Source organism: Hordeum vulgare, chromosome 7H (genome assembly GCF_904849725.1).
Source record: "Hordeum vulgare subsp. vulgare chromosome 7H, MorexV3_pseudomolecules_assembly, whole genome shotgun sequence".
In the NCBI taxonomy this organism is placed as follows: Eukaryota; Viridiplantae; Streptophyta; class Magnoliopsida; order Poales; family Poaceae; genus Hordeum; species Hordeum vulgare.
The window spans coordinates 186,765,333-186,837,421 of NC_058524.1; the positions used below are offsets into that span (position 1 = coordinate 186,765,333).

Here is a 72,089-nt window from a genome sequence, read left to right on the forward strand (position 1 = left end):
AAACCTCTACTTCGTAGTTCTTCCTCTAGATCAGTTTTCTGCGGAGCTCGGGCGGAGCCCTGCAGGAATAGATCACCACCACCACCGGAGCATCGTCGTGCTGCCGGGGAACTCATCTACATCCTCGTCTCTCTTTCTGGATCAAGAAGGCGGAGATCGTCATCGAGTTGTACGTGTGCGGAACGCGGAGGTGTCGTCCATTCGGCACTTGATCGGGACGGATCACGAGACGGTTCATGGGACGGATCGTGGGACGGATTATGAAGACGTACCACTACATAAACTGCTTTTATTAACGCTTCGCCTTAGCGATCTACATGGGTATGTGGATCCGATCTCCCTGTGACAGCCCGATGCCGATGTTCCAGAAGATTCCCCTTTCTTTCCATCTTCGTCGTGCGGGTATTTTCATTTGTCGCATCCTCATCGCATCATTCGCATCATCCGCATTGCATCGGCGTCTCCGTGCCGCCAGTTTTAAAAACTTGCATCCGTTGTTAGTTGCGGGTTCTCGTCGTTGTTCGTTGTGAGCCCGACCACACACGCACGCGCCCGCGGCATCGTCGAAACCCTGTTTTAAAAGTGTGTTGAAAACTTTCTATGTTTGGGTTGAGATTTGACATGCGGTGTTATTTTAATATAGGTAGGCCGCCTGTCAAGTTTCGTCGCAATCGGAGTCCGTCTGGTGCCCGAACGGTCGACCGTAGCGGCACCGTATTCGGTCTATCGTCGGACGTGTCCCGGTATTTTAAATCGCGTTGTCGCGCTGCCCGTTTTCCCTCTCATCTCCGCCTAGCCCCTCTACACAGTCCACCGACCCTACGCGCAGCCCAGTCCGAAACCCCCCCCCCCCGCGGACCCGAAAGTACGCTCTTGACCATGGGGTCCGGATCAACCCCGTTTTACCGCAAACCGTCACCGGTTTGTCAACTGGACTCCCTAAACTAGTTAACTCGACCATCCACTCTAAAACGGAGGGTCGAGATGAACCTAAACCTAGCCCACTAGCTATATATTTGGGCCCTAGTCTAAATCAATCCAAAACCTAAAAACTAGGAGCCTGTCCCAACCGCCGCCGCCACCCCTTTGTCCCATCTCCCACATCGGGATCCCTCGATCCAATCAGTGCGCCACCCCCTGGTCGCCTCCTTGCCCTGCCAAGCGAAGCCACCAGCCCCGCTGTTGACCTCCATTGCCGAGCTCGAAGCTTCCGCGCCATTATGCTTGTTCCCTCGCCGGCCTTCTGCAAGAAGCAGTACCACCGTGTGGAGGATCGAGCTCCTCCTTCCCCTGCGCGCCTGGTCGCGTCCGCCCGCACAAGCGCGCTGCTCTGCACCGGTGTGGCTTGCTGGAACGGCTCCTTCTTCAGCAAGCGAGCCCACCCCGAGCTGCCTCATGTGCCTCGTTCTGAGCCATCCGTGCATGAGCCCCGTAGCCCCGCCGCCTCGTGCCCTCGCCGGAGGTCGGAATCGGCGACCCCGCACCGCCAGAAGCCGCTCCAGGCCATAACCTCTCCCGTTCCCCTCTCCTTCCTGCTCTCCTTCCTCCTCCTGTTGATTCCTTCTCTCTCTCTAATCTTTTTCTCTAAACTTGTCTGAACCAGGAGCAGCAGCCTTAGGGACGCCATGGATGGCCGTCACCGATGGATCCCGAGCCGCCGGAAGCTTCTCCAGCCCTAGGAACGGGGCCCCCTCTACCGGATCCGCCCATCCTGCTGACGCCCCGTCGAAGCCAGCGGCCAATCCGTAACCGCCCCGACCTGCATCCCCGTTTTGGCAGACAGAACATATATGTCTTTGTTTTCAGTTTCGTCAGTTAGCGTCTGGTATGATTTAAGAAGAGCAAGGATTCTTTTGTTATCATAGTGCTAGCGTAGCCCAGCTGGTTAGCTCCTTTGTCTGCAGCTAGGAGGTCTTGGGTTCGAAACCCCCCGCCCCCCGCTACACATTCTTTTTTATGCAATTTCTCCTTCGAGGATGAGCTGATGCGCAGTTTCATTTAGGTAGAAGCCCAGTTATTTCGCGTGTAAGTAGACAGCCCAGCTGGTTAGCGGCAGGCCTTTATATCCATGAGGTCATGGGATCAAATCCCATCTGCCCATATTATTTTCATTTTTTTTAGTTGGACTATGTTTTAGAACATCCGTATCTGTTAAACCGTGCCTCGGATTAAAATGATTTCAACTTGTAAGTTGCTTAGAATTTTCTGTAGTTTCACAAAAACCAACTCTCATGCATGTTTAAGGCTATTAGTGTGTTGTTTACATCGGTTTGCATGTCGACGTAATATAAACGGTTTAGGTCGTAACTATTTAACCGTATCTCTGTTGGAGATGTGCCATATATGTAAATGGGCCAGTACGATGAGTAGAAACACGTGAACCACTTTGTTTTGCCGTTTAACAAACCTAAAATGTGATTAGGACAAATCTGGACAGAATTAAGATTTAACACATGGGGTCATTTCGGAGATGCTATATGTCGTTTCCGGACTCATTTAAAATGCCTAGATAGGTAGTTTAATTGCGCTTCACCTCTTGCCATGTTTAACCACATTTAACATTGTCGTGTACCTAATCGGGATAGAACTAAATAAATTAACGTGGAGTTTCGTCAATATGCAACTCGTTGCATATTGAACTTCACTTAATGTGTAGTGTTTGATTGTGTGAATTGTCATGTCGTGTCTTGCATGTATTCAGCTGCTCATGCATCATATGTGTTGTGCATCGTGTGGTGAATATCGTGTGTTGATTTGTGTTTCCGGTTTGCTTCGTCTCGACAGAGTTCCGCAAGCGTCTCGGATGTGAGGACCCGTTCGACTACGTCGGTTCGTCTGCTTCACGGAGGCATTCTTCTTCCAAGCGGGATTTCAGGCAAGATGACCATTTCCCCAGATACCATTACTATCATTGCCATGCTAGTTTTATCGCTTCTATCGATTATGTCTCGTTGCCTACCACATGTTAAATACCAGCCTCACAACAATGCCATGAAAACCTTCAACCTGTTCAACCTAGCAAACCACTGATTGGCTATGTTACTGCTTGCTTAACCCTGTTGTTAGCGTTGCTAGTTGCAGGTGCAGTTGCTTCCATGTGATAACATGGGTCCCTTGTCTTATCACCATATTAAATGCTATTTAATTTAATGCACCTATATACTTGGTAAAAGGTGGAAGGCTCGGCCTTTCTAGCCTGGTGTTTTGTTCCACCTTTGCCCCCCTTAGTTTCCGGCTACCGGTGTTATGTTCCATAAATGAGCGCTCCTAACACGATTGGGGTTGTTATGGGGACCCCCTTGATAATTTGTTTTAGATTAAAGCTGGTCTGGCAAGGCCCAACTTTGGTACTACATTTGCCTAATCACCTAATAAACTTGCATAGGGACTTTCCGGACCCCGAGGATAATTTAATCAACCCCCAGGCCAGTGCTCCTCATGAGTGTTGGTCCAAAACAGAGAACTGTGCGGGGCCACCGTGAGGAAACTCAAGGTTTGGCACCCGTACGCTTCGCTTATCTGTCGTGTCCTGAGAATGAGATACGCGACTCCTATCGGGATCGTCGACACGCCGGGCGGCCTTGCTGGATTAGTTTTACCTTTGACGAGATATCTTGTGCATTGGGATTCCGGTGATGCTTTGGGTAATCTCAGAGTTGAGGCTTTCCACAAGGGAATCCGACGAGATCGCGAGCTTCGTGATTGAGGATTTCTATGCGGCTTGTGGTAATTTGTGATGGACTAGTTGGAGCACCCCTGCAGGGTTAAATCTTTTTGGAAAGCCGTGCTCGCGGTTATGTGGCAACGTGGAAACTTTGTTTAACACGGGTTCTAGATAACTTGAAGTTAACTTAATTAAAAAAATGCCAACTGTGTGCGTAATCGTGACTGTCTCTTTCGTGAGTTCTTACTCCGATCGAGGACACGGTGGGGTTATGTCTGACGTAGGTAGGTGTTCAGGATCATTCATTTGATCATCAGTAGCCACGACCGATATGCGTAGATCTTCCCCCTCTTATTCTTGTACTCGCAAGTTTAGCCACCAAATATATGCTTAGCCGCTGCTGCAACCTCACCACTTAACCTTGCCTCACCTATTAAGCTTTGCTAGTCTTGATACCTTTGGAAATGAGATTGATGAGTCCCCTGTGGCTCACATATTACTAGAACACCAGTTGCAGGTACAGGTAAAGGTTACTTGACGCGAGCGCGTTGATTGTACAGTTGGAGTTGCTTCTTCTTCTTCTTCTTGATTATCGATCTAGGATGGGTTCCAGGCCGGCAGCCTGGGATAGCAAGGATGGACGTCGTTCTTCTTTTGTCGTTTGTTTTCGTCCGTAGTCGGACCCTGCTCTTACTCTTGATGTTTATGTAATGTACTGATGTGACTCTGATGTAGCTTGTGGCGAGTGTAAGCCAATTATATGTATCTCTTCTTTTCAGTACATGTACTTGTAACGATACCCATTCTTGCGACACGACGAGATGCGCTTCTATCCCTGACGAGGCCCTCATGTCAAATTGAGGATAGGGTCGCATCTTGGGCATGACACTCCCTCTCGTAGATGATCATCACCATGATAACTCTTCACGTGCATAGGAAATTTTTTGTTTCCCATGCTACGTTCCCCAACAGTGGCATCATGACCTAGGTTCATGCATAGATGAAATCTCGAGTAGAACATAAAAGTTTTTGTGGGCGTTGATGTTCGATTTTCTGACCTCCTTAGTCTTTTCTCGATTCGGCGGTATTGTTGGATTGAAGCGGCCCGGACCAATCTTACTCGTACGCTTACGAGAGACCGGTTTCATCGACTAACATGCAACTTGTTGCATAAAGATGACTGGCGGGTGTCTGTTTCTTCAGCTTTAGTTGAATCGGATTTGACCGAGGCGGTCCTTGGAGAAAGGTTAAATAGCAATTTGCATATCACCGTTGTGGCTTTGCGTAAGTAAGATGCGATCATACTAGATACCCATAGCAGCCATGTAAAACATGCAACAACAAATTAGAGGACGTCTAACTTGTTTTTGCAGGGTATGCATGTGATGTGATATGGTCAAAGACATGATGTGATATATTGGATGTATGAGATGATCATGTTGTAATAGCTAAATATCGACTTGCACGTCAATGTTACGGCAACCAGCAGGAGCCATAGGGTTGTATTTAAACTAACGTATGTGCTTGGAGATGCGTTTACTATATTGCTAGGTTGTAGCTTTAGTAGTAATAGCATAGATAGCACGACAACCTCGATGGCGGCACGATGATGGAGATCATGGTGTGGCGCCGGTGACGATGAAGATCATGCCGGTGCTTTGGTGATGGAGATCAAGAAGCACAAGATCATGGCCATATCATGTCACTTATGAATTGCATGTGATGTTAATCCTTTTTATGCACCTTATTTTGCTTACAACGACGTAGCATTATAAGGCGATCCCTCACTAAAATTTCAAGATAAAATTGTGTTCAACCCGACTGTGCATTGTTGTGACAGTTCGTCATTTCGAGACACCACGTGATAATCGGGTGTGATAGACTCAACGTTCACATACAACGGGTGCAAAACAGTTGCACACACGAAACACTCGGGTTAAACTTGATGAGCCTAGCATGTACAGGCATGGCCTCGGAACACAAGATACCGGAAGGTCGAGGATGAATCATATAGTTGATATGATCAACATGGAGATGTTCACCACTGAAACTATACTCAACTCATGTGATGATGAGACTTGAGTTAGTGGATTTGGATCATGCGCCACTCAAATGACTAGAGGGATGTCTATTTGGAGTGGGAGTTATTAGTAATATGATTAGCTAAACTCAATTATCATCAACATAGTCAAAAAGGTCTTTGCAAATTATGTTGTAGCTTGTGTTGTAGCTCTACTGTTTTTATATGTTCCTAGAGAAAATTTAGTTGAAAGATGATAGTAGCAATTTTGCGTACTGAGTCCGTAAACTGAGGATTGTCCTCATTGCTCCGCAGAAGGCGTATGTCTTTAATACACCACTCGGTGTGCTTAACCTCGAGCGTCGTTTGTGGATGTTGTGAAGATCTGACATACACGTTTTTGATGACTACGTGATAGTTCAGTGTGTAATGCTTAACGACTTAGAATTGGGGCGCCGATGACGTTTTGAAACGTCACGGAACATATGAGATGTTCCAAGAGATGAAATTGGGATTTCATGCTCGTGCCCTTGTTAAGAGGTATGAGACCTCCGACAGGATTCTTTGTCTACAAAGTAAGGGAGAAAAGCTCAATCGTTGAGCATGTGCTTAGATTTTATGAGTGCTACAATCGCTTGAATCGAGTGGGAGTTGATCTTCCAGATGAGATAGTGATGGTTCTCCAAAGTCACTGCCACCAAGCTACTAGAGCTTCGTGATGAACTATAACATATCAAGGATCCATATGATGATCCTTGAGCTATTCACAATGTTTGACACTTCAAAAGTAGAAATCAAGTAGGAGCATCAATTGTTGATGGTTAGTAAAACCACTAGTTTCAAGAAAGGGCAAGGGTAAGAAGGGATACTTTATGAAATGGCAAAACAGTTGCTGCTCTAGTAAAGAAACCCAGGGTTGAACCCAAACCCGAGACCAAGTGCTTCTGTTATGAGGGAAACGATCACTCAGGCGGAACTACCCTAGATACTTGGTAGATGAGAAGGTTGGCAAGGTCAACAAAAGTATATTGGATATACCTGATATTGATGTGTACCTTACTAGTATACCTTGTAGCACCAGGGTATTAGATACCGGTTCAGTTGCTAAGTGTTAGTAACTCGAAGTTATAGCTACGAATTAAAAGGATACTAGCAAGGGTGAGGTGACGATGTGTGTTGGAAGTAATTATAAGGTTGATGTGATCAAACATCGCACGCTCCCTCTACCATCGGGATTGGTGTTAAACCTAAATAATTGTGATTTGGTGTTTGCGTTAAGCATGAACATGATTTGATCGTGTTTATTGCAATACGATTATTCATTTAAATAGAATAATGGTTATTCTATTTTGTTGAATAATTACCTTCAATGGTTTATTGAATCTTGATTGTAGTGCTACACATGTTCATAATATTGATGCCAAAAGATACACAGTAGTAATGATAGTACCACTTACTTGTGGCACTGCCACTTGAGTCATGTTGGTATAAAATGCATGAAGAAGCTCCATGTTGATGGATCTTTGTACTTACTCATTTTTGAAACGTTTGAGACATGCAAACCATACCTATTGGCATAAACGCATGAAGAAACTCCATGCAGATGGATCGTTTGGCCTCACTTGATTTTGAATCACTTGAGACATGCAAACCATACCACATGGGCAAGATGACTGAAGGCCTCGTTTTCCAGTGAGATGGAACAATAAAGTAACTTGTTGGAAGTAATACATTTTTGATGTGTGCAGTCCAATGAGTGCTGAGGCACGTAGTGGATATCGGTATGTTCTTACTTCACTGACGATTTGAGTAGATACGGGAGTATTTACTTGATGAATCACAACTCTGAAATATTGAATAGTTCAAAGCTATTTCAGAGTGAAGATTGTCGTGACAAGAAGATAAACTGTCTATGATATGATCATAGAGATGAATATCTGAGTTGCGAGTTTTGGTACACAGTTAAGACAATGTGGAAATTGTTTCGCAATTCATGCCACCTAGAACACCATAGTGTGATGGTGTGTCCGAACGTCATAGTCACGCCCTATTGTATATAGCGCACACTATGATGTCTCTTATCGAAATACCACTATCGTTTTGGGTTAGGCATTAGAGACAACCGCATTCACTTTAAATAGAGCACCACGTAATTCCGCTGAGATGACATCGTATGAACTATGTTTTGGAGAAACCTAAGCTGTCATTTCTTGAAAGTTTGGGGCTACGACGATTATGTGAAAAAGTTTTAGTCTGATAAGCTCGAACCCAAAGCGGATAAATGCATCTTCATTAGGGATGGCAATTTTATCCATGGATCTCGATATCCATGGATACCCGACCCGGTTGGGCAAGGGTATGGAGCCCATTTGTGCCCATGGATCCCTGGATATGGATACCCACGAACAGTCGAGTTGGGCACAGTTTTATTTTTTGTTCCATGGATATCCAGTGGATACCCGTATGACACATCGTCCCCTATTGTGGTGACACTAAACTAAGCAAATGTCCAACCCCAAGTCACTCACAGTCAGAGAAGGTCAAAGTCTGACCCGTGTTCCCCAATCCCCCACAACTCCACTAAGATAATTATAAAACATAATCTTATCGAACGATGAAGAGTTGATTTCATCTTTGGGAAGGCTTCATGTTGATTTTTCTATGCCCATGGAGCTCCGTGGATAACTGGATATCCAATGGGTTTGGCCATAGGCACAATTTGTGCCCATGGATACTTTGATGAATGGGCAGAGGGTAGGAATATAGGTCATGGGTTGGATTTGGACCAGCTCCACCCGCTCCAAACCCGACCCATTGCCATCGCTAATCTTCATAGGATATCCAAAACAGTTGGGTACATCTCCTATCTCAGATCCGGAAGCAAAGTGTTTGTTTCTAGAAACGGGCCCTTTCTCGAGGAAAGGTTTCTCTCGAAAGAATTGAGTGGGAGGGTGCTGGAACTTGAAGAGGTTATTGAATCGTCACTTCAACCAGTGTGTAGCAGGGCGCAGGAAGTTGTTCATGTGGCGCCTATGCCAATTGAAGTGGAAATTGATGATAGTGATCATTAAGCTTCGGATCAAGTTACTACAAACCTCGTAGGTCGACAAGGTCGCATACTGATATAGAGTAGTACGGTAACCCTGTCTTGGAGGTCATGTTGTTGAACAACAATGAAGCTACGAGCTATGGAGAAGCGATGGTGGGCCCGGATTCCGGCAAATGGCTGGAGGCCATGAAATCCGAGAGAGGATCCGTGTACAAAAACAAAGTATAGACTTTGGAAGAACTACTTGATGGTCGTAAAACTACTAAGTACATATGTCACATCCCTAGCTACCCCTTTGATGATTAGCAAGATTGTGCTCATATTTTCATTCTTGCATTAAAAGTGGAAATGGAAATCAAAGAGAAAATCCCTAGCAACTCTACATTCAAAACAATTCAAAGTGGTGACAAATCAATGAACCCAAAATGGCCTTCATAAAAGTCCATCATTTTTAATTAATATTGGAAACCACAATTCAGGGGTGGATTTCTTTTTAAAAATACTTTTGGCATTTTATTTTAAACACAAAAGCCACTGAAATCAACTATATATTTGATTTCAAATATTTCAGAGTTTCATAAAATGTTGATTCTTTTATATGGGGTTGGAAATATTCCAAATAACACCCCAGAGTTTATTCACTATTTTAGAAATAGTTTGGATCCAAAAATAAAATCAAACAAAAGTCAGAATTGTTTTAACACAAATAGAAATGAAAAAAAGATGGAAATGCTTACCTGTCGCTCAAGCCCAGCCCATCCTCTCCCTCGCTGTCGTCTTCCTCACGCCAGTCGGCAGCAGGAGGTGGCCGCCGCTCCCTCCGGCGAGGCCACGCACCTGCGTGCCTGCCTGGACACTCCTCGCGCTGGCAAGGAGGGGATAAGGTCCCGCAACCCATCCCAGCTCTCTCCCTCTCCCCATTCCCCCCTATGCTTCCCCCTCTCTGTTCGCCATGGCCGAGACTTGAGCTCGCCGTCGACAAGCCGCTCCAGCCTCCCTTTCTCTCCTGTGAGCCGCGTCAAAGAACCACAGTGACCTTCTGAAGCTCCCAAGCAAGCCGTACAACGCCGAGAGCCCCCAAGATGTCAGATCACCGTCGTCTTCTTCCTCGGACCGCCGTTGATTGCCGCCATTGTTCTCCCTCCTCAGACTGTCCCCGAACCTGCTATCGACGCCCGTGCAATCCCTGTGAGCCCAGGGATCTTTCCCCTTGTTTTACCCCTCGATCCCTTGCTCTAGGCCCCGATTCCACCGAAGCCCGACGAGATCCGCCGCGGGAGCTCATCGTCGGTGACGCTCTGGTGATCGTTTGGTCGATCTGAGGCTTCCATCAGCTCCAGCTCAACGTGTAGATGATGTAGGAGCCAAGACTCGTCCCTTTTGTCCACTGGATCGATGACCTCGACATTGCCCAAGCTCCGGCAGCCGCCGAGCTCGTCGCCGGCGTTAGCTCCGGCCACTTCAGCCCCTGAGCATAGCAAAAATGGATGCGCCATCGAGTGGTCGTTCCCCTGGTTCCCTCCGCCATCCTTTTGGTCGTCGGAGGAGCAATCCCGAAGCCCTCCGCCGTTCCTGGAGTCACCGAAGTCTCGCCGCCGGTGGGTTTGACCCCCCTTGGTCTATGACAGGTGGGGCCAGCCCCCTGGATAATTAAGTTTAGGTTAATAAAAATAAATGATTAATTAAAAACCTAAACAGTCACTAACATGTGGGCCAGCCCCTGTTAAATAACTAATTAACTTAAAGTTTAATTAAAATATGGCCAGAGTCACTCACCAGTGGGTCCCACTAGTCAGGTTTGACTTTCAACGGCGAGTTGGACCTGGTGATGTCATGCTGATGTAGTAATACTAATTCTGATTTATATTAATTCCAGAATAAGTGCAAAACTTTGGAAATTCATAGAAAATTGATTATAACTCCAAATTTGACAAATAATATAAGCAAATTGATCAGAAAAATTCAATGTACACAATGCTGCTACTTTCATGCATGAAAAACAAAGTTATGAAACAGCATCTGGTCAAATCAATTAAATGAATTTGAGAAATATATTACTTAAAGTAATATTTGAATTTGAATTCAAATCAGCATCATCCTAAAAGTTTGATAGCCACATTAACTCATGCTACAATTCATTTCATGCCATGATCATGCATCATATTGTTGCATGTGAATGTTATTGATTGACTGTTATCATTTTGGTAGGTTGTGCCCTTCCGGATACGTCCGAATATCCGAGTGACGGATTTAATCCTACTGCTGAGCAACAAGGCAAGCACCCTTTTGATCATCCCGATATAATCCTACGTTCTTGCTCCTGCTCCCACTTATTGCATTAGGACAAAATATTTCAAATGCTTTACTTCGGTAACTGAACCTATTCCTTTGCATGACCTGTCATTGTCAGAGTAAATAGCCAAACCTTGCAACCTAGCATACCTGGTAGTTGCTTGAGTTGTGATGTGTTTTATCCTGCCATGCTTGCTATGCCTAGAGTTGTGTGAGGTATGTTTCATCCGGGTGATGAACCGGAATAGTTGAATGTGTTCTAGTGACAAAGAATAAGTGTGGAACCTGATTTGGTAAAGGTACCGATGAAAGGCTATGTAGGAGTACATGGCAGGTTGTTTCATTGGAACCGTCCTTAGGAATTGAGTTCTGTGTATGTAATCCAAGACTAGTTACTACCACATGCTGGGCCCTGAAATATTGCCCCGCTCGACTTATTAATCGTCTAGTACTCGGTCCAGGAGTTGCAAGTAGTTTCTGGTGTTTATAGTCATGTTGGAGGCTATGCATAGTGCTGACCTTAGAGGTGGGCTATGATGCGGTAGGCAGTGGCACGGTGTACCAACTGGCACCCGGATGGTGGGCTTGGGAACCCTGCGCACATCGTTTGGGGCCGTGGCGGGAACCTCGGCCAGACTTCCGTGCGGGTTCACCCTCAAATAGGCGATAGACCTGGACTAGGTGTTAGTGTGGTTAACGGTCGTGGCCAACTCCCTCGATGGGCTTCCGCTTAAAGGTTGGCGAGGTGCATGACGTGCACATGGCAATAAGTGGCGAGAGCGTGTGTGAAGAAGTACACCCCTGCAGGGTTATGATCTATTCGAATAGCCGCGTCCACGGATATGGAGTACTTGGAGACATATGTTGTTCATAGACAACTTTAATGGTTACTCATAAAAGTATCAAGATAAGCGTGAGTATCATGTATGGAATTTCCATAGGGAGACGGAAAGGAGTTCATGATAGTGTATTGTTGTGGTGGTAGTGGACTCGTGTGCGACTTATCAAAGTTGTTTAAAACTATTTAAAATTGTAGTTAGTCTAGCCAAGAGTCAAAGCTGGTTTGCTGCATGAAACACCACAACCCCCTTTATTCATACCTGAGCATCAGTAGATAGACCTGTTCTAAAGTCTTGTGGAGTACTCTTGTACTCATGTTTGCTTAATAATTGTTGCAGAGGATAGCCACGAGCCAACAGGTGGGTTCTTTCTAGACATCGATGATGACGAGTAGCTGGTGTCCCAGCTACGACCTAGCCCCTTTCAAAAGGGATCTGTAGATAGTCACGCTTTATGCCTTATCCTATCAACTGTTTGTACTCAGACAGCTTTTATGCTTCTGTTGGTTTGTATGACTCTTCTTGTATGACTTGAGTGTCGGGTCATGTGACCCCTGCCTGTATGAACCTATTATGCAAGACTCTTCCGAGTCTTCTAAATAAATGTTGTGTTGTTGTACGGTTATGTTGTGATGCCATTGTTGTATCTATGCATATCGAGTATGTCATGCGAACGTGTGACGCACTGTTATATGTATGGGATTCGACACCTAGTCATATGCCCTTAGTAGCTCTCTATACAGAGAAATTACCCTTTGTGTTTCCACCGAGCCTTGGTAGTTCGCTACTGCTCCGGACACATTGGTTGACCGCCATGTATCCTTCTTAGTTGTTGTGTCTGTCCCTATGGGGAAATGTCACACGATGTAATGGAGTCCTTGTAGCTTGCTACGAGTCATCTACATTCCCTGATGGCCGACACCTCCTTTGATGGGTTACGTATGCCTGTCTCTGTACACTTGAGCCACTTGTGTTTATGACTAGTTATGTCGACTCGGGTTCTTTGACATCGGAATGCTAGCGACACAAATGCATACGTGAGTCAAAAGGCGCAAACGGTCCTGGCTAAGGTAAGGTGGCAGTCGTGGGGTTAACCGTGCGCGAGACCGCTAAGGGTTGCATTGTGTTACAGGCTGGATTCCTATGGCTTAGGATCGGGGTCCCGACAACATTGGTATCAGAGCCTGACTGACTGTTGGATTACCAAGTCAAACTGGTCGAAATTGAGTCTAGAAATGCTTTAGTTATATATAAGGGAATTGTTTGTGGAAGGGAACGTAAGATTCTTGCTTCTCTTCTCAAGTCATTCTATTCTGGTCATCCTTGTCTTTTCTACGGGGATTAAGAACTAGGTCACTTATCTATCTCTCAGGATCGCGTGATACTATTCGGTAGATTGTAGGAAAACGGTTCGAGAGTTAATCCGAGTTTCTTTTATTCTAAGGAAAAGAAAATAAGTTTTGATGACCATGGAATTGAACTTGATAGTTGAGTGATTATGCTATCCTATCTTTTGTGGGTTGTCTCAAAATTGTTTTTGAGCATTTACAGCCGTTATGCTGCCCAATTTTATCTCCAGGGCTCTAATGCCTTTTGCATTACTCTCTATTTCATATGTCTGGTCATCCTTCTCGTCAGGTGGTTCGTTTGACTAGGTGCATTCATGTGCCGGGTCACACGGCCGTGCTGGTCAGGATGATGTCAGTAGCCGGTTACCGCTGGTACCCAGAGTATACAGTGGAGGAGCAGTACCGGGATTTCAACCAGAATCAGTACCTGTGCACTGTTAGGGTATTCCCAGATTACCGAGGAGCCGAGGAGCCGATCCATTGGTCTTATGGATTTTGGGTTACTGTTGACATGGCGGTACAAGATGCCGCGTATTCAATGTTGACCATCATGAGAGCCAGACATGTACTGTTGCAGAATTCAGAGTTTTGTTATGTTCCCGCTTCTCAGCCAGGAGAAGAAGGATACCTCAATGGGGTCTACTTTGATTGCCCTATGGAGGATCCGCTGCTGCAGTCCACCGCTGAGATGTTAGAGAATAGAGACAGAGATGCTCGTGCCCTTCGTATGGAGCTCTATGCTATGCGTGCCCGTTTGTGGACAGCTTTGACACAGCTGGCACCTGTAGTTCAGACAGGGTATGCAGATATGGAGATGTTGAACCCTGTTAGGACTCATCTTCTAGATCATGTTGACTGGCCTGCTATAGGAGGTGTCACCCCTCTTCGGGGACCTCTACTACCACCAGTCAGGGGACCAAGGCCACACCCGTGTCCTTACGGTTCCTAGGGGTCTCAGGCTCGAGTATTTCCTGATCCGCGGGTTGAGCTCCCAGGCCATGGAGGCAACCTTTATGAGATGTTTTATGCGGATGCTTGAACCCGTGAGTGGAAGAGTAGTATGGTAGTAGTTATACTTCCACAGTCCTGTGTGTCTTGTGGAGTATGACTATGTCGTGAGATGAGTTCCGGAGGCATAGATAAATAATGTATAGGAAGCTTGGAAAGCCTCTGATGAGTAGTATCATCTTTTCAGTAGTTTGCTCTTCAGTTTGAGGTTGTACTGAACTATGTAATGGTGTGTATGCACCATGGTGTATATATAGCGGTTGCTTGATACCATGTTATTTGGACGTTCATTTCCGCATTCCATGTGTTTAGTGCATTCTTATTCCATAGTTAGTATTGATGTTGATACTAGTCTAAGTTGTGAGTTTGTTTGCCAGGATGGTGTTTACAGGCTGAACCATGCCCCTACCCATGAGCAGGGAGAAGGTAGTCAGGCAGCACAGGAGGAACTGCCTCACCCGCCTTCTCTGGCGGAAGTTATGCTTGAGGCGAAAAGAAACAAGCGAGAGACCAACCGTCTGCTAGAACGTATTGAGCAAAACACGGCTCATCAACCGCGAAATGATGCAGTGTCCCTCAATGACTTCGTGGAGCTGAATCCCCTAAAGTTCCATCACTCTGTCGATCCTCTCGACACTGATGACTCGTTGTGCAGTATATCGCGCAAGATACGCTCTGCAAATGTTTCTAAGGCTGACAAGGTGACCTTTGTTGCGTACTTCCTAGAAGGCCCCGCCAATCTGTGGTGGGAGAATTTTGAAGCTATGCGTCTTGCCGGACCAGCAGCCACATGGGCAGATTTCAGTGCAGCCTTCCGTCTGCACCACATTCCAGAGGGTCTAATGGACTATAAGAGAGAGGAATTCTGAGCATTCACCCAGGGAAAGTTGACCGTGGATGCTTATAGCCGCGAGTTCGGTAATCTCGCTTGCTACACAACTGAAGAGGTGTCAACTGATGCCAAGAAGCAAGCAAGATTCCGCAAGGGTCTGAGCCCCGAACTTCGTCGTGACCTGCGCCTTCATGAATGTACAAGTTTTCAAGCTCTTGTCAACAAGGCGACCAGTGCCGAGACTGGTCATACCGACTATGAAGCCACGAAGAAGCACTCTCGCGATTCGGGCTCCTCATCTAGTTCCGCGTTTCCAAAATGCAGGATGTGGGCCCCGAATAGCTCCCTGCCGCCAAGATATACCCCGAGGCCATCCTATGTGGCGCCTCAAGCGAACCAGACCAACCCTCCAGCAAAGACCTATGATGGTCCAGCTAGCAATGCTGCACCACGTGCCAATCAGGTGATCTGTTACAAGTGTGGAGAACCAGGGCACTATTCACGAGAGTGTCCCCAAAATATAGCTGCCAAGCAACCTCGGAAGTCTGTTGGGGAAGGCAAGTCGGGCAAAGCTTATTATGTGAAGCCAACTCCTGTGCGTGGTCGCATGAATTATGTTTCAGCAGAAGAAGTTGCAGAGGATCCCGACGTCATCTTGGGTACGCTCCTTGTCAATCATCACCCAGCGTCTGTTCTTTTTTACACTGGGTCATCTCATTCCTTCATTTCCGAAAGTTATGCGCAGTTGCATAACATGTCCTTTTGTGATATGTCAATCCCATTAGTTGTCCAAACCCTAGGTAGTAAATGGAAAACTTCTAGGATAAGTTATGACAATGAAATCCTAGTAGAGAGGCTAGTTTTCCTAGCATCATTGATAGCCCTGAAATCCTCAGATATGAATATTATCTTGGGTATGGACTGTATGTCAGTTCATTATGCCAAGATTGATACCCATTCTAGAAATGTTCAGCTTACCCATCCCTTGGGTGAGATAGTTAATGTATCCATTCGAGTTGCCAAATGCCAACTCTATTCCCTCAATGGTAGTCCTCTCCGAGAACTTGAAGACATTCCGGTAGTCCGTGACTTCCCAGATGTTTTTCCAAAAGAACTGCCAGGAATTCCACCTGACAGGGATGTAGAGTTTGTGATAGATCTTGTTCCAGGAACTGTTCCAATAGCCAGAAGACCCTATAAGATGGCACCCTTGGAGCTAGCGGAACTTAAGAAACAACTAGATGAGGCCTTGAATAAAGGTTTCATTCGACCTAGCTCTTCTCCTTGGGCTTGTCCCATCCTCTTCGTTAAGAAGAAGGATGGAACGGGCTGGATGGTTGTAGATTATCGACCAGTTAATCTGGTCACCAAAAAGAACAAGTATCCTCTCCCCAGGATCAACGATCTGTATGATCCGCTTGCTGGATCCTCAGTCTTCTCAAAAATCGATTTGAGGTTGGGTTACCATCAAATCAAGATCAAGAACGGGGACATTCCAAAAACGGCCTTTGTCACTCGTTATCGCCAATACGAGTACACCGTCATGTCCTTCGGTTTAACCAATGTCCCAGCCACCTTCTCTCGCTTGATGAATTCAATCTTCATGGAGTATTTGGATAAATTCATCGTGGTATACCTCGATGATATTCTCATCTACTCGAAGAATGAACAAGAACATGCCGAGCATCCATGGCTGGTATTGATGAAACTTCGAGAGCATGGCCTTTATGCCAAGTTTTCAAAGTGTGAATTTTGGTTACCAGAAGTAACCTATCTAGGCCACATAATTTCTGGTAAGGGTATTGATGTCAATCCCGAGAGAGTTCAAGTTGTCCTTGATTGGACTCAACTTGAATCGGTTAAGCTAGTTAGGAGTTTTCTTGGACTAGCAAGCTATTGTCGCCGCTTTGTCGAGAACTTCTCCAAGGTTGCAAAGCCTCTAACTGAACTCCTCAAGAAAGATAAAAAGTTTGAGTGGCCACCACAATGTGAGCATAGCTTTCAGGAACTGAAAAGACGCCTGACTTCCGCACCTGTGTTGCTACCACCAGATTTCTCTAAGGACTTTGTTATCTATTGCGACGCCTCGCGACAAGGATTAGGTTGCATTCTCATGGAGGATCGTCATGTGATTGCATATGCATCTAGACAGTTGCGTCCACATGAGGATAATTATCCCACACATGGTCTTGAGCTTGCAGCTGTAGTCCATGGACTTAAAACCTGGCGACATTACCTTCTTGGTAATAGTTGCAAAATATTCACTGATCACCAAAGTCTGAAATATATCTTCACCCAGTCGGATTTGAATCTCAGGCAAAGACGATGGGTTGAGTTGATCACAGATTACGACTTAGGGATAACTTACACCCCGGGGAAGGCCAATGTTATGGCTGATGCACTAAGTTGTAAGTCCTATTCTAACAATCTGATGCTACAACGAGGTCAACCACGTCTCTATGAGGAATTTCGGAAGTTAAACCTTCACATTGTTCCTCAAGGATTCCTTTCTACCCTGGTGGCGAAACCTACTCTTGGGGATCAAATCATAGTTGTGCAGACATATGATAAGGTTATATCCAGGATCAAGGAGAATATTGCTAGCGAAAACGCTAGGGATTTCTCTATTAATAAGCAAGGTGTCGTGTTCTTTCAAAACCGTTTAGTGGTTCCTAAGAGCAAACGTGTGCGGCAGTTGATCCTTAAGGAGGATCATGACTCTCCTCTCACTATTCATCCTGGTAGTACTAAGATGTATTAGGACCTACGCCAGAGGTTTTGGTGGACTAGGATGAAGAGAGAAATTGCTGAGTTTGTTGCTAACTGCGATGTTTGTCATCGAGTTAAAGCGGGACATCAAAGGCGTGCTGGCACCCTTCAACCTTTAGATATTCCTGAATGGAAATGGGATAAAGTTAGTATGGATTTCATCACTGGATTTCCCGGGACCAAGAAAGGAAATAATGCTATCTTTGTGATCATTGACCATCTTTCCAAAGTAGCTCATTTTCTTCCAGTTTGCGAGAGTATAACAGCTAGCCAGCTAGCAGAGTTATATATCTCTCGAATAGTGTCTCTTCATGGTGTTCCTCTGGAGATTAACTCAGATCGTGGAAGTATTTTTACTTCTCGCTTCTCGGAAAGTTCTCAGAACACCATGGGGACTCACCTATCTTTTAGCACTGCTTTCCATCCTCAATCAAGTGGTCAAGTAGAAAGAGTGAATCAAATCCTAGAGGATATGCTTCGAGCTTGTGTTATATCGTTCGGTATAAATTGGGAGAAGTGTCTTCCATTCACCGAATTTGCTTATAACAATAGTTATCAATCAAGCTTGGGCAAAGCCCCTTTTGAAGTTCTCTATGGACGAAGATGTCGAACACCTCTTAATTGGTCAGAAACCGGAGAGAGGCAACTCTTTGGTCCGGATATGATCCAGGAAGTAGAAGAGCAAGTTCGCATTATTCGTGAAAAGTTGAAAACAGCCCAGTCTCGCCAAAAGAGCCAATATGATCGTCATCATAAGGCTGTGACCTTTGAAGTTGACGAGAAGGCTTACCTTCGGGTTACACCTTTGAAGGGTACCCATCGCTTCGGTATCAAAGGAAAATTGGCTCCTCGTTACATTGGTCCTTTTCGCATTCTTGCCAAACGAGGAGAAGTTGCCTACCAGTTGGAACTTCCTCCGCATCTTTCCAAGGTTCATGATATTTTCCACGTCTCGCAACTCAGGCGTTTCTTCTCGGATCCTATCTGTGAAGTGGACCACGAAACGCTTGATCTCCAAGATAACCTTTCATACTGAGAATACCCTGTTCGTATTCTTGATCAAGCTGAGCGTACCACTCGACGTGAAAACCTCAAGTTTCTTAAAGTTCAATGGTCTAATCATTCTGAAGAAGAGGCAACATGGGAAAGAGAGGACCGTCTTCGACTTGAATATCCCGCGCTATTCCCGACGACTTCAAAATCTCGGGACAAGATTCTTTTGAGTGGGGGTGAGTTGTTACATCCCTAGCTACCCCTTTGATGATTAGCAAGATTGTGCTCATATTTTCATTCTTGCATTAAAAGTGAAAATGGAAATCAAAGACAAAATCCCTACCAACTCTATATTCAAAACAATTCAAAGTGGTGACAAATCAATGAACCCAAAATGGCCTTCATAAAAGTCCATCATTTTTTATTAATATTGGAAACCACAATTCAGGGGTGGATTTCTTTTTAAAAGTACTTTTGGCATTTTATTTTAAACACAAAAGCCACTGAAATCAACTATATATTTCATTTCAAATATTTCAGAGTATCATAAAATGTTGATTCTATTATATGGGGTTGGAAATATTCCAAATAACACCCGAGAGTTTATTCACTATTTTAGAAATAGTTTGGAGCCAAAAATAAAATCAAACAAAAGTCAGAATTGTTTTAACAGAAATAGAAATGAAAAAAAGATGGAAATGCTTACCTGTCGCTCACGCCCAGCCCATCTTCTCCCTCGTCGTCGTCTTCCCCACGTTAGTCGGCAGCAGGAGGTGGCCGCCGCTCCCTCCGGTGAGGCCACACACTTGCGTGCCTGCCTTGACCCTCCGTCGCGCTAGCAAGGAGAGGATAAGCTCCCGCAACCCATCCCAGCTCTCTCCCTCTCCCCATTCGCCCCCCTGTGCTTCCCCCTCTCTGTCCGCCATGGCCGAGGCTTGAGCTCGCCGTCGACAAGCCGCTCCAGCCTCCCTTTCTCTCCTCCGAGCCGCGTGGAAGAACCGCAGTGACCTTTTGAAGCTCCTAAGCAAGCCGTATGACGCCGAGAGCCCCCAAGATGTCAGATCACCGTCGACTTCTTCCTCGGGCCGCCGTTGATCGCCGCCATCGTTCTCCCTCCTCGGACCGCCCCCGAGCCCGCTTTCGATGCCCCTGCAATCCCTGTGAGCCCAGGGATCTTTCCCCTTGATTCCCCCCTCGATCCCTTGCTCTAGGCCCCGATTCCACCGGAGCCCGACGAGATCCGTCGCGGGAGCTCGTCGCCGATGACGCTCTGGTGATCGTTTGGTCGATCTGAGGCTTTCATCAGCTCCAGCTCGACGTGTAGATGTTGTAGGAGCCAAGCCCCGTCCCTTTTGTCCACTGGGTCTATGACCTCGAAATTGCCCGAGCTCCGGCAGCCGCCGAGCTCGTCGCCGGCATTAGATGCGGCCACTTCAGCCCCTGAGCATAGCAAAAATGGATGCGCCATCGAGTGGTCATTCCCCTGGTGCCCTCCGCCATCCTTTTGGTTGCCGGAGGAGCAATCCCGAAGCCCTCCGCTGTTCCTGGAGTCACCGGAGGCTCGCCGCCGGTGGGTTTGACCCCATCGTCGGTGTGTTGACCCCCTGGGTCTATGACGGGTGGGGCCAGCCCCCTAGATAATTAAGTTTAGGTTAATAAAAATAAATGATTAATTAAAAACCTAAACAGTCACTCACATGTGGGCCAACCTCTGTTAAATAACTAGTTAACTTAAAGTTTAATTAAAATCTGGCCAGAGTCACTGACCAGTGGGTCCCACTGGTCAGGTTTGACTTTCAACGACCAATTGGACCTACTGATGTCATGCTGATGCAGTAATATTAATTCTGATTTTTATTAATTCCAGAATAAGTGCAAACCTTTGGAAATTCATAGAAAATTGATTATAAGTCCAAATTTGACAAATAATATATGCAAATTGATCAGAAAAATTCAATGAACACAATGGTGCTGCTTTCATGCATGAAAAACAAAGTTATGAAACAGCATCAGGTCAAATCAATTAAATGAATTTGATAAATATATTACTTAAAGTAATATTTGAATTTGAATTCAAATCAGCATCATCCTAAAAGTTTGATAGCCACATTAACTCATGCTACAATTCATTTCATGCCATGATAATGCATCATATTGTTGCATATGAATGTTATTGATTGACTGTTATCATTTCGGTAGGCTCTGCCCTTCCGGATACGTCCGAATATCCGAGTGACGGATTTAATCGTACTACTGAGCAACAAGGCAAGCACCCTTTTGATCATCCCGATATAATCCCATGTTCTTGCTCCTGCTCCCACTTATTGCATTAGGACAAAAAAATTCAAATGCTTTACTTCGGTAACTGAACCTATTCCTTTGCATGACCTATCATTGTCATAGTAAATAGCCAAACCTTGCAACCTAGCATACCTGGTAGTTGCTTGAGCTCTGATGTGTTTTATCCTGCTATGCTTGCTATGCCTAGAGTTGTGTGAGGTCTGTTTCATCTGGGTGATGAACCGGAATAGTTGAATGTGTTCTAGTGACAAAGAATAAGTGTGGAACCTGATTTGGTAAAGGTACCGATGAAAGCCTATGTAGGAGTACATGGCGGGTTGTTTCATTGGAACCGTCCTTAGGAACTGAGTTTCGTGTATGTAATCCAAGACTAGTTACTACCACATGCTGGGTCGTGAAATATGACCCCGCTCGACTTATTAATCGCCTAGTACTTGGTCTAGGAGTTGCAAGTAGTTTCTAGTGTTTATAGTCATCCTGGAGGCCGTGCATAGTGTTGACCTTAGATGTGGGCTATGATGCGGTAGGCAGTGGCACGGTGTACCAAGTGGCACCCGGATGGTGGGCTTGGGAACCCTGCGCACATCGTTTGGGGCCGTGGCGAAAACCTCGGCCGAACTTCTGGGCGGGTTCACCCTCAAATAGGCAATAGACCTGGACTAGGTGTTAGTGTGGTTAACGGTCGTGGCCGACTCGCTCGCTGGGCTTCCGCTTAAAGGTTGCCGAGGTGCATGACGTGCACATGGCGATAAATGGCGAGAGAGTGTGTGAAGAAGTACACCCCTTCAGGGTTATGATCTATTCGAATAGCCACGTCCGCGGATATGGACTACTTGGAGACATGTGTTGTTCATAGACAACTTTAATGGCTACTCATAAAAGTATCAAGATAAGCGTGAGTATCATGTATGGCATTTCCGTAGGGAGACAGAAAGGAGTTCATGATAGTGTATTGTTGTGGTGGTAGTGGACTCGTGTACGACTTATCAAAGTTGTTTAAAACTATTTAAAATTGTAGTTAGTCTAGCCAAGAGTCAAAGCTGGATTGCTGCATGAAACACCACAACCCCCTCTGTTCATACCTGAGCATCAGTAGATAGACCTATTCTATAGTCTTGTTGAGTACTCTTGTACTCATGTTTGCTTAATAATTGTTGCAGAGGATACCCACGAGCCAACAGGTGGGTTCTTGGTAGACATCGATAATGACGAGTAGCTGGTGTCCCAGCTACGACCTGGCCCCTTTCAGAAGGGATCTGTAGATAGTCACGCTTTATGCCTTATCCTTTCAACTGTCTGTACTCAGACAACTTTTATGCTTCCGTTGGTTTGTATGACTCTGCTTGTATGAATTGAGTGTCGGGTCATGTGACCCCTGCCTGTATGAACCTATTATGAAAGACACTTCTGAGTCTTCTAAATAAATGTTGTGTTGTTGTATGGTTATGTTGTGATGCCATTGTTGTATTTATGCATATCGAGTATGTCATGCGTACGTGTGACGCACTATGATATGTATGGGATTCAACACTGATACGTCTCAAACGTATCTATAATTTTTGATGGTTTCACGATGTTATCTTGCCTTCTTTGTATGTTTTATGTATCTTTTTATATCTTTTTGGGACTAACTTATTAATTCAGTGCCAAGTGCCAGTTCCTGTTTTTTCGTGTTTTTGACTCTTTTCATATCTGATTTTGGAACGGAGTCCAAACGGAAGAAAAACCCCGAAATGATTTTTTCCCAAACGAAAGAAGTCCATGGGGCTTTTGGGCCAAGCCAGGTGGGCTCCAGGGAGCCCACAAGCCCCCACTCCGCCACCAGGGGGAGGCGGTGGTGCGAAGGCTTGTGGCCTCCCTGGCCGCCCCCTGACCTAGGTCTTGCGCCTATATATTCCCAAATATTCCGCAAAAAATCAGGGGAGCCTCGAAAATACTTTTCCGCCGCTGCAAGCTTCCGTTTCCACGAGATCTCATCTTGAGACCCTTCTCGGCACCCTGCCGGAGGGGACTTTGGAGCTGGAGGGCTTCTTCATCATCATCATCGCCCCTCCAATGACTCGTGAGTAGTTCACTTCAGACCTACGGGTCCGTAGTTAGTAGCTAGATGGCTTCTTCTCTCTCTTGGATCTTCAATACAAAGTTCTCCATGATCTTCATGGAGATCTATCCGATGTAATCTTCTTTGGCGGTGTGTTTGTCGAGATCCGATGAATTGTGGACTTGTGATCAGATTATCTTTGATATATATTTGAGTCTTTGCTGATTTCTTATATGCATGATTTGATATCCTTGTAAGTCTCTCCGAGTCTTGGGTTTTGTTTGGCCAACTAGATCTATGATTCTTGCAATGGGAGAAGTGCTTGGTTTTGGGTTCTGCCATGTGGTGACCTTTCCTAATGATAGTAGGGGAAGCAAGGCACACATCAAGCAGTTGCCATCAAGGGTAAAAAGATGGGGTTTTTATCATTGGTTTGAGATTATCCCTCTACATCATGTCATCTTGCTTAAGGCGTTTCTCTGTTCTTATGGACTTAATACACTAGATGCATGCTGGATAGCGGTCGATGTGTGGAGTAATAGTAGTAGATGCAAAAAGTATCGGTCTACTTGTTCCGGACGTGATGCCTATAGAAATAATCATTGCATAGATATTGTCATGACACTGCACAGTTCTGTCAATTGCTCGACAGTAATTTGTTCACCCACCGTCTACTTGCTTTCATGAGAGAAGCCACTAGTAAACACTACGGCCCCCGGGTCTATTCACATCCATCGTTTACATCTCTGCTTTTACTTTGCTTTGTTACTTTGTTCCTTTCAGTTCTCACTTGGCAAACAATCTATAAGGGATTGACAATCCCTTCATAGCGTTGGGTGCAAGCTTTTGTGTTTGTGCAGGATCTTGAGATACTCTTCCGCCGGATTGATACCTTGGTTCTCAAACTGAGGGAAATACTTACCGTCGCTGTGCTACATCACCCTTTCCGCTTCGAGGGAACACCAACGTAAGGCTCCAAGGCCATGGGGGGAATCCTTTGCATACTTGCCTAGGAAGTCCCTTAAGGCATAGCCGTAGCTGAAGGATTCCTGGTGCCGTCGACAAAACTATTTCTGGCGTCGTTGCAAGGGATACAGAGCAAAACAATCAGACACCTAGTCTTATGCCCTTAGTAGCTCTCTATATAGAGAAATACCCCTTTGTGTTTCCACCGAGCCTTGGTAGTTCGCTACTGCTCCAGACATATTGGTTGACCGGCATGTATCCTTCTTAGTTGATGTGTGTGTTCCTACGGGGAAATGTCACGCGATGTAATGGAGTCCTTGTAGCTTGCTATGACTCATCTACATTCGCTGATGGCCGACACCTGCTTTGCTGGGTTACGTATGCATGTCTCTGTACACTTGAGCCACTTGAGTTTATGACTCGTTATGTCGACCCGGATTCTTTGACATCGGAATGCTAGCGACACAAATGCATACGTGAGTCAAAAGGCACAAACGGTCCCGGCTAAGGTAAGGTGGCAGTCGTGGGGTTAACCGTGTGTGAGACCGCAAAGGGATGCGTTGTGTTACACGCTGGATTCCTATGTCTTAGGATCGGGGTCCCGACAACATATGGATCTTTAAAAGGAAGACATACGATGATGGTGAAAAGTCACCATTAAGAAAAGCTCGACTTATCGCAAAGATGTTTCCGACAAGTTCAAAGAGTTGACTATGATGAGACTTTCTCACTCGTAGCGATGCTAAAAGTCTGTTGGAATTATGTTAGCAGTTGCTGCATTTTTCAATTATGAAATCTTGCAGATGGATGTCAAAACATTGTTTCCTTTACGGTTTCCTTGAGGAAAGGTTGTATGTGATACAACGAGAAGGTTTTGTCGATCCTAAGGATGCTAACAAGTAAGCAAGCTCCAGCGATCCTTCTATGGGCTGGTGCAAGCATCTCGGTGTTGGAATATATGCTTTGATGAGATGATCAAAGCTTTTGGGTTTATACAAGGTTTATGAGAAACTTGTATTTCCAAAGAAGTGAGTGGGAGCACTATAAAATTTCTGATAAGTATATGTGGTTGACATATTGTTGATCGAAAGTAATGTAGAATTTCTAGAAAGCATAAAGGGTTGTTTGAAAGGACTTTTTTCAAAGGAAAACCTGGATAGAGCTACTTGAACATTGAGCATCAAGATCTATATAGATAGATCAAAACGCTAAATAGAACTTTCAATGAAATGCATGCCTTGACAAGTTTTTGAAGGAGTTCAAAATAGATCAGCAAAGAAGGAGTTCCTGGCTATGTTATAATGTGTTAATTTTAGTAAGACTCAAAGCCTGACCACGGCAGAAGAAAGAGAAAGGACGAAGGTCGTCCCCTATGCCTTAGCCGTAGGCTCTAAAGTATGCCATGCTGTGTACCGCACCTGATGTGTGCCTTGCCATAAGTCTGTCAAGGAGTACAAAGAGTGATCCAGGATTGAATCACTGAACATCGGTCAAAGTTATCCTTGGTAACTAATGGACTAAGGAAATTTTCTCGATTATGGAGGTGATTAAAGAGTTCGTCGTAAAGGGTCACGTCGATGCAAGCTTTGACACTAATCCGAATAACTCTAAGGAGTAAAGCGGATTCGTATAGTGGAGCAGTCATTTGTAATAGTTCCAAATGGCACGTAGTAGCAACAACTACAGGATAACATAGAGATTTGTAAAGCACACACAGATCTCAAAGGTTCAGACTCGTTGACTAAATCCTCTCTCACAAGCAAGACATGATCAATCCCCAGAACTATATAGGTGTTGGATTCGTTAAAACCACATAGTGATGTGAACTAGATTATTGACTCTAGTGCAAGTGGGAGACAGTTGGAAATGTGCCCTAGAGGCAATAATAAATTAGTAATTATTATATTTCTTTGTTCATGATAATCGTTTATTATCCATGCTATAATTGTATTGATTGGAAATACAAATACATGTGTGGATACAAAGACAAAACACTGTCCCTAGTAAGCCTCTAGTTGACTAGCTAGTTGATCAAAGATGGTTAAGGTTTCCTAACCATAGACGAGTGTTGTCACTTGATAACGGGATCACATCATTAGGAGAATGATGTGATGGACAAGACCCAAACTATAAACGTAGCGTATGATCGTGTCAGATTATTGCTACTGTTTTCAACATGTCAATGTATCTGTTCCTATGACCATGAGATCATGCAACTCCCGGACACCGGAGGAATACCTTGTGGCTATCAAACATTGCAATGTAACTGGGTGACTATAAAGGTGCTCTACAGGTATCTCCAAAGGTGTCTGTTGGGTTGGCATGGATCAAGACTGGGATTTGTCACTCCGTGTAACGGAGAGGTATCTCGGGGCCCACTCGGTAATACAACATCACAAGAAGCCTTGCAAGCAATGTGACTAAGGAGTTAGTTACGTGATCTTGTATTACGGAACGAGTAAAGAGACTTGCCGGTGATGAGATTGAACTAGGTATGTAGGTACCGACGATTGAATCTCGGGCAAGTAACATACCGAAGGACAAAGGGAACAACATACGGGATTAACTGAATCCTTGACATAGAGGTTCAACCGATAGAGATCTTCGTAGAATATGTGGGATCCTATATGGACATCCAGGTCCCGCTATTGGTTATTGACCATAGAGTGTCTCAGGTCATGTCTGCATAGTTCTCGAACCCGCAGGGTCTGCACACTTAAGGTTCGGTGACGTTTCGGTATAGTTGAGTTATATGCGTTGGTGACGGAAGTTTTGTTCGGAGTCCTGGATGATATCCCAGACGCCACGAGGAGTTCTGGAATGGTCCGGAAATGAAGGTTGATATATAGGAAGTTGGTATTTGGATTCCGGAAGGTTTTCGGGCATTGCCGGCAGTGTACCGGGAGTGACGAATGGGTTCCGGGGGCCCACTTGGTGGGCCCACCATGCCCCAAGGGGTCCACGTGGGTTTATTGGATGCACAATAAGGCATAGTGGGCTGACAAAGTCATCCAAGGAAAGCCCATGAGGAAAAAGTGGAAAATCCAAAAGAGGTAGGAAATTAAGGAAGGAGTCCTAATCCAAGTGGGATTGGAGGAGGACTCCTCCCTCCTCCACTTGGGCCGACCCAAGGGCTCCTCCCTTGTGGCGCAAGGCCTGCCCCCTCCCTCCTCCTTTATATAATAGAGGTTTAGGGTTGCTTGAGACACAACTTTGCCACGTGCAACCCTAAACCTCTACTTCGTAGTTCTTCCTCTAGAACGGTTTTCTACGGAGCTCGGGCGGAGCCCTGCAGGAATAGATCACCACCACCACCGGAGCACCATTGCGCTGCCGGGGAACTCATCTGCATTCCCGTCTCTCTTGCTGGATCAAGAAGGCGGAGATCGTCATCGAGTTGTACGTGTGCGGAACGCGGAGGTGCCGTTCGTTCGGCACTTGATCGGAACAGATCACGAGACGGATCGTGGGACGGTTCGTGGGACGGATCGTGAAGACGTACCACTACATAAACCGCGTTTATTAATGCTTCCGCTTAGCGATCTACAAGGGTATGTGGATCCGATCTCCCTCTCGTAGATGATCATCACCATGATAGGTCTTCGTGTGCGTAGGAATTTTTTTTGTTTCCCATGCTACGTTCCCCAACACCCATGAGCTCACGGGACGTGCCCTACACCCTAGGCGCGCCCCTAGGATCATCGCCACCTCGTGGCTCTTCTAGTCTTCTCGTGAGGTTCCTTGGGTCTTTTGGTCTAGAAAAATTCATCAAAAAGTTTATCGTATTTGGACTTCTTTTGGCATTGATTTTCTGCAAAAGTCAAAAACACGCAAAAAATAGGAACCGACACTATGAACTAGGTTAATAGGTTAGTTCCCAAAAATGATATAAAATAACATATTATTGCATATAAAGTATGCAATATTTATAATATAATAGCATGAAATAAATAAAAATTATAGATACGTTGGAGACACATCATGGAGCTTGGCCGGAGTTACAATGAAGCGCCACCGGAGTTGCAGTGAAACACTACGATGGTCGTTGTGCTTCGGCGAGGTTGCAATGAAGTGCCACGACGGTCGTTCAAAGCTCTAACGAGGTTGCAATGAAGCACCGCATCGGTCGTTGGAAGCTCCGGCGAGGTTGCAATGAAGCGTTGCGACTACCTTTGGAGCTCTGATGAGGTTGCAATGAAGCGTCGTCGAAGTTGTAGTGAAGCGCCACGACGGTCGTTGGAAGCTCCGAGGAGGTTGTAATGAAGCGTCGTCAAAGCTGCAGTGAAGCGTCGTGGCGGTACAACCGTTGGAAGCTCCAACGAGATTGCAATGAAGCACCGTCAAAGCCGCAGTGAAGCACCACGATAGTCGTTGGAAGCTTCGTCGAGGTTGCAATGAAGCGTTGGTAAACGCCGTTGGTGCTACCATAAGAGTTGTCGTGATGCTGTCATGAGAGCTCACTGGTGCCACGTGATCATGCGGCTAAAAGCACATGAATCGGATGGCCATGGGGCGGCTTAATTTTGTAACAAAACAAATGGTTAATTTGTAGCAGTCGTCCAAATAAAAAAGCATACTCGTAATATCAAAACCAAAGTGAATGAGAAACCACACATGCCCTGCACAACAAGACATTATCGTATCTTTCATGCTTATAAACCACCATCAAACAACAAAGGGGTGGGGAGGGGGGCATGTCATAGATTTCGTACAATAGCAAGTACTCAAACCTAGAAGAAAATTATAATAGCCACATTCTAAAACACGAAGTTGAGATGCAGAAAATAGTGCAGCGCGCCTTGCCTTGGTCTAGTCAGTCTCACCGTATGGCCAGAAACGTGTAAAATCATCTTCAATAGCCTTTGTATATTGGGTTGCTAAAAATTTGTTATAGTAAGAGGAGAGAGAAGGTTTACAAAGTTAACATGTTCTTTTGTTTTGATAGCCTTTGTATATTGGATTGCTATATTTGCACAAAACAAACAATGGTATGTGGGGACAGTTTGTCATACACATTGTACACTAGTATACATATATGTATATGTATACTAACACAACTCGCGTCCACGTACACATGCACACACGCGTACACTTACACACATGCAACACATACACACGTGCACATGCAGCACACATACTTACACACACACACGTACACATGCAACATCTACACCTACACGTACACATATACGTACACACGCGCACATACACACACACACAACACACGTGCAACACACACTAGTACACGGACGCACCTGTCATTGAGACAAAGTGAGGTTTTTGCAGGAAAATTTACAAAGTGACATTTGGCTTGGCAAATATGTAAAGTGTGGGTGCAAATATAGCAAGCTTTGTAAAAAAAATTAGTAGGAAACTACTTATACAAAGGCTATTGAATAAGCCATTAGCACTCAACTAACTAGATTTTCCAGTTATCCCCGAAGTCCTCCCCTATGTCGCGAACCTAGGGTCCTCTAGTCCTCCGGCGGCTTGATCACCGTGAGTTCCTTTCAGACCCGATCGAACCCCTGTTGATTGGATTCGTTGGTTCTTCATGCCTACCCACTCCTCCCCTGGTCGTCCTCGTACCCAAGTGCGATCATGGCGGCAGAAGGGTTGGGAAGTGGTTCGGGCACCCAGGGACAGGAAGATGACACAAGCAGGCTGCTGGAGAGATTGAATCTAGAGGATGATGAAGCAGATGACCTTGTCTGGGAGGATGAGATTGATGTGGAAGAGATTAAACCGAAGTGGCTTGCCCTAGGGCGGGTTCTGACGATGAAAAGCTTCAGCCAGAGTGCTCTGATCGCAGAGATGAAGGCAGCATGGAACCCTGCCCAACCGGTGGTTTGGAGAAGGATCAAAGCAAACCTCTTTTCGATTCAATTTAGTTGCCTGGCGGATTGGAACAAGGCTATGCATAAGGAGCCTTGGGATTTTCATGGGATGGCGCTGCTCATGACAGAGTATAATGGATTTACAAATCCAGAGAAAGTAAAACTGGATAGACTGGAAACATCATACTCTGTCATGAGCAGATACATAGGTTGCCTGATGGAGTTCTGAAGAGTAAGAGTGCACTGCATAATCTAGCGAGCAGAGTTGGTGCGGTGGAGGAGGTTCAGGTTACATTGCCGAATGGATTCACTGATAAATTTATCAGGGCAAGAGTGAAACTGGATGTAACCAAAAAGCTAACTAGGGCGGTTGGAATCACGAAGGGAGGTGTTACAGAGAAATACCTAGTGAAGTTTGAGAAACTTCCAACGTTCTGTCACGCATGTGGGTTCATGGGGCATTGGCATGAAGAATGTGTTTCAAGGGAGCATGATCAATCTAAATTTGAATTGGGGGAGTTTCTTGATGTCAGGAAGAAGAGGAAGAGGTGGCGGCCGAGGGGGTTGAGGCCCTGCAGATAGACATAAGGAGGGAGAAGAGCATCAAAGTGGTAGGAGGCGAAGTCCTGGCCGTGGATTTGGAAGAGAGTGAGGCACCAACATGCAACTCGACCTAGCTGATCTGAGCGATGGTGACAAAAATCAGATGCCATGGCGATATAATTTTACGCGCATGGAAGGGACAGAAGTTGGAGGGACGAAAGGTAATGAGATGGTTCAAATGACGCCTCAGGATGCAAGAGTTCATGAACCTGATAATGTCCTGGGAAAGAGACTAGCACATGATAGTAATTATGTAGTTAAGTCCAGAGGGAAATCAACTTTGATTGTAGACCCAAAAACTGCTATAGTGCCATTTGGTGGAAGCAGTTCAGATAATGCCCCGGAGGCGGCCACTTTTGCACAAAAAGTAAACTTGTTTGAGGGAGATACAGAAGATGAAGAGAGGGAGATGGCGCCTTCAAACACCCCTCAGAAAAAATCGAATAGGAAGAAGTTTAAAGACAAGGATGGTCTTGCGGTGGACAGTAATAAACATCAAGAATTTATATCGACGGCGTCCCTCGAGGATGATCGCCGGGTGCAATGAAACTATTATCATGGAACTGTTGGGGACTCGGGAATGAACTCGCAGTTCGCGCTTTGCTGGACGTCCAGCAAAGCACACGTCCCGATGTGATGTTTCTTTTGGAGATTCACATGGATAGTTACCCAGCTGAATGCTTGAGGAGACGTCTTAAGATGGATCAGAAAATGGTGTGCACTAGCAATGGTAGAAGTGGAGGTCTGATTTTGATGTGGCATAATGGAATTACGGTCCAAAGTCTTGGACTAGACCCAATGTTCATTGATGTTCAGATCACATGTGAGAATAGGACATGGCGATTTACTGGTATGTATGGAGAATTCCGATGGGCAAATAAACATCTGACATGGGGTCGAATGCGAGGGTTACAGCAGAGAAATAATAACCTTCCATGGCTGATGATGAAAGACCTGAATGAGATCCTATTCCTGCATGAGAAGGAGGGGGCAATCCACGGCCTGAACAATATATGGTAGCTTTCCAACATGCGATTGAAGATTGTAGGTTACATGACATGGGGTATATTGGAAATATGTTCACATGGAGAAGAGGGAGAATTAGAGAAAGACTGGATAGAGGTCTGATCAACAATGAATGGGCTAACCTCGTCCCTAATGCTGGGCTAGAGCATTGCAACTTTAATCATTCGGACCACAAACCCCTGTTAATGAACACAGATTTTTATGTGAACCAAGGAGCTGCAAATGGTGGACCTAAGAGGTTTGAAGCGAGGTGGCTGAGAGAAGAGTAGTTCCAGGAGATTATAACACAAACATGGGAAAGGCTGAAGAATGACCCAACGTCGCCGGGGGTGTTCGAGAAGCTTGCAAAAATGCATTCGGTCTTTCACGATTGGGACCAACGTGTTCTGAAAAACCAAAGAAAAGGTTAAGAAAAGCTCAACGTGAGTTGGAGAAAGTTATTTCGGGGCCTATGACAGATGAGAATGAGGAAAAGAGGAAGGAGCTAGCTGAACTGGTAGAGTATCTACTGGAATTGGAGGAAATTCAGAGTATGCAACGGTCATGAGTGGATTGGCTCAAGTTTGGTGATAGAAACACAACCTTCTTTCAAGTGTTTGTAGCAGCGCGACGTAAAAAGAATTTTATTAAAAAACTAAAAGATGACAATGGCGATATAATAGAAAGTGTGGATGAGTTGAACTATCATATTGAGAACTACTTTGAGGAGCTGTTCACCTCGGAGGTTCCTGCCACGGATCCAGTGATGCTGCAAAAGGTACAACCTAAGGTAACAAATCAGATGAATAACATGCTGCTTGCCTCATTTTCTGCTGACAATGTTCGTAAAGCAGGGTATAGTATTGGCGATTTGAAGGCTCCGGGCCCGGATGGATTACATGCGATATTCTTTAAAAAGTATTGGCACATTATTGGGGGGGGGGGATATTACTGATGCTGTACTACAAGCTATCAACTCAAAACATATCCCACAAGAGTGGAATGATACATCTATAGTCTTGATCCCTAAGGTGGATTCCCTAGATGTGGTTACTCAATACCGACCAATCACCCTATGCAATGTTTTGTATAAGATAATATCTAAGATGCTTTCTGTCCGCCTTAAAAGCATTTTACCAGATATAATTTCTCCAACCCAAAGTGCATTTATCCCTGGTAGAATGATCATTGATAATATTCTTGTGGCTTATGAGTGCATTCATAAAATCAAGAATACGAGGAATACTCAGGCTGGATTGTGTGCAGTTAAATTGGACATGCATAAAGCATATGACAGAGTTGAGTGGGTCTTCCTAAGAAATATGATGAAAAGGCTGGGATTTGATGACCAGTGGATAGATCTTATAATGGCATGTGTGAGCTCAGTAAGATACAAGGTTCACTTTAATTCACAGGAGACTGAGATGTTTACTCCCTCGAGGGGGATTCGGCAAGGTGACCCTTTATCACCTTATCTCCTTTTGATTTGCGCTGTGGGTCTTTCTAGCATTTTGCAGTATGAAGAAGAAGTTGGTGGCATCGATGGGATAAGATTGTGCAAAAATGCACCGTCAGTATCACACCTTTTATTTCCTGATGATTCTTTAATTCTCATGAGGGCAGATATGTTAAATGTAACTTCCTTACAGCAAGTGTTGGAGACTTATTGTGCAAATTCGGGACAGATGGTAAGTGTTGGGAAATCAAGCATTTTCTTTAGTCCAAATACTCTGTTGCAAACTAGAGATGAAATATGTCAGGAACTGAATAGTACAAACCAAGCTCTCTCAGATAAATATCTTGGATTACCTGCAATGGTAGGTGTAGATAGGAGTGACTATTTTGAACACTTCTGTGAGAAAATAAAAAAACTCCTGAAAGGATGGATGAAAAAACAACTCTCAATAGGGGGAAAGGAAATCTTATTGAAAGCAGTAGCTCAATCCGTCCCTGTGTTTGCTATGTCAGTTTTCTGCCTACCCAAGGGAGTTTGTAAGGATATTATGGATGTTATTGCTCAATATTGGTGGGGGGATGACGAGGAAAATATAAAAAATGCATTGGTTCTCGTGGTGGAAACTTTGTATACCAAAGAGTGATGGGGGTCTAGGTTTTCGTGACCTACACTCATTCAACTTGGCGCTACTTGCAAAACAGTGTTGGAGGTTGATCATCAACCCGGAGTCTCTCTGTGCTCGCATTCTGAAGGCAAAATATTACCCCAATACAGATTTACTGCATGCTGGACCAAAAGCTGGATCTTCTTATACATGGCAAAGCTTGGTAGCTGGATTGCCTACTTTCAAAAGAGGGTATATTTGGCGAATTGGTTCGGGAGAGAATGTGAGTATATGGAATGATCCTTGGATCCCCACCAGCCCGGACAGGAGAGTGATAACTCCTCGTGGACACATATTAATCTCAAGGATGGTGGAGCTAATTGATCCTATTACCGTGCAATGGGATGAACAATTGATACAGGATATTTTTATCCTGTGGATGTAACTAGAATTCTGCAAATACCGCTAGATTTCCAAGCCTTTGATGATTTTATTGCATGGCATCTGACAAAGCACGGGAGATTTACGGTTAAAACCGCATATCATGAACAATGGTCGCATAAGTATAGAGGTCAATATCATCCAAATTCATCATCAACGAGTAACATGCAAGCAGTGATTTGGAAGGAGTTATGGGAGCTTCAAGTGCCATGGAAAATTCAAATCTTCTATTGGCAGGCATTGAGAGGAATCATTCCGTTGAAATCCATCCGTGCTAATTGACATATACCTATGGATGGAGCTTGCCTAGTGTGTCACAGGGGGGCTGAAGACTTACGCCATATGTTGTTCCAATGCAAGTTAGCAAAGAGCCTATGGGCCGGTTTGGGTCTAACAGATTGTATCGACTTTGCTGTACAAGTGGATAGATCGGGATCAGCAATTCCGGAATTTTGTTGTTGGAGTTGGACCAACCTTTGCTAATGATGCCAAACTTGAAGAAAAAGGAGGTGAATGCGACTAGATGCTGATATCTCTGGTGGCTGCGTCGTCGACACACTCATCATGATTCTATTCCTTCTAACTTCAGGTGGCATATATCTATCCTCGCAATAGTTAAAAATTATACAATTTTTGTGATGAACAAAAGAGCACCGGTGGAGTATAGGTGGAAGAGACCGGAGCCAAGATTCTTAAAGCTTAATGTTGATGCATCATTCCATGCGAATGAAGGGGCTGGTTCTGTTGCAGGTGTACTACGAGATGAAAGAGGAAATTTCATTGCAGGGTTTTGTAAATTTATACCATTTGCAGCGGAAGTTGTGACCATTGAAGCAATGGCAATGCGAGATGGATTATTACTAGCGAACTCCTTGGGTTTCAACAGAGTAGAAGCGAAATCAGATTCGCTGAGCGTCATCAATTGTTGTCAAGGACAAGATCAATGGTGGGATGCAGCTGCAGCTGCAGCGGTCTTTGCCGAATGCATAGATTTGTCTACGTCGATAGGAAAGGTCATCTTTTATCATTGTTTTCGTGAAGCAAACTCAGTTACTCATGAGCTAGCAAAATTTAGTTTTTGTAATAAACGGAATGACAGTTGGACTAACGAACCTCGTGAGTTCCTAGTTAGCCAATTGATGAACGATGGAACTATTGTCTGAGTTTTAATAAAGCTAGCCATGATGGACTTTCTAAAAAAAGGCTACTGAATAAGATTTTTTGATAAATATTTATAAAATAACAAATGAATGTAAATATATAAAGACGGTTGAAGATGCTCTGATGCTGCGGCACGTCCGCTGTGTATTTTTTGAGAAAAGTTAACGTACCTTTTGGGTCTCAGAATCGAATCAAAAGGCCACCTAAGCTATTGCACATTTTTCTTTCTGTCTGACGCATCCTGCAAAATTTTCTATTGCCCCGCAGATTTTTATTCCATTTCACGCATTCCCCCCTGAATCCTGCGCCCTGTGCCCGCCCTCGAAAGCTCTTACGCGCGCCTGATTCCCGGAGAAACAATTATCCCGCGCCCGTGCGAGGCTAATCAATCAATGAACTAATCATCGAAGCCTGCAGGCAATTTAACAAAGCCGAGCAGTACGGCGGCCAGCGCGCTCCGCCACTGCCCACTGGCCACAGCACGGCGCTCCCGCAGACCGCAGTATTATATTACTCTTTCCTTCGCTCCGCCCGAGTGTTTTCCTCTCCTCGGGAGCTGCTCCGTCCCTCCTCTCCCCCCTCCCACCCTCGCCGGCGACCCGCCGATGCCACCCGGGCGGCGGCGGCGGAGGCGGGGGCACCAGTGACCGCGGCCGTGCGCGGCGCGGACGATGGCGGCGCCGGAGGGCTCTGGCGCCGGCGGCGGGGAGGGGCCCAGGGGGAGCAGGGTGAACCAGGAGCTGTGGTACGCGTGCGCGGGGCCGCTGGTGGCGCTGCCGCCGCCGGGGAGCCTCGTCGTCTACTTCCCGCAGGGGCACAGCGAGCAGGTATGGCCGCCCAGCTCCTGCTTCCGATGACTCTTGCTGATCAAAGCTGTTGCTTTCCTCCCCCTCTCTGGAGTCTGGACGAGGAAAAAACGCTCCCTTTTTTTTTGGTCTTCTCTTCTTTCTCTTGTCCCTTTCTGGCCGCCTCGTGCTCGCGGGCGCGCTCATGATTCCTCCCTCCCCGCGATAGCCGCCGGCACGAAGCGGCCTCATGGTCGCTTCATCTCCGTGTCCGGCGGCTGGCAGCAGACAACCATATATTAGTCAACTCATGGTTCTTGAGCCCCTCGGTTTCGTCTTGCAGACAGACAACTGCTTTGTTTTAGTTCTTGATTGATTGAGAGGCAAATCTAATTCTTTTCCCGGTGACTTTGTCTTCAGTAGTGTAGTGTGAGAGAATCTTGGAATTTATTTTCGAATAGAAGATAAGAAATTTGGGAGCTGGATTTCTACCTAGAGTTTTGGTCTTACTCTTACGGTCTTACCCTGTTCCAAGTCTCAACTCTGAGGACATGCAACCTTTTTTGGGCTTGGTTCATACTTGATCATATCCCTGCCAATGTTATCTCTGATGGGAACTCACATGGTACCCCGGTTGTCTGTCCCTATCTATCATGATGGACCAGAACCATGAAAGAATCACCGGGAAACACCTCTCGGTTCCTGGTTGTATCTCCAAGAATCACTTGCTTATATTAGGTATTAGAGATGGGTGCTTCTGATTTAGTGTGAGGTTTCATAGGAGCAATTCCTGTTTTCTGTGTAGAAGTTCAGTTGAGAGTCCATTAAAATCACATTATTACGAAAACCACTTGCAAATTTGCAAGTTGTATGCAAGTGGTCTGGAGTTCCAGTGCAAAAAAGAAGTATTTATTCCCTGATACGCAATGTCAGGTCGCAGCATCTATGCGAAAGGATGCAGACGCGCAGATTCCAAGCTATCCAAATCTTCCATCAAAGCTGATATGCATCCTCCACAGCGTCACTATGCAGGTAACCACTACCACTTTGAGCAAACACCACTAAGTGGACACCAGATGCGTGTCCTGTGCTCTTTTATGCGGACGATCTAACCTGTTGGCGTCATTGTTCTCTCGACAAAACTTGACAGTCTGATCCTGAGACGGATGAAGTTTATGCTCGGATGACTCTCCAGCCAGTTAGCAATGTAAGTGTCACTTCCTAAAGTTCAGAGAAATCGTTTTATTACGAGACGTACTTGTACTGCCATGGTTTTATAGTTCTTGCCTAAAAATGGGTTGGGGATTGTAACTGCTAGGTGACACAGTGTGACAAGGAGATATTGCTGGCATCAGAGCTTGCCCTGAAACAAAACAAGCCACAAACAGAATTCTTCTGCAAAACATTGACCGCGAGTGATACGAGCACTCATGGAGGATTCTCCGTGCCACGGCGTGCTGCAGAGAGGATTTTCCCTCGTCTTGTAAGCATAGTTTATTTCTGATGTAAAATCATGTGTTGAGTGTTTTTTTTGGTTTGTTCTTATTTGTTCGAGTTGTACCATGTGTAGGACTTCTCATTGCAACCTCCTGCTCAGGAACTCCAGGCCAGGGATTTACATGATACCATTTGGACATTCCGTCATATATTTAGAGGCAAGTCAAATGTTTTTTTAGTTCCTCTCAACGCATGAATGAAAGCTGGTGGAAGTTAGCCAAGCCCATATTTTAATGTCATATATCTGTTTTGGCCTACAGTTCTGTTCCTTCATGATTTAATCCATTCGACTGTTTTCTTTGGAAGGAATAATGCACTAATTTCATGAGTGCTTCTCTTCACCAGGCCAGCCTAAAAGGCATCTGCTGACTACTGGCTGGAGCTTATTTATCAGTGGAAAGAGACTTATTGCTGGTGATTCAGTCTTATTTATTAGGTAAAATGTTGATGCCGATGTCTCCATTTATTTGTTGGACAGTCAGCTTTTTCCTGACTTGGTATTTCTCAAGAATTGATGTAGTAACAAATAAACCTATCTGTAAAGGTAACCAGTGCCACTAAAATTCTGCTCTTGTGATTGTAGGGATGCAAAACAACAACTCCTCTTGGGGATCAGGCGAGCAAATAGGCAACCTACTAACCTCTCATCATCTGTCTTGTCTAGTGATAGCATGCATATCGGAGTTCTTGCTGCTGCAGCTCATGCAGCAGCAAATAACAGCCAATTCACAATATTCTATAACCCAAGGTAAATACTATCCTTTGCGAGTTTTGGCATGTGAATAAGTGATATACTGGAGTTTCAATTGGACAACCTTCTGTTTCTTCAGGGCCAGTCCTTCAGAATTTGTGATTCCTTTTGCCAAGTATCAGAAAGCAGTCTATGGCAACCAATTATCTCTTGGCATGCGGTTTAGAATGATGTTTGAGACCGAAGAATCTGGAACAAGAAGGTATAGATTCCATGTTTACCTAATTTTGTAGATTGAATAGTCGTTCATCTCACATCAAATCACTTACGCTATGTTTGGATGTATGCATTGAGGGCCTGGGTATTGAATTGGCTCTAATGCCAAATATCCCAAGACATTGGTATTGAGCTTCAATACCACAGATTGTGTTTGGATGTTCAGGTATTGGGCTCCTGGCATTCACAGGGAGCAACAATGCCGAATCATGTTTGGATGCACCAAGTGTGGAATTGGACATTTAGAAAATTTTGAACACAAATGGTTGTACAAATTTGGAAATGGAATTTCAACAACACATGCATATAATTGAAAGATGGTATATTAGAAATAAAATTTGCATGCAAAAAATAAAAAAATGGTAGTACAAGCCACATCTTGTTCAAAAAACATGAAGATAGCTGAAAGTTGTAAGTAGAAAATATATAATGATGAACTTCAGACTGGGGAAGGAGGGAGGAGCTGTGATGGGGAAGAGGGGGAGCGGCCATCGGATCTGAACGGGAGGGAGGAGTGGCCATGGGATTAGGGCGGCCGTGGGATTAGGGTTGAGTTGGAGAGGGAGAAGGGCAGATGGGGTGGTAGATGGACGGGGCTACCAGCGATAGAGGTGGGAGAGGGACATCCAAGGGACGGGTCGCCGGCAGCGGGGATTCCTGGACATGAGTGGGGTGGGGAGGACAGGGAGGACAGGGAGATATGGACGAGATCCGCCGGAGACCGGAGCAAGCGGAGAAGATGGAGGACGGAGGGAGATGAAGGAGACCTGCCGGAGATGGGAGAGAAGGAGGAGGACGGTGGCGGGAGACGAGCACCGTACCCACCTGCGCGGCTTTTCCCGCGCCTCTCTGTCCTCTGTTTTCAGGTGGGTTGAAAAGGTAAGCGAGCTGGTCTGGGCAGTTTCATCCGAAAACAGAGCTAGGAGGCAAGGTATTCGTGCGGGCACTCGCTAGTCTTGACGCGTTGTGTCCAATATCGCGCTAGAATGCCACAACCGAATATACAGGACATCCAAACGCTGGCATTCGGGAGTTATAAATGCCGAATGCCAATATTACCTCCCAATGCATACATCCAAACATACCGTTAGAATATCCTTGTAGTTTGTAGTGTACCTTTTCTTTTAACTGTCGGTTTGTTGCATTTGAACTTAGTGCACACGCTCAAGTTTTTGTGTGTTTGAAGTTTTATACAAGAAATGAATTTTGTAAAAACTGGTATGTTGTGATATATGCTTGCAGGTACATGGGCACAATAACTGGCATAAGTGATCTGGATCCTGTAAGGTGGAAAAACTCTCAGTGGCGCAATATTCAGGTTTGGTCTACTCCATACAAATTAAATCCTCCAAACTGAGAAGACATCCCCTTCATTTTTGCTGAGAATAGTAGTATGTATGAGTAGGTTGCATGGGATGAAGCAGCACCAAGTGAAAGACGCACCAGGGTTTCCCTTTGGGACATTGAGCCTGTCATCGCTCCATTCTTCATCTACCCCACACCATTATTCACTGCAAAGCGTGCGAGACAACCTGGGATGATAGGTAACCACGGAACTACAGTTCTGCTTTCTTCATGAATAATGCATCTATCTTCATTGTATCACCGGAAACTCCCGAGCACGTATCCTTCTAGCAAATAACTACTCCCTCTGTCCCAAAATAACTGTCTCAACTTTGTATTAACTCCAGTATAAAAATGTACTAAGCTTAAGACATTTATTTTGGGACGGAGGGAGTAGATAATAAGTCCTTTGATGCACAACTCAGTTTTTCTGATAAAAAAAACTATATCCGCAGATGATGATACCTCTGGAATGGATAATCTTTTTAAGAGAACCATGCCATGGCTTGGTGAGGAGATATGCAAGAAAGATATGAATACTCAGAACAGTATAGTGCCTGGCCTAAACTTAGCCCAGTCAGTTCAGTGGATGAATATGCAGCAGAACTTGTCACTAGCTGGCACTGTTATGCAACCAGAGTTGCTAAACTCATTAGCTGGCAAACATGTGCAAAATTTGTCTGCAGCTGATATATCAAGGCAAATCAGCTTCCAGCCCCAATTCCTGCAACAAAATAACATCCAGTTCGACACCTCGCTTCTACCTCAGCAAAACCAACAGGCTGAACAATTAGCAAAAGCTATAGCTACACCAAACCAACTGGAAAATATTATGGCACCACAGAAAGTAGATCAAGATTGCTATTCTGACCAGAAGCAGCGTGCGGTTACTCAAACAGTGCAAGGCAGCCAGGCAAACTTAAACATCACACAGCCTGAACATGTTGTCCAAGCTCAGTTCGAGCAACCTCAAGTGATTCTCCAGGCTCAACTCCAGCAACAGCAACCTCTGGTCCAGAGTCATACCATCTTTCAGGGAGGCCTTCAGGAAATTCAGGTTCTGCAGCAACAGCAACAACCTCAACATCATCAGCAGGTTCAGCACTCAGTACAGGAGCAGCAGCAAATGAAGATACGACCTGTTCATGTGCCCAGTGATGCGAACATGAATACACAACTATCTTCTGATCATCAAATGAAACTTCAGTTATTAAAGGCTCTACACTCACAGCAACATCTGACCATGGAGCAGCAGAAAATGCTTTTCGATTTGCAGCAACAAGTGATAAATTCTCAGTCAAATCCTCAGCAACGTGTGCAAGGAGCTACCCAAACTGTTGGTTTTCACAACAGCAACACCATCCAGTATGCAACGCAACAAAAAGCCCAATCTCACCAACCGATTGAAGGTTCGCCTGGGGGTACCATTCCCGTTGCAAAATCAGATACCATTACCTCCATAGGTGCTAGCTCTTTGAATGTGACTAGTCGAATGCAGTTAGTGAGGACAGATAATGTTCCCTCTTCGTCAACATCACCATCCACTACCACTAATCCTGTTCTTTTGCATTCCATTCCAAGTAGCTCCAAGAACCAGAGTTTACCAACTGCAGCAAAAACATCTCAATCATCTGTTGGCTTGGGCTCCACAATTGAACAGGAAATGAAACATTACCAGAGTGTGAAGCCAACAATAATGATTCCCAAGATGATTGAACAAGGGCCAGCTACTGAACGAGACTACATAAACAACCCCCACATGGATTACTTGGATACGTCCTCCTCAGCTACTTCGGTTTGCCTTTCTCAGGCTGATGGATCATTGCAACAAAACTTTCCATCTTCATCCTTCGATCAGCATCAGCTGTTGAGGGACACAGCTCCAGACAGTGAGTTTGAGATTTCAGATCCAACAAATAACCTTCTGTTTGGGGTGAACATTGATGGTCAACTGGGCCTACCACTTAATGCAGATGCCTTGCTTGCAAATAGCATTGAAAATGATAAATTCATGGATGAGATGGCTGGAAATGGCATTTCTAACTACATTTCATCAAAGGATTCTCAACAAGAGTTATCATCTTCAATGATTTCACATTCACTTGGAGTTGCTGACATGGGATTCAATTCTATAGATTCTGCAACCAATGATCCCCCATTCTTAAATAGAAATTCCAGGGCACCGGCTCCTGCACATCAACGCATGCGAACCTACACCAAGGTTTGTTATTTTTGCTCCAGTGTGTCATTTTACAGTTCACACCAGGATTTTTCCGAGATAATGGAATAGATCGCCCCACTGGCCTCTACATCAACTGATGCACACAGCCATAGCTTTCTTATAAAGTCCAGGCCAACGGATGAATGGCAAGCCACATAGATAAACAAGAGATAAAAAAAAGTCACATACTCCGTTACACGATAGCCACCACCCAAATGGGTCGTAAATCCCCTGGCTATCAACTCCAGCCTCATGACGCCGTAGTCATAAGCTGTTGCACACCACAGGAATACTTTGTTATAGATAAGAAATGAACTATTTCACCTTGTAGAATGTAAGTAGTTACATATTTAACTCGAGATCTTCCTACCTATATAGAATTTCCTCAGACTAATTCCCGTGCAAAATGATGACCTGAAATTTTATGTGTTCACTTTACTGTGCACAGAAAGTCAATGTTCAAAGTTGTTAGTGTTAGAAGAGTTTATCCTTAGGTTCTTATCATATTTATTTCTGTGTTAATACTTTCTAGCATTGTTTATGTTTAAAACTTTAAATACGAGTGCACTGTCTCACTCTTGCAGTAAGATCTTTCCTGACCAAAGTACTATCTGCAGGTGCACAAACGTGGTGCTGTAGGGAGATCTATCGACATGAACCGTTATTCAGGGTATGATGAACTGAAGCATGACATTGCTCGGATGTTTGGTATCGAAGGGCAGCTTGGTGACCAAAGTAGAGTTGGCTGGAAACTAGTATATGAAGATCATGAAAAGGATGTTCTACTAGTTGGTGATGACCCATGGGAGTAAGTAAAACTCCATGAGCTTGTTATCATTTTTTAATACGAAACTTACTAGCACGATTTTCTGGAAATGTGAAAAAACTACTAAGAGATAAACCTGATGGGTGGCTTTGCAATTTGTGTGGACATGACCTTGGGAAATGGGTAGATATCAACTAACGCTTCATTCGTTGGTTGCCAAATTAGCTTGACGAGCACAATGAAAGGCCTAGGACAGTTCCTAACTTCAATTGAATATGTACTTGAAAGAAAAATCAAAGAAACCCTAAAGTCAATTAACACATTCTACTGCACTGATTTCACCCGATTGACTACAAAAAGGGTCACTTTGGCTTCAATTTTAATGCCCATTCATTTACTCTGTTAATCTGGCTATTGAGCCACTCTGATAAATGAAGAACTGCCTGTGCAGGGATTTTCTGAACTGTGTACGGTGCATCAGGATTCTTTCTCCACAGGAAGAAATGCAAATGAGATTGGTTGGTGACTTTGGCGACGGCTTTCTACCCAACCAAGCTTGCAGCAGCTCAGATGGGGGTCAACCTTGGTAACTGAGATCACATGTTTGAATGACCAATGTAGTTCCAGGCGCTGCTGGACCAATATTTTTGTCGGCCAGTCCCATGAAAACGGATGCTGGTGATGATAGTTGACGATGATTTAGGCTCTGAAATTCCAAGGCCGAGTGAACATGAATATAAGGAACAATTCATACTTTTTTGTCTCTATTGTAGTCTTGTAGCTCTGATGTTTTGTTGGCCTTGCAATCTACATAGCCAACCCATATTTGCTGCTGCCATGTAGTATATGTCATTGTTGCCTGATGTAACAGTTTGCCACATACTCAGAGGTCAACTGCTGTAACTAGCTACAGATTCTAAACGAAGAAATCATATTCTCCCCATGTTCATGACCTCTGGCTAGTGATTGATCTGCATTTTTTCTCCAAAAATTTCTGGTATGTAATACCACCATTTTTAGGTGGGGTGTAGGCACGATGATGCTTAACCTAACGGAAAATTCCCTACGGGCGGAAATTTCTGCATGACGTGGTATGAGTTAATCTTTAAGACAGTTATATCTGTTTGCAGTAGTAATATAGAATGTCTGGTTAATTCAATATTACAAAAAGCTAAGAGCATCCAGGTATATGAGCTTAAAAAAACTTTTGATTTATTTATCAAATATCATGGCAGTATAAAGAACATCAGAAGCAATAAAAACACACATCCGTCATATAGCGACGACCGCAAGCAATGGCACGAGCCGAAGGCGCGCTATCGTCATCGACCCTACCTCACCGTAGCAGGGTAAACCTTATTGTATTAGACAGTCAAAAAATCATTGTACTAAAGCCCCAAGAGAGCAACACACCAAGAACGACAACCGTCATTAGTGAAGAGAAACATAGATTGCAAGGATCCAACCTATAGACATAGAAACGCAAAAGAACAAAGAACAGATCCACCGACGATCAAATCACGTGAAATTTGTCGGGGACACACCTCCACCGCCATCCGACGATGCTAGACACATCGCCGAGAGGAGGGCTAAACATGGAGAACCTTATTCCATTTCTAGATCCTATAAAACACCTAAAAACGGGGCAGGAGCCCTCCCACCGACAAGGCCCGGGATTCACTGCCCCTCTATGACTCTAAGGCCGCATAAGACGAGGCAGATCGGTGATGACCCTGATGGGTGGCGGGGATAGCCTAGCGTAGGACTCTTAGGAAGGAGCAAGAGGAAAACATCTCATGGTATATAAGTTAGCCTTTTCTTTTTTGAGGGTAGTATATAAGTTAGCTTTGATCACTAAGCACGTCATCAAAACAACACCGGATAATTTCAGAATGTTCGGATTTTGAGCATGTCATCCTGAATATTTTGTCATGCAACTTGAATTGATACGAGATGACAATTTTAGTTATACATGGTAATTTTGGCTCATATTATTTTTTGTGAGAAAATTATCATGTTTGCAACCTCGCGTAAACTAAACTTGCCACAAAAACGTTTGGGTTGCCATGTTTAAAATCCAAACATTTGGAATTTATCATTTTTTTTTTCACGAATACGCAAAGCTTGTGTATCATTGCATTGATAGAAGGAATAGAACGAGTATAGATAGGGGTACAACATGACACGAACGGAGATACGCGTGAAAATGGTGCCCGGAGCAGAGAGACGAGGGATGCTCGGCCCAATAAAAAAACACAGCTAAACCTACCATGCACGACCCAAGGACGACAATGCCGAATGAACAAGAGGACCAACATCTCCAAAACCAAAACAGGGAACACCACGAGCGAACAAGATATCACCTTCAGGAAGGAGGACACGCCGGGACGCTCTCGTCATCCGGTCCGGAGTAACCAGACCTAGCGATTCCCCTGAGCTCGAAGAGGGGCGCAACCGAGGGTCTTGACAGCGCCTCCAAGAAGGAAACGACATCCGCAAACGCCGCTGCTATTAGAAAGATGCCCTAGAGGCAATAATAAATTGGTTATTACTATATTTCCTTGTTCATGATAATCGTTTATTATCCATGCTATAATTGTATTGATTGGAAACTGAGATACATGTGTGGATACATAGACAACATACTGTCCCTAGTGAGCCTCTAGTTGACTAGCTCGTTGATCAAAGATGGTTAAGGTTTAGCCATAGATAAGTGTTGTCACTTGATAACGGGATCACATCATTAGGATAATGATGTGATGGACAAGGCCAAACTATAAACGTAGCTTGTGATCGTGTAATTTTGTTGCTATTGTTTTTTGCATGTCAAGTATACATTTCTATGATCATGCGATCATGTAACTCACTGACACCGGAGGAATACCTTGTGTGTATCAAACGTCGCAACGTAACTGGGTGACTATAAATGTGCTCTACAGGTATCTCCGAAGGTGTCCGTTGAGTTAGCATGGATCAAGACTGGGATATGTCACTCCGTGTGACGGAGAGGTAACTCGGGACCCACTCGGTAATACAACATCACAAACAAGCCTTGCAAGCAATGTAACTAAGGAGTTAGCCACGGGATCTTGTATTACGTAACAAGTAAAGAGACTTGCCGGTAACGAGATTGAAATAGGTATTGGGATACCGACGATCGAATCTCGGGCAAGTAACATATCGAAGGACAAAGGGAATGATATACATGATTAACTGAATCCTTGACATAGAGGTTCAACCGATAAGATTATCATAGAATATGTAGGATCCAATATGGGCATCCAGGTCCTGCTATTGGATATTGACCGGAGAGTGTCTCAGGTCATGTCTACATAGTTCTCGAACTCGCATGGTCTACACACTTAAGGTTCAGTGACATTTCCTTATAGTTGAGTTATAGGTGCTGGTGACCGAAGGTTGTTCGGAGTCCCAGATGAGATCCAGGACGTTATGAGGAGCTCCGGAGTGGTCCAGAGGTAAAGATTGATATACAGGAAGTCCTGTTTTGGTCACTGGAAAAGTTTCGGGCTCATCGATAGTGTACCAGGAGTGTCGGGAGGGTGCCGGGGGACCACCGGGAGGGGTGTGAGGACCCAAGAGCCTTATGGGCTGTGAGAGGAGGTGGACCAGCCCCTGGTGGGCTGGACGGAGCCTCTCTCAAAGGCCCATGCAGCTAGGAGAGGAGATAAAAGGGAAAAGACCTTTAAAAGGAAGGGAAGGAAGAGTCCTCCCAAAGTAGTCCACCTCGCTTGTAAAGGAGGACTCTTCCTTTGGTTCGGCCGACCCCTTCTCCTTGGAGTAGGGGCCAAGGCTGCCTCCACTCCTCTCCTCCTATATATACAAGAGGTTTTGAGGGTTTTTGAGACACAATTTCAACCACGTGCTGCCCTCTCTCTAGATCGTAGTTCATCCTCTCTAGTTCAATGGTGCTTAGGCGAAGCCCTATTGGAATAGGTACACCACCATCGCCGTCACGCCGCCGCGCTGCCGGAGAACTCATCTACCTCTTCGCCTGTAACACCCTGATTTTCAAACTTTTTCTTTTCAAAATATTTTGGAGTTTTACTTGCAAATTGGTGGATTTTCAAATTCTTTCAAACAAGTTGGATTGTGAGTCTCTAATTTCTTTTCCCAAGCAACCCAAAACCTTTCTTGGATTAATTTTCAATATTTAATTCTTTCAGAAAGTTATTTTCCTATTTTGGGGAATTATGGCATCATCATGGGTTGTGAAGCAACCTATAGTTTGGATGAGCTATAAACCCCTAAACTTTTTCCACATATTCTCATTATCATATGATTTCAAAATCTCCAAAAATATTTCCTTGCCTAATGTAAAATTTTGTCCAAAATAATTATTTCTTTTCTGACCAGAATTGTCCCTTTGTGAAGCAACCCGATTTTTCCTGTTTTAGAAAATTCCCAATAAATTCCCTCAGTTCCTAGGGATCCTATTTAGCTCAAATATGTAAAAACCTCTGATGGTCCAGTACAAGTTTTGAGCAAGAAAACTCTGTTAAGTTCCTGTTAAATCTGAACCTTTGTGAAGGAAGTGCTAGCTAGGGGTGCACAAATGATCTATAAATTTTTGGGCATGTGTGCACTACCAAATAACACTCCTCCACCAAGTTTCACCTTCAGCAGAGCTTGCATGTGAGTGCCATAAGCTCATTTACATTCTGGACCAGATAGATGGTTTTCAATGGAACTATATCCATTTGATCTTCAAACCTTTTCAAACTTTGCCAGTTTATAGTCTTTCCTATGCTGATTAACCCAGACAAGCTACCTTTCTCCATCCCTATCCCAATCCGTCTCTAGAAGCTCTCCAAATCTGCAGGCAGAAGCTGTAGTTGAAGCTACACTTCATAGGAGAGTGAGACTGGTCGAGCCAGTGGTAGATGGTGACTAATGGGAGTCTAGTCGACGCAATGGACAAGGTTTCTAGGCTTGTGTGGCCTCGTGGTAGCCGCAACCGTGGTGACCACGGTGCTCGCATGCCACAACGCGTGCTCAGCGCGGTACCAGTGACTGATGTGCTCACCCGAGCCGTATCTCGCTGCCTCCTCCTTGTCCTTGGTGTCGACGGTGTCCCTGGTAGCCGCGTGGCACCTCCGAAGACTCTGGGTCGCCGGAGAAGGCCGCCGCCGCTCCCAGCCAAGCTCCACCACGGACCAAAAAGTCGGCTCTGACCACTGTTGTCGTCAGCGAGTCCTTAATGGCTCAGGATGCATCCCATCGACTCTGTGCCCTCCTCCATCACCTCAAGGCGCTCCGCGACGGCCAGCTCATCTCCCCAGCTCCAGTGGTCGTGCTTATCCTTGCCGCTTCGGGAGAGATCGGCCGAGCTCATCGCCTTCCTATTTAAAGGTTAGCCCGACCCCTTCAATCTCTCCAACCCTCTCCAGCCACCTCCAATCGGCCTCCCGAGGAGCAAGCCAAGGCCAAGAGGCCCTCTGGCCTCGAGTCTCACCGAAGCTCCGCCGCCTGCAGCCTCCCGTCGCCAGCATTAACCCCTCTCCCAGAGCCCATTTAACCCCACCATTGAGCTCAGGACTTCCCCTTGGTGCTCCTCGACCCCTCGGCCAAGCCAATCATCGTCGGATTCATCGTCTCCGACGACCAACCGAAGCCGCCGCTGTCGGAGAGGAAGGGGACAACGCCGTCCAACCATCTCTCGTCACGCTGTGGGTACGTGCGTGCTCGTCGCACACCAGCCGATCCACTCCCCCTATCTCCGGGCATCGCCGTCGTCTCGATCACCGGTGACCTTCGCCGGAGAACAGCCTCGCCTCTGTCTCCTCCTCTCCCTCTCTATTTTAAACCGAAGGGCCCCACCTACTAGCGGCCCTGCCCCGCGCGCTCAAAGCGGTAAGTGGAGACGCCGCTCCACTTTACGCCTTCGATGTGGCCCTGTTAGGTTTAGTTTCTTTTATTTATTTTTTAGATTTGACCAGTAAATTTGACCCTTTATAACTTTTTATTCCTAAGTCCAAATCAATTGATTGTTTTTACATTGAGTTGGTACCGATCCCCTCTATTTTCTGGTAAATTTTGGTATTTTTCCTATACTTATAGAATTTCTGGTTAATAAAAAGGTATTATGTGACATTTTCTTTCTTTTGCAATTTGAAATATATTTCAGAGGGAAACTTTGGTGAAGATCAGGAGTGTTTGAACAACCCCACTGATCAAGGCAAGCCATAATACCCATATGATGTAGTACTTTCATAGCATAGCACATTTTCATGCATTATGCCCATTTATTTACTATAAAATAAATGCATAGTAAACTAATAAATATAAATATTTCCTTACTGTTATAAATCACTATGTTTGCAATAACTTAGTGGTTGATCTAGAGTCACCTGTCTGGACTTAACCGTGCAACCACATCTTGCGGTATGGGGCGGCCGTGACTTGAGCTGATCGCGTGACCTTCCACTGGTACCTCCAAAGAGGGAGGGTTATGCAGGCGTGCTACCCTGATCAGGTAGGCGGTGATAATCCTGTGAGCCGAGTTGAGTTGTTTGTGCCCGTCCCCGGTTGGGACAATTTAGTTTGGCCACGACGGGGGCAGGTGTCATGAGGACACAGGGCCACCCAGGGCAGGACTCCGGGGGAGAATGATTACTGGTGGTATGATGAGAGAGTCACGGGTCAGACAAGTTTCGTTGGAGCAATGCTGGTCCACTCGAATGGGATCACGAGGTCAGTGCTCCATAGTGTGGGTAAAGTGTGCAACCTGTGAGAGTGTCAAACCTATTCGAATAGCCGAGTCCACTGTATTGGACAGCCCGACCAAATCTCAGTAGATGGCCAACCATGTTAATATTAGTAATGATGGAAGAACTCTTCAAATGATTGGAGATGCTCGATGGTATTCTGGGTGTTGTGAGACGACCCATACATGAGCAAGTTGATAACTGGTATAGTCAGTAATATTGCTCAATAATTTGTTACCATGCTATTGTTTTCCGCATTACTTGGTTGTTGTGAGCTTGCGAGTACATTCCAAGTACTCACCTGGCGTATCATGCCAGATGCAGGAGAAGCCGAGGACGCAGGTCCTGATGGTCCGTACTAGGAAGTGTCCACAGCAGTGTCCCTGTGAATGGAGTTGCCTCTATGTTCCGCTACGCCGTAGAAGTACTTAGTAGTCTCGTGGCCCACTATGTTTCATAAATAATGCAGATAGTGTTGCAGCACCAAGGGTGCCTTTGGCCTTGCTATCAATGTAAGATATGTACTTGTAACCTTATGCTATCAATAAAGTCAGTTTAGTTATGTTCCAAGTTGTTGAGTGTTTTCAGAAGACATGATCTCTGGGTTGGAAACACTGGTAATCCGGTTCTCTGAACCGGGGTGCCACAACGCTTGGTATCAGAGCCACGCTGACTGCAGGAGGCCCTAGTTAGCCGCGTTAGCACGACGAGTAGTATATGGTCTTGAGGATGCATTTGCTTGTTGCATTTTGATTGCTGCATGGCATGCATCATGATTCATTGTTTTACTAACCTTTGGCTAAATTTCTAGTATGAGCCTGTGATGTCCCACAAGCGTATGGGATCACAACAATTTTCGAGGGTAGAGTATTCAACCCAAATTTATTGATTCACTCACAAGGAGAAGCTAAAGAATATTCTCAAGTATTAGCAGCTGAATTTTTCAGATTCAACCACACCTGAAAGATTAGTGTCTGCAAGCAAAGTATCAGTAGCAAGGTAGTATGATAGCAACGGTGCCATAAAAAGCCTTGCTGACGGGATGTTAGTGCCGCTTACCTAGCCTCCCCGGCAACAGCGCCAACAAAGTCTTGCAACAAGTAACAGCGGAGTAATAACAGCAGCAACAAAGTAACAAGTAACAACAGTAGTGATAGTAGCAGCAAAGTAACAAGTAACAGCAGTAGTGACAGCAACAACAAAGTGGCCCAATCCCTTTTGTAGCAAGGGACAAGCCTAGGCAAAGTAACATAGCGAGGACCAATAGTAAAAGACTCGTAGGCAGTGGATCGGTGATGGATGAGTATGACGGATGTGATTCATCATGTAACAACTATAACACGGAGAGATATGTAACTAGCTCCCGTTCTTCAATCTAATGTAGGCATGTATTCCGTATGTAGTCATACGTGCTTAGGGAAAAGAACTTGCATGACATCTATTGTCCATCCCTCCCGTGGCAGCGGGGTTCTAATGGAAACTACGGGATATTAAGGTTCTCCTTTTAATAAAGAACCGGACCAACGCATTAACACGCGGTGAATACATGAACTCCTCATAATATGGTCATCTCCGGGAGTGGTTCCGGCTATTGTCACTCCGGGGTTGTCGGGTCATAACACATAGTAGGTGACTAGAACTTGTAAGATAGGATCTAAAACACACATATATTGGTGACACCATAATAGGTTCAGATCTGAAATCATGGCACTCGGGCCCTAGTGACAAGCATTAAGCATAGCCAAGTAGTAGCAACATCAATCTAGAACATAGTGGATACTAGGGATCAATCCCCGTCAAGAACTAACTCGATTACATGATAGATCTTATCCAACTCATCACCGTCCAGCAAGCCTACAATGAGATTACTCACGAACAATGAAGAGCATCATGGAATTGTCGATGGAGAAAGGTTGATGATGACGATGGTGACGATTTCCCCTCTCCGGAGCCCGAAATGGACTCCAGATCTGCCCTCCAGATGAAGAACAGGATGTGGCGGCGCCTCCGTATCGCAAAACACGATGAAACCTTCTCTCTGATTTTTTTTCCAGGCGAAAACGGGAGATATAGAGATGAGATTGGGGGTGATGGTGCCACGTGGGCCCCACAAGCCTGCACGGCGCGACCATAGGGGGTGGCCGCGGCCTGTGGGCTTGTGGCCCACTGGCACGCCCCCTCCGGTGGATCTTTGCGCATGTATTTTTCTTTTATTCCAGAAAATAAATTTTCAAGACGTTCCGAGAACTTTTATTTCTGCACAGAAACAACACCATGGCAATTCTGCTGAAAACAACGTCAGTCCGGGTTAGTTCCATAATCTTGCAAATTAGAGTCCAAAACAAGGGCAAAAGAGTTCGAAAAAGTAGATACGACGGAGACGTATCAACTCCCCCAAGCTTAAAGCCTTGCTTGTCCTCAAGCAACTCAGTTGACAAACTGAGAGAGACAAAAGGAAAACTTTGACGAACTCTGTTTGATCTTGTTGGTGCAACTATCTCTAACTCATAACCAAAATTTCAGCAACATCACAAGCAAACCACATAAGCTATCTTGTTGTTGCAACTATCTAGGTCTCACGGTAAACTCATATCAAGGGCATAATCAACTAGCGAGCAAATAATAATAAGCCTCAAATGTCAACACTTCAATCAAAACAACATGAAGCAGTACGAATAGATGGTATCTCGCTAGCTCTTTCTGAGACTGCAAAACATAAGTGCAGAGCACCTTCAAAGACCAAGGGCTGACTAAACATTGTAATTCATGGCAATGAAGATCCAGTCATAGTCATACTCAACACAGTTAAAAACAAAGCATAAAAATGACAGCGGTGCTCTCTAATTGGTGCCTTTGTAAGAGGAGGATGACTCAACAGGAACATAAATAGACAGGCCCTTCGCAGAGGGTAGCATTGATTTGCAGAGGTGCCAGAGCTCAAGCTTTGAAAACAGAGATAATAATTTTGGGTGGCATGCTTTCATTGTCAACGCAATGACTAAAAGTTCTCAACATCTTCCACGCTACACATGCTATAGGCGGTTTCCAAACAGAAAAGTAAAGTTTTGGCTCCCCCACCACCTATCAATCACACTCCACGGCTAGCCGAATCCTCGGGTACCGTCCATACCAACATCAATCCTGGGGGAGTTTTGTTTGCAATTATCTTTTCGATTTGAGCATGGAACTGGGAATTCCAATTACCGGCCCTTTTCTCGTGAATGATAGTGAATAAACACATATCGAGGATAACACGCCTAGCATGGAAGATACCAATAGCCCCCTGTCACCACATGAGCTGTTCGGGCATGCAAAACAGATTATTTCTTGAAGATTTAGAGAATGGCACATGCAAATTTACTTGGAACAGCAGGTAGATACGGCACATAGGTAGGTATGGTGGACTCATATGGCACAACTTTGGGTTTATGGGAGTGGATGCACAAGCAGTATTCCCGCTTAGTACAAGTGAAGGCTAGCAAAAGACTGGGAAGCGACCAACTAGAGAGCGACAACAGTCTTCAAAGTGCATTGAGAGTAACTAATATTGAGTGCAAGCATGAGTAGGACATAAATCACCATGAACATTGAGAGGCTATGTTGATTTTGTTTCAACTACATGCGTGAACATGCGCCAAGTCAAGCCACTTGAAACATTCAAAGGAGGATACCATCCTATCATACTACATCATAGTCATCTCAACATTCATGTTGGCAACCAAGGCAAACCATTATAAGCTCCTAGCTAAGTAAGCATGACATAAACAACTATGATCTCTAAGTTGTCATTGCAAACATGTTTCTCTCACAACAAAGCTGAATCAAGCATGACGAGCTAGTCATATTTACAAAAACAAAATAGATCGAGTTCATACCGGATTTTCCAGGCTCAGTCACTTCATCATATATCGTCATTATTGCCTTTCACTTGCACGACCGAACGATGTGAACAATAATAAGTGTGCTCGTGCATTGGACTACGCTGGAATCTGCAGGCAAACACAAAGGAGAAGACAAAGTAATATGGCTCTTGGAAAGCTAAACAGGTATGCATGCAAGAGACACTAAACATTGTAACCAATATCTTCTACCTTGACCCAAAAGAAAAAGAAAACTATTTACACGGGAAAGCTCCCAACAAGCAAAAGAAGAAAAAGAAAATCTTTTTGGTTTTTTCTAGAACTAGACAAACGCACGAAAAGAAAACAAGAAAAAGAAAGTAAACTAGCATGGATGATACAGTGGAAAAGTGTGAACACCGGCTAACAAAGTGAAAGCATAAGAAAGAATGTAAAGTCGGTGAGGACACGTACTCCCCCAAGCTTAGGCTTTTGGCCTAACTTGGTCTACTCCCATGGAGGGAAATAACCAGCTCCGGGGTACTCCGGAGTGGACTGAGGATGCCACTGTTGTGTGAGCTCCTCTGGCTCCCACTGATAAACTGGCGTCTGGTACTCGACTGGCGGCTCGGGTACAGGCACCTGTGGTTGGGCCAAGCCCCAATATGCATAGATGTCCGAGGGCATAATAGTGTACCTGCCTGCATGAAGATTGAACAAAGAAGGAGCAGTCAAAGTAATAGTCTCACGAGTACCCTGACCAAATACCAGGTTATAAATCATCCTAACACCTATATCTCTATCAAGAAAGTCATGGTGAACCAAGCTATCGTAATCTAGATATCTCTCGGGAAGAAGAATCTCTTCTTCCTCCTCCAGTCTAATGGGTATCTCAAAGTGTCTGGCAAGACGGGTAGCATAGATACCTCCATAGACAACACCTTTAGAACGGTTAAGGTTCAACCGTTGAGCTACTATAGCGCCCAAGCTATAAGTTTTATTGTTATAAAGGGCTTCGTGCAAGACCGCAAGATCTGGGAAACTAAGTGACCCAGCTTTCCCACGACCAATCATACATCTTCCCACAAATAGTGAGAAGTACCGAAGCACGGGAAAATGAATGCTAGCAGCTCTAGTGCAAGACACTCCTCTCTCCTCTCCTACAACAATTGTACCGATAAAAGCTTCCAAGTCCCATGGACGAGGTTCATGAATATCCCCAATGTAAGGTAATTTGCAAACATTGCAAAAATCCTGGAGTGACATGCGCTGGGGGACATCATAAAGTTTAAACTCAACCATAGGAGGATTCTTCCTCGGATAGAAGTTAAAGCTTTGTACAAAGATATTAGTGAGGAGGAGGTATTGCAAACACTTATCTTCAACGAAGGCGGTATGGCCTGCGTTTTCCACCAAGTGATAAAAGTCCTCATAAATTCCAGCAGCGTGTAAGAACGCGTCGCTTGGCCATTCGCACACGCGAACTTCTACGACTTGAGGGACCGGATACTTGGCCTTCTTCTCACTCCCATCATCCTTGGGGTCACGGCTTGGAGAGCCTCTCAAGAACCTCCTCATCTTTTCCCTTTTCTATCTCTGAAAATTTCTGAAATTTTTAGTGACTCTAAGGAAAAGTGAATAAGGCTCAACGAAACTCGTAGCAACTACTCCAACAAGTGCCTAGAGACCGTATTACGCATCAAAACTACTTGGGACCAGCTAGAATCAGCATACAAAGCTCAAGAACATGGTCACCAAGGCAGCAAAAATACGCGGAGCATAAGGCACTAGAGCAAAAACTAATTGGACCAATGGAGGAGTCACTTACCAAGGAGTAATTTCCCCAAAACAGTTCGGAGAACGGTGATTTGAGCAAAGAGATCGAAAATCCCAGCAAGAGGAGCAAGAACACGGGTTTGAGCTACGAAACGTTTTTTTGGAGGTAGGAGAAGCGGATGAGAGCAAGAATGAGTGGAGGGGTGCCTGTGGGCCCCACAAGCCTGGGTGGCGCAACCAAGGGGGGTGCTCGCGCCCCTAGGGCTTGTTGCCCACTCATGTGGCCCCCAGACAGACTCTTTGTCCCAGTATTTTTTAAATATTCCAGAAAAAATCATACTAGATTTTCACAACGTTCGGAGAACTTTTATTTTTACTGGACGCTAAAACAGAAAACAGGGAAAACTAAACTAAACCTATCATTTTTCTTCTAAGCAACCTAAAGTGAAAGCTTGGAACAGAGGTTTGCGACTCCTCGATTCATCCATCTCATGGTCATCGAAAGAAATCCGTCAATGGAGTTGATCAAATCCCCTCGACAAAACTTTCTCGAATCGCAAAAGAGAACGGAGAATTTTCGAATAGTCACTAGGTCACCTCAGTGCGGATGTGTATCTCCCCAACAAGAAAATCATACTTCATCTTGACACGAGGAATAGGGCATTCAACGCTCCCAATGAGAATCAATGAAGTTTTTTCGATAGCATTGATGCAATGTACTCGATATTGTTTCTTCGGGAAATGCACCGTATGCTCATTACCGTTGACATGGAAAGTGACATTGCCTTTTTTGCAATCTATAACAGCCCCTGCAGTGTTTAAAAAGGGTCTTCCGAGGATGACCGCCATGGCATCGTCCTCGGGAATATCCAAGATAACAAAGTCTATTAAGATAGTGGTGTTAGCAACCACAATAGGCACATCCTCGCAAATGCCGATAGGGAAAGTAGTTGATTTGTCGGCCATTTGCAGAGAGATTTCAGTGGGTGTCAACTTATCCAGTTGAAGTCTACGATAAAGAGAGAGAGGCATAACACTAACACCGGCTCCAAGGTCGCATAACGCAGTTCTAACGTAGTTGCCTTTAATGGAGCAAGGTATAGTGGGCACACCATGATCACCTAGTTTCTTAGGAGTTCCACCCTTGGAAGTGTAATTGGCAAGCATGGCGGAGATCTTGAGATCAGGTATCCTCCTCTTATTAGTCACAATATCTTTCATGTACTTAGCATACGGAGACATCTTGAGCATATCCTTCAGACGCATCTGCAGAAAGACAGGTCTGATCATTTCAACGAAGCGCTCAAAATCTTCACCATCCTTTTTCTTGGATGGTTTGGGAGGAAAGGGCATAGGTTTCTAAAACCATGGTTCCCTTTCTTTACCATGCTTCCTAGCAGCGAAGTCATTCTTATCGTATCTTCTATTCTTAGGTTGTGGGTTATCAAGATCAGGTTCAATCTCCACATCCTTTTCATTGCTAGGTTGAGCATCAACATGAACATCACTATTGATATCATCATTAGGCTCATATTCATCACCAGATTGTGTTTCAGCATCAGAGACAGAGGCATCGTTTGGACTCTCAGGTGTAGCAGCAACATGGTTGCTAACGTGCAAGTTCCTATCATCTTTATTCTTCTTTCTAGGATGACTAGGTGCATCAATTCTAACTCCTTGAGAATCTTGTTCAATTCTCTTTGGATGACCCTCAGGATATAGAGGTTCTTGGGTCATTCTACCGCCTCTAGTGACGACTCTGACAGAATTTTCATTCAGCTCATTGAGCAAGTCATTCTGAGCTTTAAGTACTTGTTCTACCTGATTAGTAACCATAGAAGAATGTTTACTCAAAAGCTTAAGATCATTGACATTTCTGTCCACACAAGCATTTAAATGACTAAGCATACGAGCATTCTGTTCCAATTGTCTGCTAACGTAATCATTGAAACTTTGTTGTTTGGCAACAAAGTTATCAAATTCATCGAGGCATAAGCTAGCAGGTTTATCAAAAGGAATATCACTCTCATCAAACCTACGCAGAGAATTTACTTCTACTACCTGTATCGGGTTATCGAGACCATGGATCTCTTCGATAGGTGGTAGATTTTTGACATCTTCAAATTTAATGCCTTTCTCTCGCATAGATTTCTTGGCTTCTTGCATATCTTCGGGACTGAGGAATAGAATACCTCTTTTCTTTGGAGTTGGCTTAGGAGGTGGTTCGGGAATAGTCCAAGCATTCTCATTGCACAAGATGTTATTCAATAGGATCTCAGCTTGTTCTACGGTTCGTTCCCTAAGAACACTACTGTCACAACTATCTAGGTGGTCTTTGGAAGCATTGGTAAGTCCACTATAGAAGAGATCAAGTATTTCGTTCTTCTCAAGAGGGTGATCAGGCAAAGCATTCAATAGCTGGATAAGCCTCCCCAAGCTTGCGGGAGACTCTCTTCTTCAGCTTGAGCAAAGTTGTATATTTCCTGCAAGGCAGCTTGCTTCTTATGGACAGGGAAATATTTTTCAGAGAAGTAGTAGACCATATCCTGGGGGCTACACACACAACCAGGAGCAAGAGAAGTGAACCAGGTCTTAGCATCATCCTTTAGCGAGAAAGGAAATAGCTTGAGCATATAGTAGTGGCGGATCTTTTCCTCACTAGTGAATAGGGTGGCTATATCGTGCAGTTTGGTAAGATGGGCTACAACCGTTTCAGACTCATAACCGTGAAAAGGATTAGATTCGACTAGAGTTATTAACTCAGGGTCGACAGAGAATTCATAATCCTTATCGGTCACAATGATAGGCGAAGTGGCAAACTTCGGGTCGTATTTCATCCTAGCGTTCAGAGATTTTTCTTTCCACTTGCGCAGAAGTTTCTCAACATCATAGCTATCCTTACATGCAAGAAAGTCCTCAACTATCTCTCCCTCCATAACATAGCGCGTATCAGGCATAACAGGCAATTCAGGCATAGTAGCAAGTTCTATTTCAATAGTATCAACAGTTTCAGAAGTATCATCACATCTAGCAGCAGCTCTTGCAATTTGTGCATCAAGGGCACCTAGTGGCAAAGCAGTATCAGGCATAGCAGGCATATTATCAAGCATAGCATCATCAGGCATAGTATCGAGCATAGCATCATCAGGCATAGTATCAAGCATAGCATCATAAGCATCATGGGCAACAGAAGTAGCATCATCAAGCACATGCGACATATCAAGATTTCTAGCAGGAGGTGAAGTCGCAAACTTACTCAAAACTGAAGGTGAATCAAGTGCAGAGCTAGATGGTAGTTCCTTACCTCTTCTCATAGTGGAAGGTAGGATTTTAGTTCTTGGATCTTTCAGATTCCTCATAGTGATCAGCAGACGTCAATCCCAAGTGACTCAGAGAATATAGCTGTGCTTCCCCGACAATGGCGCCAGAAAAAGCCTTGATGTCCCACAAGCGTATGGGATCGCAGCAGTTTTCGAGGGTAGAGTATTCAACCCAAATTTATTGATTCGCTCACAAGGGGAAGCTAAAGAATATTCTCAAGTATTAGCAGCTGGATTTGTCAGATTCAACCACACCTGAAAGATTAGTGTCTGCAAGCAAAGTATCAGTAGCAAGGTAGTATGATAGCAACGGTGCCAGAAAAAGCCTTGCCGACGGGACGTTAGTGCCGCTTACCTAGCCTCCCCGACAACGGCGCCAACAAAGTCTTGCAACAAGTAACAGCGGAGTAATAACAGTAGTAGCAAAGTAACAAGTAACAGCAGTAGTGACTGCAACAGAAAGTAACAAGTAACAACAGTAGTGACAGCAGCAGCAAAGTGGCCCAATCCCTTTTGTAGCAAGGGACAAGCCTAGCCAAAGTAACGTAGCAAGGACCAGTAGTAAAAGACTCGTAGGCAGTGGATCGGTGATGGGTGAGTCTGACGGATGTGATTCATCATGTAACAGCTATAACACGCAGAGATATGTAACTAGCTCCCGTTCGTCAATCTAATGTAGGCATGTATTCCATATGTAGTCATACATGCTTAGGGAAAAGAACTTGCATGACATCGATTGTCCATCCCTCCCGTGGTAGCGGGGTCCTAATGGAAACTACGGGATATTAAGGTTCTCCTTTTAATAAAGAACAGGGCCAACGCATTGACACGCGGTGAATACATGAACTCCTCATACTATGGTCATCTCCGGGAGTGGTTCCGGCTATTGTCACTCCGGGGTTGCCGGGTCATAACACATAGTAGGTGACTACAACTTGCAAGATAGGATCTAAAACACACATATATTGGCGACAACATAATAGGTTCAGATCTGAAATCATGGCACTCGGGCCCTAGTGACAAGCATTAAGCATAGCCAAGTAGTAGCAACATCAATCTAGAACATAGTGGATACTAGGGATCAATCCCCGTCAAGAACTAACTCGATTACATGATATATCTCATCCAACTCATCACTGTCCAGCAAGCCTACGATGAGATTACTGCTACTGCAACAAAAGACCTTCCAATGGCGCCAGAAACAAGCGTGCTGACGGGAGACTATTCTTGTCTTGATACTCCTCAACAAGAGCACCAGGAATCTTTCTGCTACGGCTACGCCTTTAGGGACTTCCTTGGCAAATATGCAAAGGATTCTCCCGTGGCCTTGGAGCCTTGCGTTGGTGTTCCCTTGAAGCAGAAAGGGTGATGTAGCACAGCGGCGGTAAGTATTTCCCTCAGTTTTGAGAACCAAGGTATCGATCCAGTGAAGGATTGTCACAAGTACCCGCACAAACACAAAGAGCTTGCACCCAACGCTATGAAGGGGTTGTCAATCCCTTATAGATTGTTTGCCAAGTGAGAACTGAAAGCAAAAAGAAACAAAGCAAAGTAAACGTGAAAGTGGAAACGATAGGCGTGAATAGACCCGGGGGCCGTAGTGTTCACTAGTGGCTTCTCTCATGAAAGCAAGTAGACGTGGGTGAACGAATTACTGTCGAGCAATTGATAGAACCGTGCAAAGTCGTGACGTTATCTAAGGCAATTATTATATCTATAGGCATCACGTCCAAAACAAGTAGACCGATACTTTCTGCATCTACTACTATTACTCCACACGTCGACCGCTATCCAGCATGCATCTAGTGTATTAAGTTCATGAGAACAGAGTAACGCCTTAAGCAAGATGACATGATGTAGATGGACAATCTCATATCTACGATAAAAGCCCATCTTGCTACCCTTGATGGCAACAACACGATGCATGCCTTGCTGCCCCTTTTGTCACTGGGAAAGGTCACCACACGGTATGAACCCAAAACCAAGCACTTCTCCCATTGCAAGAATCATAGATCTAGTTGGACAAACAAAACCCAAGACTCGGAGAGACTTACAAGGATATCAAATCATGCATATAAGAAATCAGCAAAGACTCAAATACATATCATAGATAATCTGATCACAAATCCACAATTCATTGGATCTCGACAAACACACCGCCAAAGAGGATTACATCGGATAGATCTCCATGAATATCATCGAGAACTTTGTATTGAAGATCCAAGAGAGAGAAGAAGCCATATAGCTACTAACTACGGACCCGTAGGTCTAAAGTGAACTACTCACGAGTCATTGGAGGGGCGATGATGTTGATGTTGAAGCCCTCCAACTCCAAAGTCCCCTCCGACAGGGCACCGGGAAGGGTCTCCAGATGAGATCTCGTGGAAAGGAAAGCTTGCGGCGGCGGAAAAGTGTTTTTGTGGATTCCCCTATTTTTTCTGTATTTTAGGGAATATATAGGCGAAGGAGCTAGGTCAGGGGGGCGCCAGGGAGGCCACAAGCCTGGTAGCCGCTGCCCCTGGTGGCGGCTACACGGCTTGTGGCCCCCCTGTGGCTCTCCTGCCTTGGCCCTCAATTCCCCTGATCTTCTTCCGTTCTGGGAAAATTTATTTCGGGGATTTTATTCCGTTTGGACTCCGTTCCAAAATCAGATCTGAAAAGAGTCAAAATCACAGAAAAAACAGGAACTCGCACTTGGCACTGAATTAATAAGTTAGTCCCAAAAAAGATATAAAAGGTACATAAAACATCCTAAGATGACAAGATAACAACATGAAACCATAAAAAATTATAGATACGTTTGAGACATATCAATTACTCACGAACGATGAAGAGCATCATGGAATTGTCGATGGATAAAGGTTGATGATGACGATGGCGATGATTTCCCCTCTCCGGAGCCAGAAACGGACTCTAGATCCGCCCTCCAGATGAAGAACAGGATGTGGCGGCGCCTCTGTATCGCAAAACACGATGAAACCTTCTCTCTGATTTTTTTTCCAGGAGAAACGGGAGATATAGAGCTGAGATTGGGGGCGGTGGTGCCATGTGGGCCCCACAAGCCTGCACGGCGCGACCATAGGGGGTGGCCGCGGCCTGTGGGCTTGTGTCCCACTAGCACACCCACCTCCGGTGGATCTTTGCGCATGTATTTTTCTGTTATTCCAGAAAAAATCTCCGTAAATTTTCAGGATGTTCCGAGAACTTTTATTTCTGCACAAAAACAACACCATGGCAATTCTGCTGAAAACAGCGTCACTCCGGGTTAGTTCCATTCAAATCATGCAAATTAGAGTCCAAAACAAGGGCAAAAGAGTTTGGAAAAGTAGATACGACGAAGACGTATCAGCCTGCACCGTCCTCCTTTCCAACACTGCTCCGGAATGTCTGGTTTCGACTGTACCCTCACAGCGAAGAACCGGTGTACCAGGTATTTTGGGAGCAGCTTGCTGAGTCCGTGTACGAGTACCATGCACAGGCTTACTTGGTTACGAGCTCGGATATTGGCAGCTACTCTCGCTCTACTAAGGGCGGAACGGCTTCTACTCCAGAGCTGGCAATCCAGTTTGCTGCAGTGGAGGCTCTCACTGACTTGCACTTCCACGAGGTCGAGATGCAGACTCATCCAGGTTTCTTCCACTACCCCACCCTGTCGCCTTCGATAGGGCGAGTCATTTTTTCTCCTGTAGACGTGGCATGTGACCGTGCGACTGCTTTGCTATCTCGTTACGTGAACGCGAGCTATCGCACGATTGTATCCCTAGCTGAGGAGTTGTCCCGTCTCCGGGCGACACTTGTTGTCGCAACCACAGTGCCACCTCCACCCCAGTCTGCTGTTCCATCCCCATATTCACCACCAGTTCCACCCCCACCTGGATTCGATATTCCAGATAGCTCTTCAGTTCCGCCAGGCACTTCGTCTGGCAGCCACCGTGAGACTCCTTTTGAGTGGGCCTCACTCCTTGCCACTCGTGCTGCTCCGATGCTGAGGCGTCGTGCTCCTTCTTCCTCGGAAGCAGGACCGTCCCGTCAGCGACGTCGTGCTTCCTTTGGCCCGGAGGATGAGATCAACATCATCAGTTTCGACTCCGACTCAGGATCAGATGACGAGGAGTCAGCAGTCTATCAGTGTTCGTGCCATCCGCGCCACTAGAGTCGACATTGGAGTTGCTGAGCATGCATCTTTGCATATGTCAACTGCCATATGAGCAGTCTAGTCATGATATTTCCCCTACTAGCTTGCCATGAATAATGTTGGGTCATATTGTATAATTATGTTGTTTGCTTATTCGCTTTTCTTGTGAACCCTCTTTTGGTGTTCCTGAGAATTCCTGAGAAGCATGCAGGCTATGGTAGGACAGAATAACAACAACGGGTCACGTTCCAAGTTGTCAGACTTCCAGCACACTAAGCCACCCAACTTTGGCCAAGTCCTGGATCCAATAGAAGCCAATGACTGGCTAAGGACTATGGAGAAGAAACTAGACATAGCCCGTTGCAATGAAGTAGACAAGGTTCCTTTTGACACTCACTATTTAGAAGGGCCAGCAGCTATATGGTGGGATAACACAAAGGCAACATGGCCCTGTGGAGAAGAGATTACTTGTGAAAGATTCAAGGAAGCATTCCACAAATATCATATCCCTACTGGCGTAATGAAGGTGAAGCAAAGAGAATTCCTTGCTCTTACACAAGGAGGCATGACAGTAGCCGAGTATCTGAACAAGTTCAACAATCTGGCACGATACTCTACCCATGACGTATCCATTGAGGAAAGGAAGATATACCGCTTCCTAGGAGGTCTGAATCATACCCTCCGTTGTCATCTTTGTATGCTGGACTTTCCAGACATCCAGACTCTAGTGAACAAGGCCTTCATAGACGAAGGAGAGCATAAGATCGGGTATGATGACCGCAAGAGGAAGTTTGAACCCAAGAAGGACAACAAGGAACAGATTGCACATAAGCCACGTACCTGGCAACCAAACACTACCGTATACAAGACTACCTGGAACAATAGTAACAATACCAACAAGACAGTGGGCCAGAGCAAGACCTTCGACAAACATCCAGTACTAGAGGATTGCCGCCGCAACAACACATGCTTCACTTGCGACCAAAGTGGACACTATGCAAAGCAGTGCCCCACCAACAACGGAAAACCACCCTCTGACGTCAAGCCGCAGGTCAACACCATTGGACGCCGCCCTAATCCCAACTATAGTCAAGGACGCATCTACCATATCTCCGCCTAGGAAGCGTGCAAAGCTCCAAAAGTCGTTCTCGGTATGTTCCCTGTTAACAACATACCCACAATAATTTTATTTGATTCGGGGGCTTCCCACTCATTTATTTCGCGGAGTTTTGCCACCTTGCACAATTTTTCCCCTTCGTTGTTGGATAAGATCATGGTGGTACAATCCCTTGGCTTTGTGCTCAGAACAAATCTCATATACCGAGATCTGGAAATACAGATACAAGGAGCTACATTCCCAGCTGCACTTATTGCTATCGAATCTTCAAGATTAGATGTGATACTGGGAATGGACTGGTTGACACCCCATCAAGTGTGTATCAACTGTGCCACCAGAAACGCGACGCTGGTTAATCCGGCCGGACAAACCGTCCAATTTCTTGCCAACAAGATGAAGTCAAGGAAAGGAATGGCATACCAAGCTGATGTCACGGACATGAACTTGATTCCGGTGGTATGGGAATTTCTGGACGTATTCCTCGAGGAATTACCAGGAATGCCACCCGACCGGGAGTTGGAATTCGCGATTGAATTAGTTCCCGGTACTGCCCCAATTTACAAGAAATAATATCGTATTCCAAGTCCAGAGTTGGTTGAGCTAAAGAAGCAGTTGGACGAATTGCTGTAGAAAGGATATATCTGTCCAAGCATCTCACCATGGGGATCACGGTATTGTTTGTCAAGAAGAAGGATGGCAGTTTGCGAATGTGCATAGACTATCGCCAACTAAATGAGGTCACTATTAAAAATAAGTACCCGCTTCCACGCATTGACGATTTATTCGACCAGTTGAGTGGAACACGAGTATTCTCCAAGATTGACCTCAGGACTGGGTATCATCAGCTAAAAATTAGGAAAGAAGATATACCCAAGACGGCGTTCACCACCTGATATGGCCTGTATGAGTTTACGGTCATGTCATTTGGACTGACAAACGCTCCATCCTATTTCATGAGCATGATGAACAAGGTCTTCATGGATTTCCTAAACAAATTTGTGGTGGTATTCATTGATGATATCCTGATATATTCTAAGAATGAAGAAGAGCATAAGCGACACCTCCGTGCTGTCTTGGAAAGACTGAGATCCCATCAATTGTATGCCAAGTTCAGTAAATGCGAGTTTTGGCTAAAAGAAGTGGGATTTTGGGACACATCCTCTCTGAACAAGGTGTGGCTGTCGACCCCTGCAAGGTAACAACAGTATTAAACTGGAAGACACCAGTCTCGCTGACCGAAGTCCGTAGCTTCCTGGGATTGGCAGGCTATTACCGTCGGTTGATAGAAGGCTTCTCCAAGATAGCTAAGCCACTGACAGAGTTGCTCAAGAAAAATCAAAGATTCGTCTGGACGTCAGAATACGACAACAGTTTTCTGGAGCTAAAGACAAGGCTAACGACAACACCTTTCCTAGTCCTTCCGGACATCCACAAAAGTTTCGATATTTACTGTGATGCTTCCCGACGAGGGATCGGCTGTGTGCTGATGTAGGAAGGAAGGGTTGTAGCGTACGCATCCCGACAGCTACGACCACATGAAGAGAACTACCCCACACATGACTTGGAACTAGCAGCCGTGGTTCATGCCTTGAAAATTTGGAGACATTACCTTATTGGACAACGGTGCCAAATATACACGGACCACAAAAGTCTCAAGTATATTTTCACCCAGCCTGATCTGAATCTCAGGCAACGACGATGGCTTGAACTAGTCAAGGACTATGACCTTGGAATCAACTATCATCCGGTAAAAGTCAATGTGGTTGCAAATGCTCTCAGTAGAAAGCCAATCACAGTGAATGCATTAGTGGGGAGTATACATGCGAGGTTACAAGAAGAATTCGCTAGTCTCAACATGGTACTATGCGGTCCAACTACTCTGGAGACGCTGGAAATTACTCCCACCCTCATAGAAGAGATCAAGAAAGCTCAAGAATCAGATGAAGGAATCAAGAAGATCAAGGAGTCCCTTCCGAAAGGGAAGGACAAATCCTTCTGAGTAGATGACCAGGGCATCTTATGGTTCGAGAAACGGATATGCGTCCCCGACCAGGATGGCCGGAGACAACAAATACTCAGGGAAGCGCATGATTCCGCATATTCTATCCATCCACGAGGTACAAAGATGTACCAGGATCTAAGAAAGAGATTTTGGTGGTCAGGAATGCGAAGGGATATAACCTATTATGACGCCTGTTGTGACATCTGCAACAAGGTTAAGGCGGAACACGAAAAGCCCGCTGGGTTATTACAAACTTTACCGGTTCCCCAGTGGAAGTGGGATGAGATATGCATGGACTTCATTATCAGACTACCCAAGTCGACAAGGGGCAATGATGCTATTTGGGTCATTGTGGATATGCTCACTAAAGTAGCCCACTTTATCCCGGTAAAGACCACTTTCAACGCCAACCAACTGGCGCAGTTATACATGTCCTGGATAGTAAGCCTTCATGGAGTACCCAAGTCTATCACCTCAGATAGAGGCTCTCTATTCACCTCGAAATTCTGGCTACGACTACATCAAGCTTTGGGAACCATGCTGAAACACAACACAACATACCATCCTCAGACTGATGGACAGACAGAAAGAGTGAAGCAAATATTGGAGGACATGCTTCGGTCATGTGCTCTCACCCATGGACCCAAATGGGAAGATAGCCTACCCTATGCGGAATTTTCCTACAACAATAGCTATCAGACAAGTCTGAAGATGTCACCGTTTGAGGCATTATATGGAAGAAAGTGCCGTACCCTTTGAACTGGTCACAAAAAGGAGATAGTCGCATCTTTGGAACAGACTTGATGCTGGAGGCTGAGAAACAGGTCAAAGACATTCAAGAATGCCTTCGAGCAGCCAAGTCCCGTCAGAAGAGCTATTATGATCCAAAGCACTGGGAAGTGACCTTTGAGCCCGGAGAATATGCTTACCTCCGAGTAACCCCCATGAGAGGAGTAAAAAGGTTTCGCACACGGGGAAAGCTTGCACCAAGGTACATCGGTCCCTTTCTAGTGATCGCTAGAAGAGGCAGAGTCGCCTATCAATTAGAATTACCGTCAGAATTGTCAGATGTGCACAATGTCTTTCACATCTCACAACTAAGGAAGTGTATTGCACCGCCAATTAAGCAGGCGGACATGAGTGAACTAGAATTGGCTAAAGATCTGACCTATGAAGAGAAACCCGTCAGGATCTTGGATGAGATGGAAAGAACTACCAGGAGTAAGGTACTCAAGTTTTATAAGGTACTATGGGAACACCATACCGAGGAAGAGGCTACCTCGGAGAGAGAAGATTTCTTGAGATCCGCATATCCATACTTGTTCCGTGAGAAACCGAATCTCGAGGACGAGATTCCTGCTAGGGGGGGGGGTAGGTTTGTAACACCCTGATTTTTCAAAGTTTTTCTTTTCAAAATATTTTGGAGTTTTACTTGCAAATTGGTGGATTTTCAAATTCTTTCAAACAAGTTGGATTGCGAGTCTCTAATTTCTTTTCCCAAGCAACCCAAAACCTTACTCCTCTTGCCAAAACCTTTCTTGGATTAGTTTTCAATATTTAATTCTTTCAAAAAGTTCTTTTCCTATTTTGGGGAATTATGGCATCATCATGGGTTGTGAAGCAACATATAGTTTGGATGAGCTATAATCCCCCAAACTTTTTCCACATATTCTCATTATCATATGATTTCAAAATCTCCAAAAATATTTCCTTGCCTAATGTAAAATTTTGTCCAGAATAATTATTTCTTTTCTGACCAGAATTGTCCCTTTGTGAAGCAACCCTATTTTCCCCGTTTTATAAAATTCCCAATAAATTCCCATAGTTCATAGGGATCCTATTTAGCTCAAATATGTAAAAACCTCTGATGGTCCATTACAAGTTTTGAGCAAGAAAACTCTATTAAGTTCCTGTTAAATCTAAACCTTTGGGAAGGAAGTGCTAGCTAGGGGTGCACAAATGATCTATAAATTTTGGGGCATGTGTGCACTACCAAATAACACTCCTCCACCAAGTTTCACCTTCAGCAGAGCTTGCATGTGAGTGCCATAAGCTCATTTACATTCTAGACCAGAAAGATGGTTTTCAAGGGAACTATATCCATTTGTTCTTCAAACCTTTTCAAACTTTGCCAGTTTATAGTCTTTCCTATGCTGATTAACTCACACATGCTACCTTTCTCCATCCCTATCCCTATCCATATCCAGAAGCTCCCCAAGTCTGCAGGCAGAAGCTCTAGTTGAAGCTACACTTCAAAGGAGAGTGAGACTGGTCGAGCCAGTGGTAGATGGTGACTAATGGGAGTCTAGTCGATGCAATGGACAAGGTTTCCAGGCTTGCGTGGCCTCGTGGTAGCCGCAATTGTAGTGACTGCTACTGCAGCAAAAGACCTTCCAACGACGCCAGAAATAGGAGTGTTGCTTGATACTCCTCAGCAACGGCACCAGGAATCCTTCTGCTATGGCTACGCCTTAAGGGACATCCTAGGCAAATATGCAAAGGATTTTTCCCGTGGCCTTGGAGCCTTGCGTTGGTGTTCCCTCGAAGCAGAAAGGGTGATGTAGCACAGCGGTGGTAAGTATTTCCCTCAATTTTAGAATCAAGGTATCGATCCAGTGAAGGAGTATCTCAAGAGCCTCCAAAACACAAAAAGCTTGCTCCCAACGCTATGAAGGGGTTGTCAATCCCTTATAGATTGTTCGCCAAGTGAGAACTGAAAGCAACAAAGTAACAAAGCAAAGTAAAAACGAAAGTGGAAACGATAGATGTGAATAGACCCGGGGGCCGTAGTGTTTACTAGTGGCTTCTCTCATGAAAGCAAGTAGACGGTGGGTGAACAAATTACTGTCGAGCAATTGATAGAACCGCGCAAAGTCGTGACGATATCTATGGAAATGATTATATCTATAGGCATCACGTCCAAAACAAGTAGACCGATACTTTGTGCATCTACTATTATTACTCCACACGTCGACCGCTATCCAGCATGCATCTAGTGTATTAAGTACAAAAGAACAGAGTAACGCCTTAAGCAAGATGACATGATGTAGATGGACAATCTCATATCTACAACATAGCCCACCTTGTTACCCTTGATGGCAACTACACAGTGTGCCTTGCTGCCCCTTCTGTCACTGGGAAAGGTCACCACACGGTTAGAACCCAAAACCAAGCACTTCTCCCATTGCAAGAATCATAGATCTAGTTGGCCAAACAAAACCCAAGACTCGGAGAGACTTACAAGGATATCAAATCATGCATATAAGAAATCAGCAAAGACTCAAATATATATCATAGATAATCTGATCACAAATCCACAATTCATCGGATCTCGACAAACACACCGCCAAAGAAGATTACATCGGATAGATCTCCATGAAGATCATGGAGAAGTTTGTATTGAAGATCCAATAGAGGGAAGAAGCCATCTAGCTACTAACTACGGACCCGTAGGTCTGAAGTGAACTACTCACGAGTCATTGGAGGGGTGATGACGATGATGAAGAAGCCCTCCAACTCCAAAGTCCCCTCCAGCAGGGCGCCGGGAAGGGTCTCCAGATGAGATATCGCGGAAACGGAAGCTTGCGGCGGCGGAAAAGTATTTCTGAGGCTCCCTTTGATTTTTTCTGATTTTTAGGGAATATATAGGTGCAAGATCTAGGTCAGGGGGGCGCCAGGGAGGCCACAAGCCTGCCCACCGCCGCCTCCCCTGGTGGCGGAGTGGGGGCTTGTGGGCTCCCTGTAGCCCTCCTGGCTTGGCCCACAGCCCCCCTGATCTTCTTCCGTTCGGGAAAAAATCATTTCGGGGATTTTATTCCGTTTGGACTCCGTTCCAAAATCAGATATGAAAAGAGCCAAAAACACAGAAAAAACAAGAACTGGCACTTGGCACTGAATTAATAAGTTAGTCCCAAAAAATATATAGAAGGTACATAAAACATCCAAAGATGACAAGATAACAACATGAAACAATCAAAAATTATAGATACGTTTGAGACGTATCAAGCATCCCCAAGCTTAACTCCTGCTCGTCCTTGAATAGGGAAGTGATAAAGAATGAATTTTTGATGCTTTCATGCTACCTAGCATAGATATCCTTTGTAACTCCTTTTATGTGACATGAATGTTCAGATCCATTAGATTCAAAACAATAGTTTGCTATTGATGTGGAAACAATAATAATTCAAGCAAACTAGCAAGGTAATCATGAACTTTCAAAATAACAAGGCCAAAAGAAAGTTATCCCTACAAAATCATATAGTCTGGCTATGCTCTATCATCCTTGCACAACGAATTTAAATCATGCACAACCTCGGTATTGGCCAAGTAATTGTTTTCACACCTTTACTTTCTCAAACTTTTTCAACTCTCACGCAATACATGAGCGTGAGCCATGGTTTTAGCACTATAAGTGGAATGGAGTGTGGTGGAGGTTGCAAGGCAAACAAGGAGAAGATGGTCACATTGACTAGGCATATCAACGAGCTATGGAGATTCTCATCAATAGATATCAATGTAAATGAGTAGGGATTGCCATACAAATGATGCACTAGAGCTAAGAGTATGTGAAAGCTCTTAAAAAAACTAGTGGGTGTGCATCCAACTTGCTTGCTCACAAAGACCTACGCAATTTTGAGGAAGCCTATCATTGGAATATACAAGCCAAGTTATATAATGAAAATTTCCCACTAGCTATGTGGTGGTGACAAAACGAGAGACTCTCAATCATGAAGATCATGGTGCTTAATAAGCACAAGTGTGGAAAGATAGTAGCATTGTCCCTTCTCTCTTTTTCTCTCATTTTTTGGTGGGCTCTTTCGCCTCTCTTTTTTTGGTGGGCATCTTTGGCCTCTTTTTGTAAATGGGCTTCGCTGGCCTCTTTTATTTCCTCACATGGGACAATGCTCCATCAATGATACAAGACGCTCCAAGCAAAAACACATAACACATGGTGAATAAAAATATAGCCCCAAGTAACGTTACCGATGGATTGAAGACGAGAGAGGGGATGCCTTCCCGGGGCATCCCCAAGCTTAGGCTTTTACGACATCCTTGAATCTCTTGGGGTGCCTTGGGCATCCCCAAGCTTGAGCTCTTGCCACTCTTTATCTCTTTGTCCATAAGAACTTCATCGAAAACTTGAAAACTTCACAACACGAAACTTAAACAGAAACTCGTGATAACATTAGTATGAGAAAGCAAACCACCACTTCCTTAGGTACTGTAGCAAACTTAAATTCTACTTGTGATGATGTTGGGTTACTGTATTTTCAATCTTCCATGGCTAATACCCCCCGATACTATCCATAGTTTCATCAAAATAAGCAACAAACACAACAAAAACAGAATTTGTTAACAGCAGACCCGTCTGTAGCAATCTGTATATTTCGTATACCTCTGGTACTTCAAAAATTCTGAAAAATTACGACAGTCTGAAGAATTTGCGTAGCAATCAGCAGAAAAAAAATCGACTCAAAATCTCTTACAGAAAAAATGAAAATTATTTTCATGAGAAGAAAGTTTCTGTCTTTTCCAGCATGACCAAACGATCATCCCCAAGACTAATCATAACGGTTTTGCTTGGCACAAACGCAAAAAGAAACACAAAAAACACAATCATAACAGAATTATGAAAGTGTGGAAAACACAAAACAGAAACAAAAAAGATAGATTCATTGGGTTGCCTCCCAACAAACGCTTTTGTTTAACGCCCTTGGCTAGGCGAAAGGTGATGGAATCACGTATAGTCATCTTTGGTGCTCAAACCATAAGTAGCCCTCATCATAGATTCATAAGGCAATCTTATTTTCTTTCTAGGAAAGTGCTCCATGCCCTTCTTTAGAGGAAATTTAAATCTAATATTCCCTTCCTTCATATCGATGATAACACCAATAGTCCTTAGGAAAGGTCTACCAAGAATAATGGGACATGAACGATTGCAATCTATGTCAAGTACAATGAAATCCACGGGTACATAGTTCTTATTTGCAACAATAAGAACATCATCGATCCTTCCCATGGGTTTCTTGATAGTAGAATCCGCAAGATGCAAATTAAGAGAACACTCTTCAATCTCATGAAAACCAAGAATATCACATAAAGATTTTGGAATCGCGGAAACACTAGCACCCAAATCACACAAAGCATTGCACTCATAGTTTTTGATTTTGATTTTGATAGTAGGTCCCACTCATCATGAAGTTTTCTAGGTATAGAGACTTCTAATTTGAGCTTCTCTTCAAGAGATTTCATCATAGCATCTATGATATGCGCGGTAAAGGCTTTGCTTTGGCTATAAGCGTGTGGAGAGTTTCCAATGGATTGCATCAAAGAAATGCATTCAAACAAGGAGCAATTATCATAAT

General features: G+C 44.7%; 1 protein-coding gene across 2 annotated transcripts; it reads left to right on the plus strand.

Moving 5' to 3' along the window:
- The first annotated feature begins 35,691 nt into the window (after positions 1 to 35,691).
- LOC123412375 (auxin response factor 21-like) lies at positions 35,692 to 43,753 on the plus strand. 2 transcript variants are annotated; one of them, XM_045105321.1, is made up of 13 exons: positions 35,692 to 36,057; positions 36,949 to 37,047; positions 37,166 to 37,222; positions 37,343 to 37,498; positions 37,586 to 37,670; positions 37,858 to 37,948; positions 38,096 to 38,260; positions 38,343 to 38,465; positions 39,722 to 39,797; positions 39,885 to 40,023; positions 40,279 to 42,044; positions 42,662 to 42,852; positions 43,262 to 43,753. In XM_045105321.1, the coding sequence occupies exons 1-13, from the start codon at positions 35,902 to 35,904 to the stop codon at positions 43,398 to 43,400; spliced, it is 3,243 nt and encodes a 1,080-aa protein (XP_044961256.1). In that variant the 5' UTR covers positions 35,692 to 35,901; the 3' UTR covers positions 43,401 to 43,753. The 2 variants fall into 2 exon arrangements, with proteins under 2 accessions (XP_044961256.1, XP_044961255.1); XM_045105320.1 differs by having other exon boundaries at positions 35,693 to 36,057; positions 37,334 to 37,498.
- The last annotated feature ends 28,336 nt before the right edge of the window (positions 43,754 to 72,089 follow it).

What these genes read in the sequence shown, in the direction of transcription:
- LOC123412375 (XM_045105320.1), top strand. Translation starts at nt 35,902, where the DNA reads ATGGCGGCGCCGGAGGGCTCTGGCGCCGGCGGCGGGGAGGGGCCCAGG. An exon ending in ACAATATTCTATAACCCAAG is followed by an intron (nt 38,261 to 38,342) that starts GTAAATACTATC and finishes CTGTTTCTTCAG; the next exon opens with GGCCAGTCCTTCAGAATTTG. An exon ending in GTTGGTGATGACCCATGGGA is followed by an intron (nt 42,853 to 43,261) that starts GTAAGTAAAACT and finishes CTGCCTGTGCAG; the next exon opens with GGATTTTCTGAACTGTGTAC.